This window comes from Bidens hawaiensis, unplaced genomic scaffold (assembly GCF_021521415.1).
Source record: "Bidens hawaiensis isolate Kalapana, Puna unplaced genomic scaffold, B.hawaiensis_p1.1 tig00036239_1, whole genome shotgun sequence".
Taxonomy (NCBI): domain Eukaryota; kingdom Viridiplantae; phylum Streptophyta; class Magnoliopsida; order Asterales; family Asteraceae; genus Bidens; species Bidens hawaiensis.
This window is the reverse complement of record NW_027505399.1, coordinates 19,938-92,026: the sequence shown is the minus strand read 5'-3', so window position 1 is coordinate 92,026 and position 72,089 is coordinate 19,938. Positions and strand designations below refer to the sequence as shown.

The following is a 72,089-nucleotide window of genomic DNA, read 5'->3' as shown; positions in this document are numbered from 1 at the left end:
CGCATCACTACCAAAAAAACTGGAATCGTAAATACACCTGGATCCGAAAACTTCTCGGGCACGCGGTTCAACACTACCGCTGAACAATCTCCCATAAAGGGAATCGATGACACCTCCCCCAACCTATTCTTCCGCTTCAACAGGTCTTTTAGAAACTTTGCGTACTTCGGCATGTGTTGGAGGGCTTCAATGAACGGGAGGTTAATCTTTAACTATCGGAACATATCAAGAAAGTGCCCATACTCCCGCGTGTATTTCTGGCGCTTCGCGGGAGCGGGATACGGGATACGAGAGTGATCAATCAAAGGTGATGGCCGGACTTCAACCGGCTTTTTCACTAATGGAGGTGCAACTGGTGCGGTGTTCTGCACTTTTCCCGGTACTTCCATCTCGATCTCTTCATCCATCACCTCCTCATCTTCCACTTCAACCTCATTTCTTCGCACCCCAGGACCCAAAACCCTACCGCTACGAGTAGTAATCACCTTTATTTGAGCGGCCGGATTCTGCTGAGTAGAACCTGAAAACTCTCCCGGAAGTCTTTCATTCAACTGTCGAGCAATATCACCAATGGTTCGCTGCATGTTGAGCATAGCTGATTGTTGATTCTTCAAAAGTAGATCATGGTCGGCAAGGGTCTTTTGAGTGACTTGATCTCTATTAAGGATTTGCTGCATCATTTCTTCCAATCTTCCCATACCACCACTTGAATCTTTCCCATTACCCGAACTTTGCTCATTAGAACTTCCACTGTTATACTGATCTTGATTTCGGTTATAGGGAGCTTGGAAACCTGGTGCCCCTCCAGCCGGATGCCAATTCGAGTTACCTTGCCCTTGATTCTGATTCTGATTCTTGTAGCTGTTCTAGTTCTGATTGTTGTTGTTGTAAGCATTAGGGAACCTGTTCTGACCAGCCACAAAATCAAAATCTTGATTATTCATCAGCGGGCAGTCCAGCGTACCATGACCGCCCCTACACATCTCACACTTATCCACCTTAGTCTTTAACTCTTTTATCTCTCGGGTGAGATTCTCCAAAGCAGCAGCCATACCAGTATCCAGATTAACCTGATGCACACCTCGAGCAGATGAGGGTGTACTGGTGACGGGATTGGAATTCCTGCCTCGTGGCTTCTTTGCGTACTCAGATTGCGTGAAACTTTCAAACATCTCGTTACACTCGGTCACGTTATTTCTGTCCATCAGATTACCCCCAGCAGTTGTGTCAAACCTCGCCTGAACCTCATAAGTAAGCCCATTGTAAAACTTCTCAACAAGGGCCCAAGGGGTGAGACTATGTTGCGAACAACGGGACAACAGATTCTGAAAACGCTCCCAAGCTTGGTAGTATGGTTCATCCGGCTCCATGTGGAAGGAGTGGATCTGATCACGGAGGCGAGAGGCCTTAGCAGGTGGGAAGTACTTCTTGAGGAATGCATTGCGAAGCGCATCCCATGTGGTGAATGTTCCAGCAGGTTGTGAATCGAGCCAAGTGGCGGCACGATCTGAGAGTGTAAACAGGAACAAGTGAAGGAAGATCGCATCCCGGTTAGCACCTTGAAAATTGAACGTTTTGAACACACGAGTAAGACGGTTTATGTGTGCCGGTACATCTTCATCCTCACGGCCATGGAACTGATGGTGATTGGTGATGTTGTTCATGACATAGGATGGGATCTGCCATGAGTTAGGGTTATTAATATCGGGAGCGACAATGGGTGAGTGGTCTCCATGGAACCCTTCAAAAGCTTGCTCGTACACGGTGCGGTTATTCTCGGCCATTGGAGCGGGTCTAGGACTTGGTGGTGGTGAATTTGCGGGTGAATTTGTGGGTGATGATTTCAGTGAAGTATCTATGGTGATTGGTTGCTTTTCTGACGAACTTGAACTTGACTCGGACTTCAACTGAGTAGGTCCAAAACAATTCAAACGGCGGTCCTTGCGAACGCAGATGTGGTATGTACCTGAAAAACAAACAAAACAAAATTGGTAGACTCTAATAAAAGACTCAAAAATAAAAAACTGAAAATATATTAAAATAACTAACACTTAAAATTAGACTCCTATGACTCAAAGCAATAAATAAAGCAAATAGCACGTAATCAAAGCTAATAACGCAATCGCCAAGAATCCCGGAAACGGCGTCAAAAACTTGATGTGCTAAAAATAGTTTAATATTTATTAACTAAATTAACTAAAAATAAACACTAAGTAATACTCTAGACTCTCTAAAACTCGACTAAACTACTAACCGGCAAGTGAACCGATCGACTCTAGTAAAGCCAAGTATTAAAATATCAAGTTCACTTACGGTCACCCAATTGTTTATAATTTAGTTCCTTTATACGAAATCCTACCTTACAGTGCGGAAATCAAAGGAAATTTACTATACTTAATTGATTTGATAAACAATAATAAATAATCAACCCTAGACGGACTCCTTACGAAGAACTAAATCTAGCAAGATTAAATAGTAAAGACTTATCAATAATCTAGCACTTTACAGATTTTAGATTAGCAGCACACTTAGGTTTATTTAACAATATTATTCCTATGATCTTATCGCAAAATCAAATCATAAAATAATCAAAAACACAAAGTAATTGACCTAATAGCAATCCTATCATATGACAAACAATAATCAAGGAAAACTATAGAACAAAACTCATCAAACAATCCTAAGCATCCATACGCATCAATTAATTATACACAATCTTTTACTAAATCATAAAAACCATATCGTAAATAATCCCAAATCAAATCAAAACATCAAGATAAGTTCATCCTTTTTCGCCCTCTGTTCACCAAAATTAAATCCCGAAACCTAGGACATAACAATATGTTAGTAGTATACAAATCTTACGAGAAACCGACCAAAACTAATAAAATAACAGATAAAATATACACGGGATTTAATGAATAATAAACGTTATATCAATAATCTATAAGATGGACAGGTTGTTTGTCTTATAGAGTCAGTCAAACGTTTACATGAGATTACGTGATCTCTAAAACGTTATAATACAAATTAGAGAATAAAACAACTCAGACCGAATACACATGTGTCTGGATCCAAACATAACCGTTAAGCCTATACAGTCAAAGGCTACGTGGTCGCGGGCTAATGGTCATATATAGTTTCTCCGGAATGGGCTACGTGGCTCGGAGACTTGTGTGTGTGTAGGGCAGTGTCACAATACCGGAAATAGAAATATTCCTGCTAAGCAATGTCAAGAAAACTATATTTGTATTATAATTGTTATTTAAAATCCTTTTAGAGTCAATGATTCACCAGCATATCACTGATGTATTTTTCCCTACATTACAGGTAAGCAAGCATAGTACAGATAGCAAGGCATAAGAGTCATTTATGGAATTAGATGCTCGCAGATGGTGATGGCTAAGTTTTAAATAAATAAAGTATTATAACAAGAATAAACAAGGTTTGTAAACCAAATACTTGGATATTTATTATCCAAAAGAATTTTAAAAATAAATTAATATTTTATTATAACCAAAGACTTCCGCTAATAACCTGCAACTCTAATATATTTTCAAAACAGGTACCAACTATGGGTGTCACACCTAGGCCCTAAAATGTATTAGGATATATTTTGTAAAAGAAGATGCAAGGAAGGAAGCACAAATAAAGTGGATGGAGACCACAACACGGGGGTGAACACTTGGAGCATTTGGATGCGGGATCAAGTGGGAGTTCACCAACACAAGCACATCTCCTTTTGGGTCCCTTAGGAGAGACTTTTTGGCACACTTGTTTCGGTCAACAAGTGTAGTCAACATTAGGAGGCTATGGTTATGAACTTGTGGTTGTATGTTTTATGCTTGCATGGTTGATTTACTTTTGTTTGTGTTATTGCAATGTGGTTTGTTAACAACTTAAAATCAACAACTAGCATAAAATTGGTTCCTTAGAAATCGTTAGGTAATAAAATTGGTTTTATTAAAGGCTAATGATTTCATAATAAAATGGGTTTTATTAATAGGAACTTTGAAAATGGTTTTTTCAACTAAGTACCATACATTTGAATGCATGCAAGTGAAAGGTACATAAATTGTTTCCAATCTAGAATTTAGAAAACAAAAATCCATTTTATAAAATAAGTCGAACACCATCCTTTTATACAACACTCGAATCACTTGGGAACTCGATATGGGATAAAGGTCACCTAACCATGTTGGAGGAAACTTGTGAGTTTGAGGTGGGTTTGCCATATTTGTGGGATAAAGGTCACCTAACCACTTGTATGTGTAAACTCACATGTGTGTATAAGTAGGACGACTTAAATTGGAAACCATGTGAATATGGTCACCGAAGCATGGCGTACAATGGTGTTGATGAGATTAAACATGCTAACTAAACATAAGATGTTTAACCGATCCCATCAAACTAGAAGTTGCAAAGGGTTGCAATAGTCAAACGTTGACTACCTTGTTAATTTAAATAATATGATAAAGGTCACCTAACTACTATCTGAATGTAGCGTTGGGTTCTAGATTTTAATCATTAATTGTCTTGGAGACATAAAGGGTATTAACGATTAAAATTAATTGATATCGAAAATACTAAAATTGAGCTTTGTTATATTTGTAGATGGCCGCAATCAACAATCCACCTAACGTTATTATTCCACCCATTAATAACCTATAACTAATATCTATTCTTGATAAGGATCGTCTAAACTATACCAACTTTATGAATTGGTATCGAAACTTGAGAATCTTTCTTAAGCAATAAAATAAATACTACGTAATAGACGAGCCTATTCCCGATGAACCTAGCGTTGATGATGTCCAAGACCATTACGATTGGGTTAAGCACAATGAGGATTCTATGCAAGTTTCTTGCCTCATGTTGGGAACTATGATTCCCGAGATTCAAGAGGATTTTGAACTTCATGGGGCATATGACATGATCACCCAACTTAAGGAAATGTTCCTTACACAAGCTAGGGTGGAACGCTTCGAAACAGTTCGAGCGCTTCATGCATGTCATATGGAAGAATTTCTTGCCTCATGTTGGGAACTATGATTCCCAAGATTCAAGAGGATTTTGAACTTCATGGGGCATACAACATGATCACCCGACTTAAGGAAATGTTCCTTAGACAAGATAGGGTGGAACGCTTCGAAATGGTTCGAGCGCTTCATGCATGTCGTATGGAAGAAACCCAATCGGTTTCATCTTATGTACTTAAGATGAAAAGCCACATTGATCGTCTCGAGGGCCTTAATTGTCCTGTCTCAAAGGAGTTAGCCACGGATTTAATCCTAAATGGGCTAACCAAGAAATTTAAGACCTTTGTAATGAATTACAATATGAATGGATGGGACAAAAGCATTGGTGAGCTTCAAGCAATTCTCAAGACGACCGAGACGGGAATGGGTAAAAAGGTTTTACCCATTCTCACGGTCAATGAGGGAGGCAATAGGAAGAGGCATCACCCAGAACCCAAGGCAAAGGTTGCCAAAGGCAAGGGACAACACATGGGTAAGTTCAAGGGTGTGTCCGAAGTGATAAAACCATCAAAGTACTTCATTAGGATAGAGGAGGTGAATACCTAAGTGATGCTTTCCAAGATCATCTTAGGAGTTGTGGGATCATCTCACAACTTACTCCACCCGGAACACCACAACATAATGGTGTGTCCGAAAGGAGGAATCGAACTCTATTGGATATAGTTCGATCAATGATGACTAGAAGCACGTTGCCTCTATCATTTTGGGGTTTCGCTTTGCTCTCCGCGGCCCGTATTCTAAATATGGCCCTAACCAAGAAAGTGGACAAAACACCTTTTGAAATATGGAATGGAAGGGCTCCATCTTTATCATATTTAAAGGTATGGGGTTGTGAGGCTTATGTCAAGAACACCCAAAACAAACTTGAAAGTCGATCCACTAAGTGTATCTTTGTAGGATATCCCAAAAACTCTATGGGATATTATTTCTACAAACCAACCAAGCAAAAGGTGTTCGTTGCTCGAAAGGCCGAGTTCTTGGAAACTAAGTTCCTTATGGAAGGTACTAGTAGAATGTTGAAACTCGAGGAGGATCAACAACCACAAGTTGATACACGTTTGGTTGATACTAGCAATCAAGAAGAGGTTGTTGAAAATGATCAAATGGTTGATCAAGACACACAAAACGTTCACAAGTCCAGTAGAATTAGTCATCCACCCGAAAGATATGGATTTTTCATGGATGGGTGCTATGTGGTAGATTCGGATGAACCCACCACATATCATGATGCAATCTCACAATCCGATTGTGACAAATGGCTTGAAGCCATGAACGTTGAGATGCAATCCATGCATGATAACCAAGTATGGGATTTGGTTATACCACCTCTTAACTCCAAACCGGTTGGATGTAAGTGGGTCTTCAAGAAGAAACTGATATGCATGGAACCATGGATACTTATAAAGCAAGACTTGTAGCAAAAGGTTTCACTCAAACTCAAGGGGTTGACTATGATGAAACTTTTTCTCCCGTAGCAATGCTAAAGTCTATTAGGATATTGTTTGCCATAGCCGCATATTATGACTATGAGATATGGCAAATGGACATCAAAACCGCTTTTCTAAATGGCCATCTTGAGGAAGATGTCTATATGGTTCAACCCGAAGGTTTTTTTGATCCACAACATCCTAACAAAGTATGCAAGTTAAAGAAATCAATCTATGGATTGAAACAAGCATCTAGAAGTTGGAATCACCGTTTTGATGAAGAAGTTAAGAAATTTGGATTCGTCAAGAATGGTGATGAAGCTTGTGTGTATAAGAAAGCTAGTGGGAGCATTATCACTTTTTAAGTATTGTATGTTGATGACATACTACTATTTGGAAATGACATTCCAACCATGGAAGGTGTAAAAGCATGGCTTGGAAGTTGTTTTTCCCTCAAAGATCTTGGTGAAGCCGCCTATATTTTAGGAATAAAGATCTATAGGGATAGATCAAGGCGGTTGATAGGTTTAAACCAAAGTGCATACATTAACAAAATCTTGAAAAGGTTCAAGATGGAGAACTCTAAGAGAGGTTTGGTACCTATTCAAAGAGGAACGATATTGAGTGCATCTCAATGTCCAAGCTCAAAGGATGAGAAAGAGAAAATGAATGGAATCCCATACGCGTCGGCTATTGGATCCATCATGTATGCAATGGCATGCAATAGACCGGATGTGTCATGCGCTTTAAGCATGATAAGTAGATTCCAACATAATCCGGGAGGTAGCCATTGTATGGAGGTTAAGAGTATATTGAAATACCTTAGAATGACTAAGGACATGTTTCTAATATACGATTCGGGTGAGGAGGAACTCGTTGTAAAGTGTTACATGGATGTGAGTTTCCAAACCGATCGAGATGATTCTCGATCACAATCGAGATATGTTTTCGTTATGAATGGTGGGGCAGTCTCTTGGAAGAGCTCAAAACAAGATGTGGTAGCTTTGTCCACCACAGAATCGGAATACATCGCCGCCTCATTGGCAGCTCAAGAAGCTGCGTGGATTAGAAAATTCATTGCCGACCTAGGGGTGGTCCGTACCATTCAGGACCCTCTAGAGATCTTTTGTGACAACGAGGGTGCGATTGCTCAAATCAAGGAAGCTCGTGCTCATCAAAAGACGAGGCACATTGAGCGGAGGTTCAACTACATAAGGGATGAAGTTGAGAAAGGAAAGATATGTATTCGCAAAGTTCACACCAATCAAAACATTGCAGATCCACTCATGAAGCTCCTTGAAAGGCCAAAGCATGAAGGTCACACTTTTGCCTATATTCTAGTGATTGGATATGATCGAATTTTGTATTTGGATATCGGAACAATTTTTATTTTGACTCATTCATATGATTATGACATTTTGAGTTATGTTCCATTTTAGCATGTTTAAATCCATGAATAAGTTACTTATTCTAAATGTCCATAGTCGCTCATAATTGTGGGAACAAGTATGAAGGTAAGACTATTATGAACTTGGATTGGTGGATATTCATAAGGTATGAATATAGAGCAAAAGGTTGCTGCCAAGGTTCATAGATATTTATGGGATATAAATATTGGACTGACCCGCTCTCAAATGTTACTACATGGAATCTTTGTGATTGATCATAAGTAAATTTGAGTAAAGGCGAATATCATAGTATCCTCCGACCTGAGATACATATTGGGTCTTGATATTCACCGAATATTGTACTTTGACTTAGTTCTTCGTTGCTCTGAAACATGACAGTACATAAGTCTAAGATCAGGTATGGTACAAGGTGATTGTGAGAGGCGTATGTAGTCAAAAGGGGATTTGCCCCTCTTATTCGTTGAGAGTAAGATGTCTAAGGCCTGCAAAGTCAAATCAACAGAGAATGATCACTCTGTGTCTCTGGATTTGACATGACATCTGTGGCAAAAGGATAAATGATAATTTCACCTAAATAATTTCAAGTAAGGGACTTGAATGGGATGATGTTATTGAATGGCACTTCGTCATGCGTATTAGGGGTAGTAAACCGTAGTTAGGTGGTATTTGCTACTTACGTCAATCTTCTATGTATCTTGTGCAAGTGGGAGATTGTTGGACTCGGTATGCCTAAGATACATATTATTATTGATGTGGCTAGTATTTCATGATCCAAGTCGGGTCATACCCAATAACAAGCTAGACAAACACCAATAATATTTGTTTATATATGATATGATCATAACAAATAAATATTAACACTTGAGTTATTTGGAAAGGGGTTTCTAAATACAATGTACTTGTGAAATAAATAAATCATATGGATGATTTATACTTTGAGAGATAGCCTTCCATAATGTTATTTAAGATGGTTAAATAACAATATGTGAAAAACATTACCTAGCATGTTACATGAAATGTGTTATATTTATAATGGTATAAGTTATAACACATATGTATAAATAGAAAGTGTTGTATAATAAAAATAAGAAAGGAAGGAGGGTGCCCCCCCCCCCTTCTCTCCCTTTTCTTATTTTATTATTATCTTTCAAGCTAGTGGAGACATGCAAGAATGCTCATTGGACCTTTGGGAGGTGCTTTGAATGACCACAAAAATATCTCTTTCATTTTTTCACAACTTCACAAGTAACATAAGACACAAGAGGAAAAATCCTCTCCTCTCTTCTTCCTCTCTTGGTATTTTCGGCCGAAGAACAAGGAACAAGAAGGTGTTGATTTCAAGTGTAAATCCTAGCTAATCAAGGTGTATTGTCGGAGGCTTAGGGTATGCAAACTTGAGGACCTTCCCTTTGAAGTTCTTGCCTTCCAACCATCCTCTCCTTCACCCGGATTTGATTCTCTTGAAAGGTATCCTTATATGCATGGACTTATAGTGACATGCATGTGTTTGATAGTATGTATTTCGTATTTGGATCCGGGCTTGGGTTTTGCATGTGTAAAATCGGTTTTATGCATTATAACAAGATTTAAAACTAATTTCCGCTGCGTTTTTCATAAAATTGGTGTTTCATGACTTTGATAATCTTGTTAAAACCCAACAGAAGGGTTTCCTGAGTATGATGAAATAGGTGAGTTCGATTCGGAGGGTGACTTAGCATTTTTTGAATCCCTATTAGAAGATATAGATGTGGTGGTAGTGGAAGAACACCACAGCTGGCCCGTGACACTTATAATAAAGGTTGCTCATAAATCTAAACCACGGGAGAAAGCAAAGAGAAAAGCATCTGCAAACTAGAATAATTTGCAAGTCAGAAGATGGTAATCCCAAGCTTAGTATGCCTTCTTTAATTTTATCTCATATTATTTGTAGTTTGAAAAACCGATTCCCGATAAGTATCCTCATCTCCCATTTAAATGCAAAAAGAGACAAAATCAAGGGACATTTTTCAAAACTTTTTTTTTTTCATTTTTTTTTAAATCTAATTAAAATTTAACTATGACTCAAATGTCATATCCCCACACTTAAATTTAGCATTGTCCTCAATGCAAGGATAAGGACGAAAAATAAAAATAAACTTGAAATACAAAAACCTAAAAAGAAAAACAAAAATAAAAATAATCAAGCAAGAAAAATAATGGAAAAGACTTAGCTATTAATATGCACATGACGATATGATGCCAAAGTCTTCTTCCAAAGCTGCCCTCTAACTCCAAACATACTCAGCAAACGATATCTCCTTCTCTCAAACACGAACAGAAGCGGCAAAAACAACAAACAATATCTAAAAATATCTTATCAATTCGATAGATATTAAGCACTTAAGTATTTTACCAGACCAACCAACCCACCCAATATATAAAACATGAATAAATAGAAGCAAATAATAAAAAGTATACAGGTCGGCTGCTCCATCCCCACACTTGAATTTTGCATTAAACTTTATGGGAATACTCTTCTAGCTCAAAACCTACAAAACTTTAAAACAAAAACAAAGAAGAACTACAAAAATCTACGTTAGTGACTCGACATGACTCAAAAATAAAGATAGGACAAATATACAAACTCTACAACTTGAGTTTTCACTCAAGACACTCTCCTATGTGATCTAATCAGCTGCCCAAGTGGAGCATCCTCCACCTCGGTCAAACTCCATGGTCCTCCAAAAAACTGCATCACGATACAACCATTCATCTTCAATCTTATTCCTCTTATCTCCAACTTTTCCAAACTTCACAAACTTTTGCAGACCACCACCTCTCTCTCTCTATCAAACGTCATCGACTCTCGAGAACTCGTGGCCTCTCTCTCCTCCTCCAAACATACTTTGACAAAATGGGGGTGCTCAAGACGTGGATTCATGCCCGGAATAAAAGACTCAATCACATAAACGGGATGACATGGATCAATGAGACCGTCTTGACCACTCGGGTGTCTCATGGATTTAGCAACATAAGTGACACTATCGTCGCCGGCCCTAAGAGTGATCTTACCATAAAAAACATCAACGAGTGCCCTAGCAATACGCAAGATTGGACGACCTAAAATAATAGGAACTCTCTCATCGGCTCCATATCTAAAACCACGAAATCTATGGGGAAATCTAAATTATCGACTTTCACGAGCAAGTATTCTATGATCCCCCTAGGGTACTTCACCGAACGGTTAACTAAAGATAAGGTCATACGAGTGGGTGTAAGTTTTCCTAGGCCTAGCTTTTCAAGCAACGAATATGGCATTAAGTTTATGCTAGCTCCTAGGTCTGCTAACGCTTGGCACGAGGTATCCCTACCAAACAAACATGGAACAGTAAAAACACTGGGATCGGGTAACTTTTTGGGTACCTTATTGAGAACTACTGCCGAACACTCTCCGTTCAATGGAACGGTCGAAAGCTCCTCCAGAATTTCCTTTTGTTTAAGAAGATCTTTCAAAAACTTGGCATATTTCGGCATATGCTGGAGGGCCTCGATAAATGGAAGGTTAATCCTAAGTTGCCTAAACATATCTAAGAAGTTCCCGTACTCTGCTAAATTTCTGATTCTTATGACGGGCTGGATACGGGACACGAGCATGATCTATAAGCGGTGAAGGCCTAATATCTCTCGGTTTCTTCTCTTCACTCCCTCTAACTATGGGTTCATTGGTTGGTGCGATACTTGCTGGGTCTAGCCTAGGTTGCACCCTCCCAAGAGTTTCCATCACTATCTCCTCATCAACTAACTCATCTCTCTCCTCTACCTCAACATCTCTCTCCGGACCTAAAACCCTACTACTACGAGTAGAACTGCCGGATTTTGCTGAGTGGAACCCGAAAACTGACCTGGGAGTCTCTCATCTAAACGTCGGACTATATCATCTACGGTTCTCTAAAGATCTAAGAGTGCGGACTGGTGATTCCTTTATAGCAAATCATGATCGGCAAATTTTTTCTGAGTTTCCTAATATCTAACCATTATTTGCTTCATCATCTCTTCTAACCTACCAATACCACTACTCAAATCATGCCCATTACTCCCACCTTGACTACTTTGATCCCCACTAAACAATTGATCCCACCCCCTGTTAAGATTTGAATTTGATTGGAAACCAGGGGGTGCACCGGAGGAACACCAATTAGAGTTATAATTATTACTTTTATAATTGTTCCAATTTGAATTATTATTTCCATTAGACGCATTATGAACCCTATTTTGCCCTCCTATGAACTCTACCTGCTCCTGACTCATCAACGGACAATATAAAGTCCCATGCCCCCCTCTACACAACTCGCACTTATCTACCTTAGCCTTAAGTTTTTTAATCTCACTGGCTAGACTCTCTAAGGCAGTCACCACACTAGTATCCAGATTAACCTGGTGCACACCTCGGACGGATGAGGGTGAACTAGTGACGGGATTTGAATTCCCGTGACGTGGCTTTTTAGCAAACTCGGACTTGGCAAAACTTTCAAACAATTCATTACACTCAACTACACTTTTCTTATCCATTAAATTACCTCCAGCAGCAGTGTCGAAACGAGCCTGAATCTCAAATGTCAGTCCATTGTAAAACTTCTCAACAAGGGCCCATGGAGTAAGACCATACTGCGAACAACGGGCCAGTAACCCTGAAAACGCTCCCAAGCTTGATAGTACGGCTCGTCCGACTCCATATGGAAAGAATGAATCTGATCTCGGAGACGAGATGCTTTGGCAGGCGGGAAGTATTTCTTCAAGAAAGCGGTACGCAACGCCTCCCAAGTAGTGATTGCTCCAGCAGGTTGTGAATCGAGCCAAGTGGCGACACGACCCGTAAGTGAAAACGGGAAATAGAATAAGTGAAGGAAAAGGATATCTTCATTAGCACCTTGTAAATTGAACGTTCTGAGCAAACGGGTGAGACGGTTAATGTGCGCTGGTGCATCTTCATCGTCATGGCCATGGAATAGATTACTCTGGGTGAGATTGGTTATGATATAAGAGAGAATCTGCCATGAATTTGGGTTATTTATTGAGGGAGTGATGATGGGCGAGTGATCTCCGGTGAAACCCTCGAAAACTTGTTGGTAAACAGTTCGGTTGTCGGCCATTTAAATATCGGAAATGGTTCTGGGACTCGACGGTGGTGAACTGTGTGGTGATGACTTTGGTGGAGAATCTATGATGATCGATGGTGACGAATTGGCTTCTGACTTTAACGGAGGTGGTCCTTGCGAACGAAGATGTGGCATAAACCTGAAAAACACATAAGACCAACTAAGAATAAATAAAATAAACTAGACTTAAAATATAACTAAAATTAATTAAATTCCTACGACTCAAAGACAAAACAAAACAAAACAAGTAGCACGTATGTAGCAAGCAAGTCTAATCAAAGCTAATAACGCACTCGCCAAGAGTCCCCGGCAACAGCGCCAAAAACTTGATATGCTAAAAGTAGTCTTAATAATTATTAACTAAAATTAAGCTAATCTAGACACTAAGTAATAAATTCTAGACTCTTAAACTTAACTAAACTACTAACCGGCAAGTGAACTAGTCGACTCTAGTACAGCTAAGTAAGTCCGGATATCGAACCCACGAGACTCTTTTAATTACGTAAAGTAACTAAATTAGACTCAACTACAGACACGACTATTTATTTATTATTTGTTTAAGGGGGTTTTACTAATAAACTAATTTAAACTACTTAAGAAAACTAAAGACGACTAAACTTAGAACTTGGACTTAATTCAAATGATGACAAACAACCACCTAGGCTAGAATCCCCTAAGTTTCAGTTATCAATTAACCGGGAGAATATTTAGTTATGGAACTTGGATCGTGAAATAGACGCTTAAGAGAAAACCCGAACAGGACCCCTGACCCTTCTCAAGAGACACCTATGGATTTCTAATAAGTTTTAACACACACCAGTATTAAAAATTAAGTTTCCTTACAGTCACCTAATCAATTACAAACTAGTTCCTTTAAACGAAATCCTAACTTACAACGTGGAAATCAAAGGTAGTCTAATATATTCAATTGACTCGATAGACAGAGTTAATCAATCAAACCTATAAGGACTCCTTACGAAGAACTAAATCTAGCAATCCTGATCAACAAAGACCTATTAATAACCTAGCACCTTACAGCTATTTAAGTTAGCAGCACACTTAAGTTTATTTAATTAAATAATATTATTTCTATGATCTTATTCGAAATCAATCATAAAATAGTCAAAAACACAAAGTAGATGACCTAATAGCAACCTATCATAATGACAAACAATAATCAAGACAACTATGGAATAATAAAACTCAACAAACAATCCTAAGCACACATATGCATCAATTTAATATACTTAAACCTTTTACTAGTTCATAAAACCATAACGATAAATAAATCCCAAGTCAAAATCAAACATCAACAAAGGTTCATCATAAGCATAGGCAGTCTACAAAGTTTAGCCTAGCATGTTAAAGTAAAACAAAACAATAAAAAAACGAAATCATGGTGGAAAACAAAAGAAACGAAAGATTAAAGGTGATAAAACCCGGGTCTTCGTTCTTGATCGATAAGCACGCCACCGAATGATTCCAAGCCTCCAAAACCTCTAAAAGATGCATTCCTAGGCCTTTGAACTCCCCAAAATCAGATGTGGCTTTCAGGTTATTCAGGTTGTGATTAAGGTTAAGTTTATGGGTATTTATATAGAATTTCAAAGACCATAAACTTAAAATTAGTAGAAAATTCTGGAAATCTGAGCCCATAAATTTAATATTTGTAGAAGATTCTAGAAATCTGAGCCTATAGACTTAGTATTTTTAGAGGATTCTAGAAAACTGAGCCCAAAGTGCCGCGCGACGGGCCTTCTCCCATTTTGCTTATTTTCGCCCTCTTTTCGACATGATTGTAACCTGGAACCTAAAATATTCAAATGAATTAGTAATATACAAATTCTAATAAAAAATGAACCAAAACTAATAAAATATTATATTAAATATACAAGGGATTTACATATATTTAGCCATATATCAAGGTCCCAGGACTTGTTCGTGGTTAAAGAGGGCGAAAAACTATCAAAAACGAGCTAAACCAGCGATTGTTTGATTGGTTGTTATTATTCCATAGTTGCCTTGATTATTTTTTGTCATTATGATAGGTTACTATTAGGTCAATTACTTTGTGTTCTTGATTATTTTATGATTGATTTGCAATAAGATCATAGGAATAATATTAGTTAATCAAATAAACCTAAGTGTGTTACTAACCTAAATAGCTGTAAGGTGCTAGGTTATTGATAGGTCTTTGTTGATTAGGATTGCTAGATTTAGTTCTTCGTAAGGAGTCCGTCTAGGTTTGATTGATTAACTTTGTCTATCGAGTCAATTGAATATATTAGACTGTCTTTGATTTCCGCGCTGTAAGTTAGGATTTCGTTTAAAGGAACTAGTTTGTAATTGATTAGGTGACCGTAAGAAAACTTAATTTTTAATACTGGGTGCGTTAAAACTTATTAGAAATCCATAGGTGTCTCTTGAGAAGGGTCAGGGGTCCTGTTCGGGTTTTCTCTTAAACGTCTATTTCACGATCCAAGTTCCATAACTAAATATTCTCCCGGTTAATTGATAACTGAAACTTAGGGGATTCTAGCCTAGGTAGTTGTTCATCATCATCTAAAGTAAGTCTAAGTTCTAAGTTAGTCGTCTTTAGTTTTCTTAATTAGTTTAAATTAGTTTAATATTAGTTTATTAGTAAACCCCCCCCCCCCTTAAACAAATAATAAATAAATAAGTCGTGTCTATAGTTGAGTTTAATTAGCTAGTAAACGTAATTTAAAGAGTGCTGTGGGTTCGATATCCGAACTTACTTAGATGTACTAGAGTCGATCGGTTCACTTGCCGGTTAGTAGTTTAGTTAAGTTTAAGAGTCTAGAATTTATTACTTAGTTTCTAGATTAGTGTGTTTTCATTAGATTACTTTTAGCACATCATGTCCCAACAAGAATCAAAGTAACCTTTTTTTTAATCGACCCATTCTGACCCTAACCCGAATTCGCTTAAACAGCCATGTTTGCTAGTCCTATGGGAGGGGATAGAAGGAGGAGAATTTGAATTCCATCAACAAGATTACCAACCAAAATCCGATTTGCATTTTGAGAATTTTGAGAAAATGCATTTCATTTTCAATTCAAAACACAAATCGAGTTTTAATTTAAATTAGTTTATACAATTCAGCTAACCGTAGGCCCCATAGTATGGAATTATTCGATTTTTGCACAAATCTTGATTGTAGCGGTTCATTGAACCCATAGTATGTATCGTTAGCCCCCAAATTTCATACATTACTTTGTCACACTAATTCAACTTTACTAGTTAAATAACATCAAATCATCTTAACATATTTCACATATAAAAGATAGTTTACACGGTTTGTAGTAAAAAAGCCCCAAATTTATCTACTTAGGTCAATTTTCTCAATTTGGCATCTTTCACAAATTTAACCTAACCTTTCTTAGATCATGGAAAGTCAATTGAATTTAGATTATAGACATAACAAGTATAAGAACCCAACCCCAACATGCATACTCTTGATTTATCTTCAGCAATAGAGATCTTTTGTGTTCTATACATAATCAAATCACGAGGGAGACATAACTAACTCATTTTAACAAAGATTCCCATGTTATTTACTCGTTTCATCATAAACCATTTATAACTCACAAACTAAAAGATCGAGCTAGGTCAATGTTATTTAACTTAAGCTTGCTTCATTAAAAAGTTAACCTAAACCATTTTTAATAAATTCACATGATTAAAGCAATTTGTCTAAGCAAAACCCTTTAGAAAATACAGACATTTATTACCAAAATGGGATGTTATGGTCGCGAAGTGAGTGAAATAAAGTATATGTCGCAAAGTTATATTTCACGGCCCTATGAGGCACCTCGATTTCCCAAGATGTAACCAATCTGTATGACTTATGATAATGGCCATTTGTTCAGTCCTGTCATGGACTCATTGCGGGATGAAAATCTTAAACTTTATAAACAAGGTTGAAGCGCGCCTTAATTATCATCCATACAAAAAACCGTGACAAAAGAAAACAAAGGGTAAAAATACAAGGGGTGTGGATGAAACTTGTAATATCAATGAACCAATATAGTATAAAATAGGCAAATATAGATTCAACGAGCAAAATCTGAATCAAAATAAAAACAAGGTGGGATGGAAGAAACCCTAGAAGCTGATGATGGAAAATCAATAAAATGTATATTTGTATTCTTCATTGCAACGGCCTTCCAATTTGCTGAGAAGTTCTTAGCACTCAAAAAGAGGGTAATATTAACATATTCATTCCATGCATTTCATTTGATTAATAATAGCGACATCTTAATTAGTTCAATGGATTTGTATTAGATAATCATTACGTACCTTCATAAATTTCTTATGACAATAGTTTAATTAGATAATCACACAGTTGTCATTGAAAACATGCGTACATGTTTCTGATTGATCAAATCATTTGTAAGAAATAATTGATTTGAAATGGATTCATAATTGTTTTTATTGATCTTTTTGTTCAGTGGAACAAATAATATGAACAAGATGGTAAATACAATAATAAAAAGAGGCATGATTCTTGGACTACAACGCTCACTTGATTGTTAGCATATATTAACTTGTGATATAGTCTAACAAAAGAAAAGGAGACTCCAATGTACCTATTTTCCTTTTTTCTTTTATTTCTAACAATAATAACAACTTGTTTGTTCTATAATTATTACAGCAAGCATCCATGAGTGACAAGGATCTGCAGCTGCGTGCTGACATCACGAGATTGTTGAAAGAGGCTGCTGCTTTATCACAGTCAGTAAACTTTTTTTTTCTTTCAAACTACTCTCTTTATAGCCCTAGGGATGTAAACGAACTGACACGTTTGTGAACTATTTTGCCAGGAAGTTCGTTTAAGCCAAATCAACAAACCATGAACGGAGGCTATGGTCATTTAGTTGTGTTCATGAACATTTGATAATGTGTTTCTTTACGCCCGTTAATGTTTGTTTGTTTATGTTTGTGCATTAAAGGTATTTTTTAATACTTTTTATGACTTTTCTAATCTTATCATATAGATTTGAACAAAACTATTATCTAATATATATATATATATATTTATATGAGTATTATGAGAAAATTTATATTAAAAATTACCATATGAATATGAATATTAAGAAAGAACACCAATACAAACTTGGTAGCCTGGATGAACTGTTAACACAGAATATTCCCGGTTAGATATATCAAATAAAACTTATTTTGCCTTAATTGGTTCTCGTGAACATTTATGAACTAGTTCATTTCCTTAATGAACGAGCACGTACAAGTAATTTTGTTTTGTTATCTATTCTTGAACTGTTTGCTCATGTGATAAAATCTTAATGATTCGGTTCGTTTACAATCCAACTGCTATGTATTCCTTGGTTTTCTGTCAGTAGTTCTAAAAGGTATATGACTTATTTTAACATGTTTGGCAAGCAAATTCAACCGAAATTGTTGTCAATATACCAAAATGACTTACAATACAGAATGTGAATGGTGGGAACCCTTGGTTTCACACCGTTCATATTTGCTATTAAAGTTTGTATGCTTTCCATATTCACACTAGCCATTAGTAGAAACTTTGAGTGCTGCACATGTGCCCAATAGTTTAATATGTAAAACATCTTTTTCATCATTCAATTTAGGCCTTCAACATTTGCTCAAGCTGGAAAACTAAGGAGATCTGCAGCAGCTAAGGAGAAGGAACTTGCAAAAAGTATGGTATTTACTTGCTACTTCTTTTTAACACTGTATATTGCCTATTTTACGTTTGGAGGTTATGTTAGTTACACAACTATCGACTATTGAGTTAGTTTAGTCTATCTAGATTATTTGTGTATATATAGAGAGAGAGAGATGTATGGTGTTCATTTGCAATTAAGCTAATGAGAATGAATACTTACTCTCTCTCTCTCTCTCTCTCAACTCAACTGATTTTTTTGTTGTTTCTAAATTTATTCTTTTGAGTTTAGAGGTCGTGGAATGAGCGAGGTGGGTGGCGGCCCAACATTAGTAATTTGTTTATGGCAGTTAAAATGGGTTCGGTTGGATTTACCCCTTTATAGTTAATTAGTGTTTTTATACGATTCTAATAACCTTTAGCAGTAAAGAAATTAGCTAACTTTTTTGCATCTAACTGAATCTTCAATGAACTTTATGTAGGCCAAGAGTCACTAACCATGGAGATGAAAACATCATTTGGATCATACGAGAGAATTCTAATGATTTCAAAGGTGTTCTTGATATTCTTTCAGATGCCGAGTTTGCAGTGTTAAGTTTATTTCAACAAGTATTTAGATTTTCTTGTTACAGATTGTTGTTTATACTTTACTTTCCATGTGGTATTGGCGCTCTCCTGTGGCTGCTATATCCAAAGAACTTGTGCAGCCGTTTGGTAATCCATTTTCCTGTCCTTGTTAGAATACGACATTTTTAGAAACTTTACTAGAATAATTTTTTTTATACGTCACTTTGTATTAAAAGAATATAACAAGAATGGACAAACTGATTTTTATATACTTCAGTTGTAGATAAAAAGTCTAATCATCGATAAAGTATACAAACAATTAAAAACATTACCTTACATCATTTTTCGATGCAGGTTGGTTTTTATCTTGGACAGCTACATCTTCTTTAAATGACAACGTGATGGTAACTAACTTTGGCTTCTTCTTCATCGTGTTAGGATAAATTATGCAATAAAGTTTCACACTATTCATTTAACTCGTATATTGATTATATATATAAAAAATATATTTGGGGATTAAATAGATTGACTTACACACTGTAAAGTGATAAGTCGAGTTGATCACGACTCGTGTAAGCTCACTCTAACTTACTCAACTAACTTAAAAGATACTTGATTGGTTTGAGGTCTGATACATGGTTACTTCAACTTTAATTGCAGATTGGCATTGTACCTTGGTTGATATTATCCAACAAGGTTGGCAGATATTTTGTTAAGAAAGTCTTCAAGTTTACTTAATTAAACAAATTATTCATCAAATTCATTGTTTTTTCCATTTCATTTATTCGATGTTTTTAGTTTTACTTTAAATAATAAAAGAGTAACATTTCATCAAATACTCATCGGTCAAATATAAGAAACTTAATGAATTATGCCTAACGCTCTCGAGTTATATAGAGCACAGGTACGTGGGAATAATTATTTTTGGGGTTTCTCGTTACAAGAAATATGTATGAAATTGTGCTTTAATCATTAACAAGCCAAGAAATTAATGGGTATAGTCAAGAGAAAGAACCCAAAACATATATGAAATGGTGCTTTAATCGTTATGGTTGTGCAACTTTGATGCAATGTTGTAATTGTTTAGATGCGTATGTTTATAAAAGTGCATCCTAACATATTTATTCTTACAACTATGACCGGTTTAAAGACATTTATAAAGGGCCAACATGTAAAACACATTGTGCACCTAAGCTTCTAACTCATTCAACGTTGTATCTTTAACTTTCAAATTTTGAGTCATGTTGTAATGAGTTTATATTGACATATATACAGATAGCATCTAACAAATTACAGCAGGTCTAAGTCATATGTCCCATTTCATATATTTGATTTGTTGTAATAAGTTTTGATGCGCAAGTATATTACAATGAATACAAATTTACAAAATTGTGTCCAACTTTATAGGCTTGAGTCGTAATGAGTTTTGATGCACACGATCATCAAAAACATGACAATGATATTTAAATTCCAATCCTGATGACTTGATCTTTAGCTTAAGTATTAATAAGCATAAAACCGTTAATATTCCTACAGGTCTCCACCGTGGTCTTGTAAGGTAATTAAAAAGCATAGAAAACCAAATCTTCTATTGCAACTTATGTTATATTCATGAAAGAAAATTTATCTGGTCTATTCTTATCCGTGTCACATAGCTTATAAAGGAAAAAAACATAATATTATATATGAACACAATGACACTTTTATCATATAAGAAAACTTTAAAATATATTTTTCCATGATAGCTATAATAGTACTAATCATCCTACAAATGTAATTGTATTTCTAAAATATTCATATTCCATATATTTCTGTAGATTAATCATGTAGCCAACTCAAGAATGTATCCACAAACTTTTCATGAATCTCCTTACTTTTTTAAGGATCTTCCCCGAAGTTCAACGTGAGTTTTTATCCTTCGTGAAAGTCTCAATATCCAAAAAAAAGCCTCCAATTTTCTAGAATTTTCGAGTTTTACAATCAAATTTTCTAGGTGAGAGGTGACACACGACCTCATAGAAAACATTATTCAATATTTATTTATTAATCTAAAGTTCTAAACGATAAAAGTATTAGTTTTTTTACGTAACATATGATTATGCAATATTAACTATCCAAGTAATTTACACTAAACATTAGGGTAGGAGTGTAAATGAGCCAAGCTACTCAAGCTCGGATCGATAAAAGCTTGAAATGAGCCGAGCTTTTTCAAGTTCGAGCCCGAACCTCAAATAGAGTCCCTTTAATTATCGAGCCTGAGCTCGGGCCTTTTATACAAAGCTCGTTTAGGTTCATCGAGCCTGAGCGAGCCTCATGTATATTTAAATTTTACCCTTTTAGGACAATTATGTATTTAGTTAATACTTCTTGTCCAAGCTCAAGACAAGCTTAGGCTTGTTTAAGTTTTTTTTTTTCAAAATATATAAAAGTAAAAAAAAAAAATTATATAACAAATAGAAACTAGTCGTCCCCCGAACCAGGCCTCAGCTTGAAAAAACAACTCACGAGTCGAGCCTGAGTTTTAAAAAAAGTACTCGAAATTAACCGAGCTCGAACTCAAGCCCTCAATATGAGCCATCATGAACATGTTGCTACCATATAGGGGTGTTCTTCAGGTTAACTTTTCGGGTTTCTGATCGGGTTGTTCAAGTTTTTGGCCGGGAAAAAGTGACCCGATAACCAACCCAAATAAATTCGGGTTGGACAGGTTCGGGTTTCTTACCTTGTCATTCTAATATATTAATATCATTAACATTCAAGTATCATCTACCTATTCTAATAAAATAAAACAATTATGGACACGTCGCTTTGTGGTTAATTCTCGCAATTTTTTCCCTCCAAAACTAATAACCTGTCTTTTACACATATGTATCTTAATTGACCGTAATATATGTCATAGATCAATAACTATTCTTTTTTTTTTACACTTCATTTATATTATATCTATAACATGATTAACTTATTCACTTTCCTATACACCCTATTTATATTATATCTATAAATTTTTGTAAAAATAAAATATTACATATTATACTACTATACGTTGTTAGAATATATTCCACAACATACTTGATGAAATCCAAAAATTAACAACAAATCGTGTTTGTTAAAAATTGAAAAGAATATAATTTCAAATATTATTATTAAAATATCATACTATATATGTATATTGTTGAAGATTGTAAATAAGAAAAAACTCGAATAAACTTTCATTTTATGAACCAAATCTTTTAATCACTAAATTATAAAATATATGCTTAAAAATTGATTCTCGAGTATGTTTTTGCACGTGCGTTTTTTTTTTATTTAGTTCATTTTTTTGAAAAAAAATCATTTTGTGATATGAATAAACGGTGATCCAAATGACGAAACGGTGTTTCAATTTATGTGTTTGAATTTTCAATTAACAAAAATCAAGTCATTTGAATCATCGCTTCGAGATAACTTTTACATCAGTTGACCCGTATCCTTCTTCCGATCAAAAACCCTAAAACATCGGTTTGAAACTCGAAAAAAAAAACTTAATGGCGTTAATTGTTTTTTAATGGGGGTCCATTGAGACAAAAATAGTTGAAAGCTTGGACCGTTGGTAGTGAGTTTTAAAGGTGAGATTATTATCGGCAATATATAAAAGGTGGAATTATTTATTTCTAATTTGCCTAAAATCAATTTAGAATTAAGTGTCATTTTCGTACCCGTATTTTGTTCAACTAGGTAACTTTAGTACCATTTTTGAATTTATTGCAATTGACTACTTTAGTTTTCTAAAACTTGCCATTTTAATACTTTTTTCTAACTTCACCGTTGAATCAGGGGCAATTTGGTAACTTTGAATTTTCTTTTAATTTCTCGTTTCTTTTGATTCTTTCCCCTATATAATTTAACTTTCATCTCAATCAAAACCCTAAATTAAAATATTTTCATATGTACACCACATTGTCCTCCTCCTTTTCTGGCGCCACCCACCAGTCCACCACAACCACCTGCCAGCAAGCCAAATAATATAAAGAAGAACAAAATGTTCATCGGAATCGTATGAAACTGCGTGGTGGAGCTCAAACTCCTCATGTCCGCCCTGATCTTTTGCTCCCTCATTAATCTCTTCTAGGTTAGCCTGCGACAATAATTGTAAGCCAAAACCTACTCTACCTCCATCGCATTCTCTCCTCACCACATGTAATTCCACACCGTTGCTACCTTCCCCGGTCACCACAGCGGGACTACAGATCCAATCCCTTCTCTCTCGGCCACCACGATAGGACCGTATCTCCACTCTCGAGACATTTTTTGACTTTATTGTGATGTTGACATTCTTTTATAAAGTAAGCAGCATATTAATATGCTGAAACCTATCTGCAATGTCTAATTTTCTATGTTTTGAATTTGAATGTAATTCAAGATATACGATTATTGATACAAACTTTGAACTCTTTCAAAAATTTCAAGAACAAGATATCAACTTTTTGTATTTTTAGAAATTCGGATAATCTGTTTCAATATCGGAATTTGTATCCGAACTTTTGGATATCCGAATCCAAAATTAGGATTCTGATCGATGGATGGGAAGAGCTTTGATCGATGGATTGATGTTATGATTTTTGGATTTAGGTTTTACAGGATATAAAGGAAGAAGGTGTTTAAAAGAAAAGAAAAAAGATAAATAAAATAACGAAGTTACCAAATTGCCCCTGACTTAACGGACAAAAATAGACGGAGTTAGAAAAAAGTACTAAAATAGCAAGTTTTAAAAAAGTGAAGTTGCCATTTGCAATAAATTAAAAAATGGTACTAAAGTTGCGTAGTTGAATAAAACACAGGTACGAAAATGACACTTAACTCATCAATTTATGTACACATAGTATTGATACAAGCATAGATGTAATGCATTTTTTCATATACATCATGTGGTTATATTTGTCACACCCCAACCTATGGCGAAAATTTCGGGCGCAACTGATCGCGCATTAGCTTGTAAGACACTATCATTAATATAGTGACAATAACTAATTATTTAATTTAAATAATTCAAGAACATCTAAAAAAATCCAAACATTATCCAGACTTTCAAATTCAAACAAAACATAATAAATAAATTGTTTATTTGATAAATAGACCTAAAGGAATCATATACTCGCTTATCTTTAATTATCCAAGATGATAACCTGTAACATGTATGAAAATAATTTTATCAACACAAGGTTGGTGAGCAAAAACACAATTTAATACATATAATAATAAAAACCAACTCTTATGCGAAAACTTAACTACAACAATTAAATTGTAACTATACAAGTAATAATCCATTCATCATGACACTATATCAAGCTACTAGGATGGCGTAAGATCTTACTAATGAAGATAAGAATGAGGCCACCAACAATAAAATATAAACAAATAAGCATATTTCATGTTAACAACTAATTGAGTAATACACGAAACACATATATTAAAATGGTATTTGAGGATGTGAAATAATATCCTTGAGATTTATATAGTACATGTTGTCCCCAAAATAATAAAAACAAAAAGGTGATGCGATTTACTCACCTTACAAAATGGCGAGTGAGAGGAAATAAGAATATAGAAGAACATGACTTAAGCGAGTTGACCAAACCAAACTTGATGATTTCCTAAAAATTAGATACATATTCCAAAGTTAAAACAAAACCAAAACGACCCAAAATTAATAATAAAATCTGAAAGTTTAAACTTAAAATTAAAGAAAACGAACTTTAAACAAGTGTTCAATTCGTAGACGGTCCAAATGTCATTATAAGATCAAATTCGGATCCAACACGTCCAAAACTTAATTATAAACATAAAATATTAAAAACTTAGAAGCTAATTAGGGTAAATTTTTAGTGTAATTGAAAAACCCCAATTTAGTTTCAAACATAAACCCTAGATTAATTTTAATGAAATTGAACATGAAATCCCTCAATTCTTTTGAAATTGATTGAGGGCTTATAATAATTCATAAAAATACTAACTTACCTAGGAGTTGCTAATAGAACTAGTTGATTATGATTAAAAAGACCTATTTGACTTTGTTTGTCAACTCTTAAAGAATACTAGATTATGCTTAATTCGTGAGAGAGAATGAAAGTAGACGAGTTGTGTGGCAAAAAATGATAATAACAAACGCTAGTTTATATAAAAAAAACCTATTATACTTTGTGTTTATCACCAATTTAGTGATAACTTGTTTAAACTTGAAATGTGTAACACCCCGACTTAAGCGGAAACGCCCGAGTGTGACGTACAGATTGCTCAAACACACGTGGCACTATTAAGTGACCATAATAACATTAATTCATTTAATAAGCCAAGTAACACAAGTTCGAAAGTAACAATACAAGTTCAAACCAAAACATAACCATAACAATAGTTCTTTTATTGAAATACCCTAAGTAATCTAAGTGTCTTCAATACTTCAACCTCTAATCACGGTACCTGTAACATATGTATAAAATATGGTCAGCTATAAATATAGCTGGTGAGTTTCCACAGTTTAAATACGTACATAAAAACCATACAATTCATAGACATGTGGTAAACGAGCAAGTAAGTCCTTTCCAGTTGGTACAACCAACGTACTTGGATAATCGCGCAAGTAAGGTCCTTTCCAATTGGTAACAACCAACGTACTTGGATAATGAGGCCCTTTTCCACTCGATACAAATGGACCGGAGTGCAAAGGGGGGGGGGGCGTATGATCATACTTAATGAGGCTTCCCAATCGTGCAAGCAATATTCGTGCAAGTAATACAAGTAACACACAAGTCCATATACGAATTGTAGTTTTGTAATAGAAGAAATAATACTTGAATCTTTATAAGGATACATATGCTACCCCAAAACATTAAAACATTAAAACGGGGTGGTGAAAAACTCACCTTAGTAATTGAAGTGAAAAAGGAATAAGAATAACTTGAAGGCGTCAAAGGAACCGAAGCAATCAATCCGTACGAACTATAAATAAGAATAAACATGACTTTTAACGACTATTCTATCGGGATTTTAAGGTTGTTTAATTGTATGATAGTTTTAGAAGATAGTTATTATTTTATTACGAATCTTATGGCTCTTAGATTATTATATTATTATTTATGTTTTAACGACAACTTGGTTATTAGTACAATTTAAGCACTTTAATGGCGAGAAAACAAAGTTTATATGTTCGAAAAGCTTGAACTATTGTTTACAAGTCGAAAATATAATTGTTGCTTTAACAAAACGATTTTTAGAGAATTAAAGTTTACTTTGCGATTATTACACGATTTTTAATAACGACTTATGAAAACGAAAAACTTGATTTTTATATGTAAAATGGTGAGATATATTTTATAGTTAATTTACATAATTTTTATTTAATTTAAAAAGGGTTTTATAAATTTATTATGATTATTAATTGATTAAAATGATTTATTAATTAATAATAAACTGGAAAAATGTTTAAAAAAAAATATGAGATTGACCCGGGTTTCGAACCTGGGTCTTGGTGGTATAAGTTCTGGGTATTATCCAACTGCTCTGGTGACAATATTCGTTTATAGTATGGTTTTTAATACTTAAATATACTATTAGCTTTGGAATTGATTTTAATAATAATAATAATAATAACAATACAGGGCCCAACACAAAAAGAAAAAAAAGGCTTGACCCGGGTTTCGAACCCGGGTCTCATGTTTACAATGTTAACGATTTAACCAGTTGGACTAGGAAGCAATTCAATGAAGTTATGGAAACAGTTTACTTTAAACAGATGTTCAACTTCGTCTTCTTCATCTTCAATAACATAAACCCTAATTTATCAATTGGGGTTTCTGTTCCATGTTCGATATAATTAAACTAGGGGTTTTGTTTATTGGTGTGACGACATTAACAAGCATATATTAATTACCTTATAAGGTTTTGTTTTGACCGAAACCCAGTTGCCGGAAAAGTAATAAGAAAACTCCCAATTACAGACAAATCGGTGTATTAGAGGGGGATTGAGAGGAATGAGCGAGTTGTTTATGAGTTTAGGCGTCTATTTATACTAGGTGGAGGAGCGTCTTCACATTAATTCGTTGATTTGATTATCCGGATTTTTCGGCGACCATTACGGGTCTATTTACGGCGAATAAACGCAATTAACTTGTTGGTTAATGTTTTTTATTGACGGAGAAACTCGTTTACATATTTATTTGGTTAAAACGACGAAGTTTGGTGGTGTTTGGGTTACCTCGGCGCCGATTCCGACGGCCGGAGGGTGGCCGGAAAAACGGGGCAGGAAGGAGGGGGGCGGGTAGGGTTTGGGTTAATTTAATAATATAATTTAAATATTATTTACACTTGGACCCTGCAGTTTCATAAACATTTTAAATGATGTTTAATATCTTTTAAGCTATAATATGTTTTTAGAGTTTACACTTTTTGCCCAAACTTTATATTATAAGGTCTTCGGTTTTGGATTATTTACGCGTTTTACTCGCGCGGCTCGATTAACGTTAAGGTTCGGGAATTTATAAACATAACAACGAACAACGAATAAAGAACATTAAATGTCGAGAAACACTTCATTAAATTATATTTAATACATCGAAACGACCCAACGGGTCGGGTTTACAATATGAACACGAATCGAAAATTGACGAATGTCACAAAATGAATGAGATAAACATAAAAACTTGATAATTATCTTGTATGTAGTGATAGAATTCGTAGGTTTAAGATAGGAATTGATGGGGAATGTTACAGAACCTGTCTAGTTTGAATTACACTCGATTTGGATAGAGTTTGAGTGATTAAACAAGTCATAACGCACCTAAACGAGCTGAACTGAAGCAAAAACGAACTGGTCTGCAATATAGCCCAGGTCGCATCGCGTGGCCATGTTATGCGCCCACGTCGCGTGATGCGGTGAGGTGAAACCTCCATAATTTTTGTTTTTGTCACAATTAGTCCCTAAAGTTTGAATAGGTTGCTACTAATTGCTAAACTTGTTATTTAAAACATATAAGCGAGTTGTAATGAAACTAACACATGACAAATGAATAAAATGAACTTCCATTAACAATTCAATACCCGAATTATAGTACGGGTCGGGTACAACGAAAACCGAAAAATAACGAATGTTACAATATTTGCTTTATTTGTAACTTTATTATATAGGTCATCCTATATGTTACATGGGCTCTAAAGCTAGTATGACAATATGATATGATAATGTTCTGAAGTCCCAACCTAACAATAAAACATAATATTTTAAATATTAAAGACTCCACAAAAAAACACATCTATTAATACAAGGCAGAAAATTTCAGGTTGTATTCGAGTTATGTGTTTCGGGTTGTTCAGGTCGGGTTATTTGGGTTTTTTGTTGAGAAAAAATGGTCCGATAACCGATCCATTTAAGGTTCGGGTTGGTCGGGTTTGGGTTTTTCAAGCATTCTTAATTCGAATTCCGGTGAGTTTGGGTCAAGTTCGGTATTTAGGCCTGTAAACTAATCAAACCTTTGGTGAACTGTTCGTGAACCATACGGCGAGAACGAACATGAACAAAATATTGTGTTAATTTAATTAAACGAACAAACATGAACACATGTTTCGTTCGTTCATTTATGTTTGCTTCTTATGTTCATTTGTGTTCGTTTACGTATTAATTGAAAATAATTAAATATTATCTAGAAGAGGTATCTACTTAATCGTTTTATATTTGTTCATTTATGTTCGTTTACGCTTGTTTGTTCTCAATTACATTTGTTCATATATGTTCATTTATGTTTGTTAATCTTTGTTCAATTATGTTCGTGAACTGTTCGTTTAGATTTTAAACAAACGGGCATAGGTGTAAGCGAACACGAACATGTTCGTTTTTTGAATAAACAAACATGAACGCAAAATATGTGTTCGATTAAATATCCGTGTTCCTTTAAAGTTAAATGAACAGACATGTATATGTCATTGTTTGTATTCATTTAATTCGTTTACAGGGCTATCGTTATTCGGAGACGGTTAAAACCCTACTAGTACGCTACAAGTTAAAACCCTTCTTCACCGGAAGAATAGAAAAAGAAAAAAGAAAAAAAAACTTGTTTTACCCTTGGAATTTGAATCATCTGGATGCTTCTGGATTCTTGTCCATCCTCGTACGTCAAACACTCGGGTCTCAAATAAAGCAGTCACTCAAATTCATCATATCTATCTCCGCCCATCCCGTACGCTTTGAATTGAACAAGTCTAAAGAAAGAATGTTCGGCGTGGTGTTCCCAAACCGTAGCTTCCCGATCGACATCTCCACTTTCACCCAAATCGACACCTTCCACTGGCTCCTAGACATGAACACCTTCGTAGGTAATTTAATGCAATTCAATATTATTAGTATATCAAATGAAGTCATTGATTTGATTGTTGGAAAGACCTTGATCTTATTATTATTATTAATTGCAGGTGAAGCGTACGACTCCATCGGCGAAGTGTGCATATTCCTCCTCAACAACTTCACCCTCCCGGCCGACAAAGCCCTCGCCGTCTACATCCAATCCCCCGGCTCCCCCTTCCTCTTCGTGGGTGCCGTAACCCTCGCCCGCCCCTCCGCCCTCCTCTCCCTCCCCTGGCCCGAACCCGGAGGCCTCAACAACCACCTCACCGCCCCCGACGCCGCCCCGCTGTCCGCCAAGATCGGCGTCTCAGTCGAAGAGCTCTCTTCTCTGCCCTCGCTCGATGTGGCCGCCGAGAAGAAGATCGAGCGGCTGGCAATGAGGGTGGGTGAGAATCTGTTCAACTTTATGCAGTCGTTTTGTGGGGTGGACGGGAGTAAGCTGGTGGTGCCCATGGACATATTGGATCGCTGGTTTAAGAAGTTTCAGGAGCGGGCCAAGCGAGATCCAGAGTATCTGAAGGGGTTCGCCTTGTAAGTTGCTATGCATTAGTTTGTTAGTTTCATGTGATATGTAAGTTGCTGAGGTTTCTATTGTTGAATTAGAGTTTTTTGTTTTTAGTTAGAGAGTATTGGTGTGTGTTTCTGGATTAACTTCAAGTCGAATGATTATGGTGTTAATGATTATGGTGTTAATTGTAACCTCTGAGATTCGAGTAGAGTATAGAAAGCGAACATACTTGAAACCTATAAGTTCGTATAGATTATTAGATAGTTGAGATCTCAGAGGATGAATTTTAGTTCGATGCATAAGTTGATGACGTTTCTATATGCTGACACAACTAATGGCAGTCCTCAAAAAGAGGAAATTGATGTGAATGTCACACACGGGTATCTGCATGTATAACTTGAAAGACGCAGAAGATGGCATTTGATATGTGAAATAACTAGGAGTCTTTCTTGTGATACTGCGGGAACCTTGTGCTTTTCAAATCTGGAAAACAATTAAGGAGTTAAAAAATTGTTTGTGTTTGTAACTATTTTTTGAATGGCCTGTTCAATTTTTGTCATTTGTGACCCTTGAACTCAAAATCTTCTAACCTTGATGCTTTAAAAGACATTGCCTTTGTTAATGAATCATCAACTCTGCTATGATTCCTGCGTATCATTTAAAGCAGGTTTGTGACAAATCACATTTAACAAAGATTTCCACACATCATTTATAGTGAGAATCTTGGTAAAAAACAAAACAAAATGGGGTTACGAGCTAGGGTTTGGCATAATTCATCGACTATATAAACTTGCCATCACAATTTTAAGAAGTTTTCAGCCAAAAAATTTAATGTTTTGAAGATAAAAAGACTACTTTTCAAAAACTTTAAAAATCTGAAACTTGTTTAAAAATTTCAATTTTGTTTTTAAATTAAAATAGCTTTTTAAAAATGAGGGTAAATCTGGGTCTCCTAGAAAATGATATTTTTTTACTAATGAACACCAAACATATTATTTATTTACAAAAATAGCATATTGAGTGTTAGACAAGGTGATCAATACGTAGGAATGTTATAAATGATTTGCCATAAAGTCACTTTAAATGATATATCACCCCCCCCCCCCCCCTTCTTTTTCCCAAGTTTACGATTGCTACTTAAAACTCACCACACCATGCTGCAAGCTACATACCACTACAAACTTTAACCAAACAAAGCGCAAATGGTTTCCCTATACCACCCAAAAATACAAAAGAAAAAAAAATTACAAATGTGGTGACGTTACACCAAAGCCAACGGCCCCCTCCACCCGGGGGGAAATTGTGGTGATGCTACTTAGCCTAAACTTATCTTCTTTCTTTTCTTTTTTTTTTTTTTCAATAAAGATTCAGTTAATTAAATAAACTTTATTAAGCAAAAGTTGAATCGGATTTAACACACATCAACACCTAAAACCCAAATTTATAAGCTAAATCGAATTTAGCACACATCAGACGCACCTCGTGCACCTTGCAGTCTACTCACTTTCGCTATCACTAACGAACCAGCATACAAGCGTCTGGGAGAACCTTATTTGTGTTATGTGATATTAGATACTCTTTTTTTTTGTGTGTGTGTACCACATGCATCCAACCTTCAAGTGACACAGATTCACCTTACATTTTCTAACAGTCACAGGAGTAAAAGAAATCCTGGATACACCTCTGCTTGCTAGTGTGCTAAAATGGCGTAGCTATATTAGAAGCATAAGAATGCAACACACTGCACCAAACCCAAAAATGGCTCAATAATAAACCAATACTTGAATGAGCTAAGGCTTTTTGTTGGGCACTGATGATGATACACCTTCAAGTCGCTTGATTTCGTTCAACACCTCTTGCAAAGAAGGCCGTCTTGAACTTGATTGCTTTAACCCATTGCTATCTGACTGACTTAGTAAAGCAGAAAGATGTTTCAAACATGTGACATACTCGCCCTTTATATCACCAAAATTATATAACGACCTCTCAATTGCATACTGCACTCGAAAAAAGGGATCACGCAAATTAACCATCCGTACAAGGGTAAAACTGGAAAAGAGCATAAATTTATGATATATTGGAACATGGCCGGTTACCTGTTTAAAGGCAGAAATGCAATCAAGAAGAGCTTTCTCGGCCTCTGAATGTGGTGCCACCTCTTTCTCCTGTTTTTCCCGTCAGCAACCAAGATTTTAAGGTTATAGATTCTAATACGAATATCTGAAAGAGTATTAATCTTTCTAAACTTTCGTATATTGAGAAAAATCTTTCTAGACCCTTTGTATAAAAGTTGAAAGTGGATCTGAGCCTATTTAAATGCTTACAACTTCTTACTGTTTCTAAGAAAAAAAATAACACACATTAAGTTTAATAATTTTTTCATCTTAACAAGACAATTACCCATTGTTGAGCCCAATCTAGAAAAACAAGCTATTTATACATATAAAGTTTAAGAAAATATCTCCATGTCTCTATCCATAAATATATTTTTTGAAGAAGAAACAATATACAGAATCTTAAAATGCAGAAGCACTTCTTACCGCAGGTTCGTGTAACTCAGCCTTAGTAACTTCTAGTTGGCTCAAAGCATTCAACGCTTGCAACTGCATCAGATCCAACGCCAAGGTAAGTATATTTAACCATTTAATTTAAACTGTTTATTAAGGACGCACGTGTGTGTATAAAATGGTAGTTGTAAACATAAATATGGATGTCACACAAGTGTTTGATGGCAACGGGCCGGGTTCGGGCTGGGTATTGCTAATCCCATACCCGTACCCGATTATAAAATCCGGTCCCATACCCGACCCTTTACCTGTCGGGTAATTACCCGTCGGGTATCGGGTATACCCATTAAATTGTTAAAAAAAAATTCATTAGGATTTTTAAGTAGATTTTTTTTTACCATTATAGTTATCATATATATTTTTATTTATATATGAACTGTTAAAAACTAAAATATGACACATTACATCTATATAAACTATAGAAGCATTATCATAAATAAATAATAATACTATACTTTATGTATAAACTTGATAACATATAAAATATATATAATACTTCGTTTTTAGCAGGATTGGCTTTGCTGTTCAAAAGGGGGTTGCGGCGCAACTTGTTGCCCGTTTGCCTGCCACTTTATTGTAATCGTTTTATAGTAAATTATATAAAAATTAAAGTTTAAAAAAAAAAAAAAAAAAATGCATATCTTAAATACAAAAGGTTAAGAAAAAATGAAATTAATAATAAAAATTTTCAGGTTTTTATTTCGGGTATATAGTTCGGGTAAATGGGTATGCCTTTTCAGGTAATCGGGCTGGGTATCACCACATCCCGTGCCCGGCCCGTACCCACGAAAAATTTTCAAAACTAATCCCATACCCGGCTCAATACCCGTCGGGCTTCGGGTATACACGTCCCGAATGCTTCGGGTTTTGGGTATACCCGTCGGGTTCGGGCTATTTTGCCATCCCTAAGTGTTTGCTGTACAATATTAAGATCACAAAGCTGGGATTCCTGTTGGCCAGCCCTACCATGTAGTGAATCTAATGCAACCAAATTATTGGTCATGTAATGTGGAACTAACCAGTATAAGCAATGATGTGCGCTCGGTGTATGCATCTGTCTTTGATAATTGGTGAGACTTACTATTTGCTCCTTGCTTTATCAACTTATCCAAAGCCTGTCGAGCTATCCTGTCAAAGAGAATTAGTACACAGTAATGTAAAACAAAGCACCTTGTTAAGAGCATAATAGTTAATACAATACAGTAACAAAATAACAAGGAGTCAAAATAGGTTTAGTAACTACATTTTTACCAAACATATTTCAGCAGGTAATGGTTATAGGCATTCATTTTATAAAAAGCCTAAAAGTTCAATACTACTTCAATTTCAGTTCAAAAAAACCAGCAACCATCTATCAAACAGGACTGTACTGAACAGATGAACATATGTAAGAAGACAAACCTTATTGCATTGTCCAGAAGATGTTTTGCATTCTCAATGACTACAGTTGATTCAGAAATATTCCCCTGTGTTTGGTTGCATAGAAGAAGCTCCACCCTAGCCAAGTGAAGCATGTTGGCAGCTATCTGACATTTGACATAGATGAAGGTTAATTGTCATTATACTCAAAACATAGAATCCATCTAAACAGATATTTTCAAGCTAAACAAGACAGACATCCATGTTCAGTAACTAAAGAAGATCATAAATATGCATACAGAGAAGATACTATTTCAGTGCAGAAACCTGAATATTGTCATCAGGAAGTAGCTTTGTCCGAGAATCAAGACAGCTACAACATAAATTAGTAATTTTCAGCTGTAGGAGTTGTTAGTTAGTAATCAAATTAAACAAAGAAACCTTTGTAGGAGTTGTTTTGCTTCCATTAAATTTCCTTGTCCTCCTGCTGACACAAGAATCAGTGCAAGCTTTTCAGCTGCAATCACAGTCTCTAAAGAATCCCATCCCTGAACAATCAACAATATTTCTATTAACTTATGAATTAAATCATACGTCAACATAGAGAGGATTCCGAATATATAAATAAGATATATTTTAGGTATCCAAACCTTGGACACTTCCATTGTATGCAGGATCTTTCTCTGTGTGTTCACAGCATCGGTGAGATTACTGGAGTTCATATAAATCTGCAAGAGTACATCACTTTCAACCACTGGCCAAGTAATCCAGTAAAGGTAGCAAAAAGAGTAGACAAAGGAATTGGGAAACTGATAAGTAGGATGATTTAATTTAAGAAAAATCAAATTATATCCATCTGTCAAGTTTGGGATTTATGTATAGATCACTTGGATGGTGATTGTTGCAAGTTGCAACAATGCATTGTTGTCAGTACTTGCAAATACAATGTTAATTCAGTCTTTGCCAATTATTTAGAATACTAAGTCCTGTTTTTGTTAAGGTTTACTATTAACAACCAATGTACCAAAGTTTCTTAGCCTTTTAGGAGGAGGCTACTCAGACCCTAAACACGTATGGCAAAGGTCGAATACCCGTTATTATAGAGAAATGATAAGTTTACTAACGCAAACATAGAAAAAACCTGGACAAGATACTGCAGTCTCCTCATACATAAGAAAGACTCTCCTTGCCCACCGTCCTATACAGACAGTCAAACCTAGATCAGGCACATTGATACACAAAGGATTCAGTTTCTATGATAGAAGAAGAGAATGTACCTCAAGTATTTGAATAGAATCCTTTATGAGGGCTTCAGCATCCTTCACCTTCCCTTGAAGGTATAGCACCTGTAAGAACCACCATATCATCAACTCTGTGCACCAAATATTCCAAGTATACAATATGGCTAATCTTTTAGATGCTACACCAAATATAAAAAATGATGATGATGAACTATAGAAAGTAAAAATATCTCATGGTGGTAGACGTAGTACCCTGCCTAGATGATGCACGGTCTCAGCATAATCAGCATGACCTTCTCCCAAAACTCGCCTCTTTATCTTTGTTATTAGAAAAGGAGAAATAATATACATCAGTGACAACTATCACAGTAAAAAATGTATGGAGAAACCATGATGTTAACTATATCCACCGTACCTTTAGAGCACGCTGCCCAAGAAATCACGAAGCACATGAAAAGGCAACAAGAATAACAGTCAGTAATAATGTATTCAGTTTAAACAATAAAATAATGCAAACAAGTATTAGTAAAATGTTAAGACAGAGGAGCAATCCTATGATATGTTCAGTATGCATACCTATAAAAATAATGTATTTGTCATGCAGTTGAATGTTATAAACAAAATTGCGAGTGAAGATGATATGTATGGCACAACTAAAAAATATCTGACTGTTCGATACTAGACTACTAGTCATCTGTGTATATACCTCATAGCAAGCACGAGCTCTGTCCAATTCCTTTTGGATAAGATAAAATTGTCCAAGATTATGAAGTGCAGCCCCAACCCTAAATGTATACAGATTACAAAATCATGAAACTAGTAAATGAAAAATGGTTAATATAGACAGTTCAAACAGACATGACTAGAGAGGCTTTTAAGACCAACTCAGCATTAATTTGATACATCAGGACTGAATCAGACTAAAACATGAACCAAGCAGAACCAAACCACTGTAAATAATTATAAGTAGCCAGATATTTGCAAACACATTGTTTCACCTAATATAGCCAGATAGTATCTGAAACACATAGTTGGGTGAACACTGAACAGAAGTGTGAAGCAAGATGGATGGAGTACCTTATGTCTTCAAGTCCATATGATTCCTCAAGAATATTAATTGCCTCCAAGTACAATGGCTCTGCTTTATGAAACGCCTTCTTAACTCTATACAACTCGGCCTGTAATCATAGGTGACAGCATAATATTAAGATAAAATTGATGCAGGAGCATCCGGTCCATTAAGTCGGCCCGGCCCAAATGTTTTGTTTTTATTTATAAATAGGGTTGCTAAGTCTTTTGTTTAGTTAGTTGATTGTTTTTTAATAAAGAAAAGTGTAAGCTTTAAGCTTGTCAACCGAATCAATCGGTTCGAATCGTTTGAATGAACTCATTGTGTTCTTGAGCCATTTGAGTGCTAGTCGAAACTGCATCAATGCAAAGGTTTGAGACTAAACAGTTAAGTGTGATAGCTAAAATAAAAGATAAGGAGAAAGTAGTGTGTGCAGTAGTGACTTAGAACTCATTATGCAGCTACAATAGAACAAGTAGTTAATAATATATGAAAACGACCAGGTTATTGCATGCAGAGGCGACATGAGGATCCCTTTCCCCAAAACCTTGTCTAGCTTCTTCAAGCGCACCGATAAACAGCCTCTCTGCATCCTCCAATTTACCCTTTAAAACAAAAGCAAACACTAGTATATGTAAACAATATACAATAATCTCTGCTAGTAATAATAATCTTGCCTGCAAGAAGAAATCACGTGCGCTGTCTGTGAAGACTCTCCACTTGGATGTGTGTATGTTTGATACCAGTGATCCATCATCAATCTTCTGTAAACCAACTGAATCAGTTGCAGCAGCATCTTCAGCGAATGCAGGAGTCAAACTTAATCCAATAAATACAGCTGCTGCTGCTGCTGCTGCAGGAACAATTAGCATTTAAGACTCTAGTTTCAAGTTCAACAAGTGTGTGTTATATAGATTAAGGATTAACCTGGAAGTAATGCCGCTAGGGTAGAAGAAACGGAACTCTGCGAATTAGGGGGGATGAGTAAGCGATGATGCTGAGCCCTAGGTGTCGTCGAATGGATTCTAGATAAAACCCTAGATCCAACACGAACAAGCTCGGAAGCTACTGACCGCAGTTTCATTTTCATCATCACCGTCGCATGTATCGTATAATAAGTGGTTTTTGTTATCACTTCACTAACCAATTAGGCCAGCCCACGGGCTGCTATCTGGATCCCGAGTGGATTGTCATTACCCGGGTGCGAATTGTCTAAGCAATTTGGTCAAGTGTAAAGGGAAGGTTTGTTAAAACTATTCTTTTAAACGATATACAAAATCCAACATGAAAATCGATTTCCTTTGTTAAGCGCATATAGAACTTGCTTCTTGTTATAAACGTCTTGGGTAAACATGTCTGGATGAAAACATATTCATTTGAATGGATGAAAAATTTTCAACATCAATTTCTCCTAAATAGTAATTTTAAAGTGTATATATCTATCTATCACATGCAGCAAAGAAAATACACACATCAAAAAGTTACTGATTTATATATATCTCCTATTCTCTTGTTTCTTTGTCATCTTCAAGTTCAAATATTGCATTAATAATCTTGTTATAATTTAGTAGTCATATTATAACATGTTATAAGCACAAATCGTTTATGTCTTAATCAAGAAAATCAACCAAGGTAAGAAGATATCAATCATAAACAAGGTAAGCACATAGTTAATAATGATTAAAAAAAGGATAACTATAATGATAAACAAAACAAATATAAAAGACATCTTATTATAAATTTTTACTAATTATGGGACTAATAACTCTCTAACCTTTACTTACTATCTCTCTAACTTTTATTTATGCACACTAAATTTTATTCATGTACTAACAATTATTTATGTATATAAACAAGTTCATTATTATTATTAACCAATTATTAATCACAATTTTTTTCACAAATACAAAACTTTTTCTTATCAGGAATACCCAAGATAATATTTTGAAAGATGTTTCACTCAGTTTTGATATTAACCACCATAATGATGATAATCTTATTGTTCTTAATTTGTAATCTCCCACTTAAAGAGTTTGATCTTTTCTTTTTTCTTTATCTATTTATAGCTCTACCTTTGTATATTCTTTCAATTTTAATAAGTATGTAATCCTAATATTTATCTAATTTGTGTTTAGTAATAAAATGACGAATATTGCAAAGCTTGAATTTTTGACTCTCAAAAGTTCTGGAGAGAACTATATGCCATGGACAGCACATATCAAAAGACACCTCAAATCAATGGATGTGTTATATGCAATTAATGAAAACAATAAATTGGATTAACACCATAGAGCAACAGATGTATTTATCCATAAACACATCGATAAATGCTTCAATTAGAGTATTTTAATTATGATGATCTAAATGTTTTATGGAAAGAATTAAAAAACAGATTTGATCATCAAAAGGATTCATTACTCCCTACTGCTAGAGCTAAATGGAGCAATCTAAGGTTCCAAAATTTTAAAAAAGTGAATGATTACACATCTCCTCTATTAAATATATACTTAAGGCTTGAATTTGGTAGACAAATTATGTCTGAGGGAGATAAGTTAGAGAAAACTTACTTTACTTTTTATGCATTAAATATGATTTTGCAACAATAATTACGGTTTCAAAAATTTCAACCATACTCTTATATGAATAAAAATCTCATCATAGCAGAGAAAAATAATAAGCTATTAATGAAAAACCATCAAGCTCGTCCCACAAGATTATTAGCCATACCAAAAGCAAATATTGCTTATAATAATGATCATAAGAATTCTGGACGTAAATGGGAACAAGGCCATGGACGAGGTCGTGCGCGTGGCCGAAACTATTTCAATAAAACCCATTTTAGTGGTCGTAACCACTCATTTAAATGGAATAATAATCGTAGACGTGGGCACGGTCGTGGTCGTAGCCAAAGAGCTAATAATTATCATGCTAACCATCAAAACAAGTTTAAAAATGATACTAGTACGTCCCGGAATGATGGAGCCTCATGTTTTAGATGTGGAAATACTAATCATTGGACAAAGACTTGTCGAACACCTTCACGTCTATGTGAATTATATCAAGCATCCCTGAAAGGAAAGAAAAAGGAAGTGAATCATATCAACAAAATGGATGATATCGATATTGAGTTGAATACCTCAAACTTTATCAATGAATCAGAATCCTAAAAGTGATATTGTTAAATCATAATGATAATGTATTTCCTTTCACGTTTATGTCTTAGCTATGTTTAATTGCTTTTCCTTTCATGCAAAAATAAAAGTTTCTTGTAATAAATTTTGGAATGTATAATATATGCACTTACTGTTTTTCTTTGTATTTGAAGATTAAAATGAATTTCATTGGAGCAAAAGATCAATCAAATGATATTGATTTATGCTTAGCAGATAGTGGTGCTACACATACTATCCTAAAATATCAAAAATATTTTTACGAATTAAAACCAACAAAGGAAAATATTAATACAATATCAGGTCCTTCAGACATAATAGAAGGAGTGAAAAGCTAATTTAGAATTACCACATGGTACAAAACTTTTAGTAGAAAATGCTCTATTTTCCCCAAGATTAACCGGTAGTTTTTTTATTTTCAAGAATATATATCATAATAGATATGATACCCAGTCGAGGACCGTTGATAATGAAAAATATTTACATATTGTAAAGAGAAGTCATATATTGGAAAAGCTACCAATGCTTCATTCTGGTTTTCATTATACATATATAAATGTGCCTTAAGCACATATGGCAGTCAAAGAAAACTGTTGTGATTCTGGTATCTTAAACTTATGGCATGACATATTAGGCCATCCAGGATCCGCAATGACGAAAAGGATCATGGAAAATACACATGGGCATCCATTGAAAGATCAAAAGATCCACAAAATAGATAAAATGCCTCAATGTACATCTTGTTCTCTTGAGAAATTAATTACAAGGCCTACGCCATTAAAAATTGATAAAGAGTCACCGATGTTTCTTGAAATAATTCAAGGTGACATATATGGACCAATTCATCCACCATGTGGACTATTTAGATACTTCATGGTCTTAATAGATGCATCCAGGAGATGGTCTTATGTCTCTTTATTATCGACTCATAATGTCGCTTTTGCACAAATTATCAAATTACGTGCACATTTTCCCGATTATACCATTAAAAGAGTAAGACTCGATAATGCGGGAGAATTTACAACGCATGATTTCGAGGATTATTGTATGTCTGTGGGGATTGTTGTTGAACCCCTTGTTGCTCACGTACACACGCAACATGGTTTAGCTGAGTCCTTGATCAAACGCCTGGAGCTGATAGCTAGACCATTAATAATGAGGACAAAACTCCCTTTTTCTATTTGGGGTCACGCAATTCTGCATGCTGGATCGTTAATTTGTGTCAGACCAAGTGCAAATCATAAATACTCTCCCATACAACTTGTTTCCGGCAATGAACCAAAAATTTCCCACCTTAGAATTTTTGGGTGTGTTGTGTATGTTCCTATTGCATCACCACAACACACAAAAAAGGGTCCTCAAAGAAGGTTGGGAATATATGTTGGATATGAAACGTCTTCTATCATAAGATATCTTGAACCTTTAACAGGTGATGTATTTACAGCATGTTTTGCTTATTGCCATTTTAACGAGACAATATTCACGGCATCAGGGGAGAATGAAAAGGCAAGAGAGTGATATATCATGGTGTATGCCATCATTGTTACACCTAGACCCAAGGTCAAAACGAAGTGAGACGGATGTTCAAAAGATAATACATCTACAAGAAATTGTAAATCGATTACCTAATGCATTTACTGATACAAACAAGGTAACTAAATCTCATATAACAGCTGCTAATGCTCCCGCTCGAGTTGAGATTCCAAGTAAGAAAGACCATGATAATGCACCTCATAAATCCCAAAAACGTTTAAAATGTGGGAGGCCAATCGGTTCAAAGGATAAAAATCCTCGAAAAAGAAAAGATTCTGAAAAGGATAAGGATACTTACCATAAAGAAAGAGAAAATGGCAAAACCTTCCCTCATGAAGAAGTAAATGATACAACCTTCCCTCATGAAGAAATAAATGATTCCAACAAAGAGTTATTAATCAACTATGGTCAAACACATATAATGTGGGATCAAGATGAAATGGAAAATATTGATGATAAAATTTCTTATTCTGTAGCAAGTGATATCATGGAAGAAAATGATGATCCTGAACCAGAATCTGTAAACGATTGTCAAAATCAACAAGATTGGAACAAATGGAAAGATGACATGCAAGCTGAATTAAATTCACTAAACAATCGAAAGGTTTTTGAACCTATTCTCATAACACCAAAGTCAATAAAGCATGTAGGATATGAATGAGTTTTTGTGAGAAAACGTAATGAGAAAAATGAAGTTACAAATAAAGCTAGACTTGTAACTCAAGGTTTTTCTCAAAGGCCATGAATTGACTATGAAGAAACGTATTATCCTGTTATGGATGCTATTACGTTTAGATATTTAGTCAGCTTGGCAGTTTCTAAAAATTTAGAAATGTATCTTATGGATGTTGTTACAGCTTACTTATATGGATCACTTGATAGTGACATCTATATGAAAATTCAAAAAGGATTTAAAATGCATAAAACATTAAGCTCAAAGCCCAAAGAAATATGTTCAATCAAATTACAAAGATCTTTATATGGGTTGAAACAATCTGGAAGGATGTGGTACAATCGTCTGAGTGATTATCTGATAAGCAAAGGCTATACAAATAATCTTATTTGTCCATGTGTTTTTATTAAAAAGACAACATCAGGATTTGTGATCATAGCCGTAGATGTTAATGATCTAAATATAATTGGGACACATAACAAAATCCATGAAACGATCATTCATTTAAAGAAAGAATTTGAAATGAAAGACCTTGGAAAAACCAAATATTGTCTTGGTTTATAGATTGAGCATGTTAGATCACTCAATGTCAACAATGATCCATTCTGCCCTTGTGAAGAGAATGAGGAGGTTCTTGGTCCAGAAGTATCATACCTTAGTGCAATTGGAGCGCTAATGTATCTTACTAACTGTACGAAACCCGACATTTCTTTTGCAGTTAATTTGTTGGCAAGATTTAGTTCATCCCCTACTAAAAGACACTGGAATGGCATTAAACATATTTTCGGTATATAAAAGGAACTGTTGATTTAGGTTTATTTATTCTAATGACTCAAAAGAAGGGTTAGTTGGTTATGCAAATGCAGGTTATTTATCAGATTCCCATAAGACAAAATCTCAAACTGGATACGTGTTTAAGGATGGAGGAACTGCAATTTCATGGCGCCCTTAGAAACAAACACTTGTTGCAACGTCCTCAAATCATGCTGAAGTCATTGCACTACATGAAGCTTCTAGAGAGTGTTTGGTTAAGATCTATGACACAACTCATAGTAACCTCTTGTGGACTAGAGAAAGAAGCAAGTCCAACACCAATCTACGAAGACAATTCAGGCTGTGTCTCACAAATGAAAAAAGGGTATATCAAAACTGACAGAACAAAACATATACCTCCAAGATTCTTCTCATATACTCAAGACCTTATCAAAGATAAACAAGCTGAAATAAGATATGTACAATCTAGCACCAATTCAGCTGATCTTTTCATAAAGGCACTCCCTGCAGCGACTTTCGGGCAACATGTTCATGATATTGGCATGCAACATGTACGAACAATGTAACGACCTACAACTTGAGGGGGAGCTAGATACTGTACTATTTTTTCCCTTAGCTAAAGTTTTTTCCCTTTGGGTTTTCTTTGGCAAAGTTTTTAATGAGACAGTAATTCAATATAAGTTTGAAAATGTTTCATCCAAGAGGGGAGTGTTATAGAAGTGTTGGGTAAACATATCCATGTGAATGGATGAAAAATTTTCAACACCAATTAATTACGTTTGTCTCCTAAATATAGTAATTATAAAGTGTATATATATCTATCACATGTAACAAAGAAAATACACACATCGAAAAGTTACTGATTTATATATATCTCCTATTCTATTGTTTCTTTGTCATCTTCAAGTTCAAAGATTACATTAATGAAACACCCTAATTTTTTTTAATAATAATACTTATCAGAGTAGGTCATAGATTACATCCAAAATATGTTACTTGTGGTGATGTATTATTTTATGAAAATATATATTATACAAGAAAATATATATATTTAACAACAAACTTTATTATACAAACTATTAAACACGAGAATGTGGTTTTCTTGTCAGTCCAGTCACGTTCATGAAACTTCAACCATCTAGGGGTGCTTTTCCTGAAAATATTTTAAAAACATATTTTTATTAGCTTTCGCTAAGTAAGTACACCATTATATAAAAATATGTTTTATTTTCATATGGAATTTAACACCCAAATTCCTTGGGATTTCAACACCCGAAATCCTTATTTTTACTCCTCATTATTCTTTGGGAATTCAACACCCAAATTCCTTATGAGCTCATTTTTAACCCATGAGGGTTATTAACTCCCCCTTTTATTTGGAGTTCAACACCCGAACTCCTTGAGATTTCAACTCCCGAAATCTTTTTTTTATATATAATATCAAAATTTTGGAGTTTTAATTACTAAAACTCTCGAAACTCGTAACCCATATATATTTATTTGGGGCTTACCACCATATTTATTTCCAAACTATAGCTCCCTTTTTAAGCCACCAATTCATATACTTGGAACCATAATCTCATAAAACATTTTCCAAATAATCATATATTTGAGTATTAAATAAGCACGTATAACACGCTATAAAATAACATGATTATGGTTCCGTGTACTTACCTTTAGTTTGAGATAAAACTATATGAAAACTGAGTCTCTAGTAATCACCCCGCTTGAGGGACGAATATATACTTCACCACTAAAACCTCCGTAAATGATAATTACTAAAGCGATTCTCCAGATTTTCCTATTTGTGTTACTTAATTTTACACAATGATCATGACTTTTTATTTTCTCTTTTATGGAGTTCAAATGTATATATATATATATCTAGATGCTAAGTCTTCATGGCGAAGGATTCTTTTCCTTATCTGACACAGCATTTTCTTTCATCGTGTCACCATGGGATCATTTCTTATTTATTAAGACAAACACCTCATGCCATGGCATCTTTCTCAATATTATCATATTTATTTATTTAATCTTTGATTATATTACAACATTGCATATGTATACATTTATTTTAAAATAAATATATTTTTTTTATTAATAGTTTTTTTATACTATGTTTAAATAATATCACAGCATACACAACTCGTTTAAACACCTCATATCTTAGTGAGTCGTCTTAATCGCTACTTACTTGTTTACTAATTCAAATATTTTAATTTTTTTTATCCACAAAAAGGGATGTTACAATTAATAATCTTGTTATAACTTAGTGGTCAAATTATAACACTTCTAGCATATTTTTTTTTTGGTAGAAATAACTTCATTGGCAGGCACTGACCTGTGTACAATACTTGCGCGTTCAATAATACCCTACCAAATCACTAGCACCGTGTGATAGAAAAATAATTGTGTTATTAATGGTAAATGGTGCTAGTGCTTACGACAAAATATGAGTAGTAACTAACTGAGTACTAACATAAGCCAATAATAAATAGTAACTAAGGAGTAGCTTGGAACCCACCACTTGAGTCACTAAATAGGTTGATCAATTCAGAAGCTTCATTCAGCATGCTTATAAATATATTGGTTAAGATGCTCTACTATGATTAAGATGTTTTTTTAACGAATCAAACACACTCTATCTATGACCAATTCATATTCCAAACAACCACTTGGTTGATTAATTGATTACTATCAACATAAGCAAATCATCGTTGGTAAATTACATTTGACAGAAGAACTATTGGTAATTGATTACGAGAATTAACCATAAAATAACATAAGAAACGTCGCCTCGTTTTAACAAATTGTCGTGATGATTGATCACCTACAAAGTGCAAACACACAATTCTTTGGTTTATTTTCGTGCACAGTTACATAACATAAACATATGTATTGGTTCTTAATTTTTCTAAATCTTCCAATTGAAATTTTAATTACAAAAGAAATACTATAATCTAAGAGCATCACCAATGCAACACATCTGTCATTATTTCAAATTGTTAAATTTGCATACTACATCATATTTTAAACCAACAAAGTCTTTATTTTCCATCAAGTAGTTATTATTCATCCTTTCTTTAAACCATCACCTCATCACTTACTTTTCTATTAATTTATATAACAATTTATATTATTTTTTATAATTAGTTATTTTATATTTCATATATACTAATAAAATAATTAAAAAACCACATAAAACTAATAAAAAAGTAATTAACAAATAAAAACACACTTTAAAGTTAAATTTAAAACATACAACATTTTTAAAAAACACACATTCAATAAAAATATAAAAAAGGTACAACTTTTGATAAATAAAAAAAACACACACAACGCGTGATAATTAGTAGATTAAGTTAAAGAAGAAAAATAATATTTTATAAGAAAAAAAGGCACCGTTAAAGTGGAAATAAATTTATCATCCATAGACTATTTTATTTAAGTTGATTAAAATGCGAGTTAGTTAATCTTAACCATTTATCTTGATCATTGTCCACCAAACAATTGTTGTGAAACAACATTAAACCTATTTGTTGCTTCAATTTAAAACTTCAAACAATGCATGTAAACAACGTTGGAGGCTAAATCGTTTAAAAAAACACGCTACATGATTGTAGGTTTAAATAGTAATATAAAACCTAAAGAATTAGAAAATAATATGATATGATATTTAGGGAGTGTTTGGGATTCCTTATAGAACTTATGAATCTCACAATATAAACAATCCCAAATACCTTATTACTTTTCAAAAAGTTAATAAGCATAAGTCGGTGAAAATAAGTAATCCGAAACACCCCCTGAAACCGAAAATTAGAAAATAATATGATATGATTTTTAGTTTGTTGATTTGAATTTGATAATAATAATAATAATAATAATAATAGTAAGTGGTGGGGGAGTGTGGTGTTTTCAGATCTGGTGGATTGAATTGGGACGTGCAAGTGCAAATGTAAATGTAAATGGTTAGGCAGTCGGCAACAAGTAGTCGCTGCTAGTTCACATTGCACGCCATCACCTTCTTTAACTCCTCCAACCAACCACCACATTGAGAGATCTGGATCTTGATACGATGTATGATCATCATCATCATCATCAATGGGTCATTGCATTGTGTGTGATTTGCTGCTGCTGCTGCTGCAGTACTCTGGTGACATCCGATGTTTCCAATCACAAGTACAAAAACGGAGACTCTATGCCAACAAGGTTGGTCCCTTTCACAACCCAAGGTATTATTTATTCACCATCATATCATATGAAAGAAACCCTTTGTTGATGATTGGAATTTATATGCAATTTTAGACTTTAAATGATCGACTTGTTGCTATTCAATGTTTTTTCCATTTCAGTGAAACATACCGCTATTTCGATCTACCATTCTGCTTGCCAGGTTTCATAACTTCATAATCCCTTTACACCCATTTACTTAAGAAGAATGTGTTGGTTTTGGTTAAAACGCATTTGACACCCTGATTGTAAACAGGTGATTTGAAAGAGAAAAAGGAAGCACTCGGAGAAGTGTTAAACGGAGACCGTTTGGTCAGTGCTCCATACAAGCTTCATTTCTTGGTTGATAAAGATTCAGAGCCGCTTTGCTCCAAAAAACTCACAAAGGAAGAAGCTGGAAAGTTCCGGAAGGCCATTTCAAAGGACTACTACTTTCAAATGTACTTCGATGACTTGCCTCTGTGGGGTTTCATAGGGAAATATGATTCAAATGAACAAAAATATTATCTTTTTATGCATTTGCAGTTTGAGGTACTTTACAACAAGAATCATGTTATTGAGGTTAATGTCCAAATGGATCCTACTGCTCTTGTGGATATCACTGAAGATAAGGAAGTCAACTTTGACTTTGTGTACACGGTTAGATGGAAGGAAACCAAGATTCCTTTTAAAAAGAGGATGGATAAGTACTCACAAAATTCTTCACTACCGCATCACTTGGAAATACATTGGTTCTCAATTATTAATTCTTGTGTCACTGTGCTCCTTTTGACTGGTTTCCTTGCCACAATTCTCATGCGCATTCTCAAAAATGATTTTGTCAAGTAAACTCTCTCTCTATATATATGTGTGTGTCTGTGTGTGTGTGTGTGTGTGATGTGCGTGGGAGAGTTCAACGCAGAACACAGTTTTATGCGAGAACATGAAAAACAAAATAAGTTAATTCATTTATAATTTCAATATTAATTCTTTTTAAAAATAAAAGAAAACGTCTAAATGCAATCTTTATTGGGATTTTGATCTCTCCTGAAGTTCAAAAAAAGTGAAAATTTTCGTTTATTTATAAAACCTCCACATGTGCAGGTTATGCATAGGCTATATTACCTATACATAAGTTATATATGTGTAGTTAAGCGTTTAAAAATAAATAAATAAATAAAAAACGTATGAAAATATAGTTTATTGGCCTTTTTGATGTACATAACTTACAGATTTGTATGTCAGAAGTAAAATTTTTAAAAAACATGGACCATTGATAAAAGACTAAAACAATTTAGGTTTATTCATTTCGTTCTTTGCAATAATTTAGTGTTCACACACAAAGACATAAACACACATATATATAGGTTTTGGTTCGGCTAAATTGTCAAGACTTTTTGCCTACCCTACATATGCACATATAAATACATATATGTATACACACACACAGAAAAGTGTTAAAATAAAAATAAAAAGTTTCCAAAGAATGGTAAGAAGGGCATCAAATTTGAAGTTAGGAAACTATGTGATCTATCTAGGAAACTATTTGGTATTTTAAAAACTATTAATTTCAACCACTAGATCCTAGATCTAAGTGCCTAGATCTATTCTTGCTTATCTCTTTTTACTTTAACCCACCCCTACACACACATACATATAATATATGTATACATATTATTGTATATGTATATGTGAATTCTTGTTTGACAATTTGGTTTTTTTTACATCAACTCATAGATATGCTCATGATGAGGAAACCGCAGAGGATCAAGAAGAAACCGGATGGAAATACATACATGGTGACGTCTTCAGATACCCACAACACAAATCTTTATTTGCTGCCGCCCTTGGTTCCGGGACCCAATTATTTGCACTGTAAGCAAATAATTTCTTGGGTTATAATTTTAAAGTCGTAACTCATAACTTCAATACCATTTTCTTTTAACCTGCATATTTTGCCATGCAGTACAATCTTCATCTTCATACTTGCATTAGTTGGTGTCTTTTATCCATACAACCGAGGCGCTCTGTTCACTGCGTTGGTTGTTATATACGCGCTAACATCCGGAATCGCTGGTTACACTGCATCTTCTTTCTATTGCCAACTTGAAGGAACCAATTGGGTGTGCATATTATTATCTCAATCTCATTTTAGGTCCAATTTTAATTTTTCTTGTTCACATTTCAACTTGTTGCGGTTTGCAGGTGAGGAATTTGATATTAACCGGAGGCTTGTTTTGTGGGCCCCTTTTCATAACCTTTTGCTTCCTAAACACAGTTGCAATCGGTTACAGTGCAACGGCAGCATTGCCATTTGGAACAATAGTAATAATAGGCTTAATATGGGGACTGGTGACATCACCATTGCTCGTGTTAGGTGGGATTGCAGGAAAGAATAGTAAAGCCGAGTTTCAAGCCCTGTGTCGGACCACGAAGTACCCACGAGAGGTCCCACCGTTGCCATGGTACCGTGGGACCCTCCCTCAGATGGCAATGGCGGGTTTTCTTCCGTTTAGTGCCATCTATATTGAACTTTATTACATTTTTGCCAGTGTGTGGGGTCACAGAATCTATACCATATACAGCATCTTGTTCATTGTGTTTATTATTCTGGTTATTGTCACTGCTTTTATTACCATAGCTTTGACTTACTTTCAACTGGCTGCTGAAGATCATCAATGGTGGTGGAGGTAAAGTATTAATTTATTTATATGGTTAATAAGTAATAAATTAGTAACATAAAAAACACCACAAAAAAATCTTGTGTAATTTTGATATATTAAAGTCCCTCAACTTGTAAAAGAATACACGAAAAAGTCAATAATCATATTGCTATGTTTTCAGCTGTTCATTTTTATTTATTTTTGTATATTAAAGTCGCTTAACTTGTTTAAATGCAGGTATTTTTGATCTTTTTATAAATAATGACTTGTTAACTCTTAAGTTGGTTATAAGATGGTATAATTTTCTTTCTACAAAAATATTGGATGCCACTTTATCAAATTTGAACAATTTAAGAGTTAACAAGCTAATCTTTTTAAAAAGATCCAAAAGTACATATGTTTTAGATAAGTTTAGGGAGTTTAATAAGCAAAAATTAACTTAGTAATTTTTTTAATTTTTTTTTGTACTTTTTACAAGTAGGGGACATTAAAAATATCTTAATTCATGAAAATTAGATATTTTTTGTAATATTATTCATTATTTATTTGTTTGCTTGTTTATTTTGTGGTCATTGGTAAAACTATGAGGCTGGGTTATGATTTGCAAATATTTACAGGTCTTTTGTGTGTGGTGGTTCAACGGGGCTGTTTATCTATGCGTATTGCTTGTATTATTATTATGGGTGTTCGGATATGACAGGTTTGATGCAGACCTCGTTTTTCTTTGGTTACATGGCCTGCATTTGCTATGCTTTCTTTCTCATGCTAGGGACTATTGGTTTTCGTGCTGCACTCTTTTTTGTTCGACATATATACCGTTCTATTAAGTGTGAGTAAACACAAGAAGCTCTTACAATATGTGCTAGGAGAGGGGAACTTCATATATATTTTTTTCTTTATTTACGAAAATTTATATCTATCATCTATTATTAGACATTATTTGCAACAATTTGCCATTTATTGTGGCTGAGCCATCCATTGTAGTATCACTTGTTTGTGGCCATTGCTTGTTGTATCACTATGACATTCTGTTTTGCTCATTTATATACTTTGTCCCATGTAGGCGGAAATGGCTAGCTCAGTCACATAAGCACAACAAAGACTCACTTGAGACCAGAAAAAAAAAGGAAGAAAAGAAATACATTAATAAAAAAATAAAAGTTTATGATATGCAAAGAAAATAATCTACTAGACATATATAGTAAGAAAAACCTAGTATAACTAGAAATTAAAATCACCCAACTGATGTCAGAATTTCAAATAACCTTAAAAGTTATCTGATTAAAAATATATGTAGTATGGCTAGTTAGTTGTAAACACTTGGATCATGTTACTAGAAAGCCTGAATAATAAATAATTAACAAAGAAAGCCCGACTAGAAAAAAAAGTTCAAACAAGGAGCAAAGCCACAAATAAAAGCACAAAACTTACTCTACAATCTACATTGCATAGCATATGTGTAGAGGTGCACAACCAAACCGAATCCAGATCAGAAATCGATCTAGAAACTGGTTTGGATGAAACCAATTCGAATCCGATCTTAACCTTGGAGGTTCGGTGTCACACCCCAATCTAGGGCCTAGGTGTGTGACCATAAGTTGGTACCTATTTTGTAAATATATAAGAGTTTAAGGTGATAAAACGGAAGACTTGATTAAAATATTATTTTATTCAAAAGTCGGGAATTAAACACCCGTTGATCGGTACAAAAGTGTTTGGATTACAAAACCACAATTTACAATATTTTATTATCAAAAACTCTATATGAGCCATCAGATCGTCTAATGGCTAGTCACCATCTCCAATCACATATTTCTCATTACCTGTAAAACAGTTTATAAAATACGTTAGCAACACATGCTGGTGAACACGTTGACACAAAACATTTTGATACTTAGTTATCCCCTCGGGTATCTTATGACCCGGCCATCGTGGCTTAGGAAATAACCAAGTTCTGAAAGTCTGAATTACTATTATAAACATCCAGCTCAACTCGAAACCACTCAGCGAACACCGCCAGCGCTCGAGATCGTAGCCACTACCTATATACACAAGACTATCCCCACTCGGAACATCGTAGGTCCGGCCCAACGTGGCGGAGGCATAATCAGGCGTGGTGCGGTGTGCCCACCGTCTACCCACATATGTAAGGATCCATACAAACGTATACGATAGCTTGAGGGCCAGCGATTACCTTTGTTTATAAAGTTTTAGGGATACATAATCCCATGTAAACGTTTAAAGACTCAATTTATAAAGTTGTAAAGAGTTTGGACGTATTCACCTTTCTTCTCGATCAGTGTGTCTCACTGATTTGTATTTTCTTGTTACCTCGGACCTATAGTATGAGAATAACGTTTTATAAATACAAGATCAACGATCTAGCTTCAGACCTTTAGTCTGTTTGTATAACCTTTACCTTGACATTCATTTCTTTATAAAACATAAGGGCCTCTAGTCCTTTCTTTATTCATTATTTATAAACTGCGTTTCTTCTTCATGAAGAAACGGATATATCAAGTCTCTTCTTTCTTAAGAAACATTTTATAAAATCTTTATATAAAATAAAGAAATAATATTTCATCTATAGTCTCATCTTATAAAAATCTATATTTTCCACTTATTATATAATCAAGGTATGGGCTATACCCCCCGACTAGGGTCTAAGCCATTTATAATAAATCGGGCAGAACCCCTACCTTGTATGGCTTGTTTATAGAGAATGCCTAGGCTTTACTCGGGTAACACTTCTACTAGTCGGTGGAAAATCGAGAGAATAACTCGGTAGAGTTCCAGCACGTACTTCGAGACAACAAATCGTCGAAATATCGGTATGACGAGTTCGTGGCGCTTTTATCGAGGGTATATGTGTGATTTGAGTGTGAGGGATGGATGAAACTCTTCCAATGGCTGCCTATTTATAGGCAGAAAAAGAGCATCTTCGCGTCGCGCGAAGATGATCTTCGCGTCGCGCGAAGTTCTACTAAACCGCCTTTGATAATTTTTGTCCTTCGCGTCGCGTGAAGTAGACTACTAGCTCTGTTGATTTGACAGGTAGGCTTGCCACGTGTCACCACGAGGTGACACGTGTCCTATGGCGCGTTGCCACGTGTCGTTCAACGGTGAGGTTACTTCACCGTTACTTCGCGTCGCGCGAAGCTTTGAAACCCAATGTCACACCCCAACCTAAGGCGAAAATGCCAGGGCGTGATTCGATTGCTCACAGCTCGAAGATACTATCATAAATATAAATGACAATATCTAATTAATTATTTTGTTCAAATAACACACACTATAATCAAATACAATGATACAATTCAAATAAATAGATACAACCATTTAAATTCAAGTTTGTTTTCATTATAATCCTAAGGTCTTTCTAAATGTCCAAACTTCAATCTTCAATCAACCTGCATATGCGTAGAAAATGGAGTTTGATCAACAACACATGTTGAGTGAGATGATCACCAATTTTGAAACAACAAATAATAATATATATAGATAATTGAGAAATGATAAATGATAAATGCGCAAACCAATCTATATGGTAACAATCAATCAAACCTTAACAAACCAAAACCAAGTTGTACTCGTGTGCCAATGAATCGTTGCCAAGCGAATCAGGCATTGATTACAATGACTAGATTGTCGGTTTACCTTCGCCAAGCGAATCGGGCTCCGGTTACTAAGACGATCGTATGATCATACTAATGAGAACCCTATACAAGGGGATATGTTGGACCTCTCCGAACGTTATCAAGTAAACAATTAAACATGTAGCAATTAGCAATTAGCATTCAACTGATATTCACACAATAATTATGTTTGCGATTTTGAGTATATATATAGAATAGAAAATATGAGTAAGTACGCATATGTCCCCAAAACGTTAGAAAACAGTGTATAAAAAGGGGCATGATCAAACTCACCTGGTCGATTAAGCTAAACGAAAATGATTACGACAAGAAACGACAATCACGATCTTCGAGAATTACCGACAAGAATCCTAATTAAATGATATGATGAGTGAATTATAGATGATACAATACATAAAATGAATTTAGGATTCGATATGATTTGAGTTATAATTATGTTTGGTATGTTATGGATTGAACGATTGATCTCTACGGATTATTGTTATTATTTAATTATAAAAATTCATTATTTGTCATAAAAATCGGGTTTACAAATAATTAGTTTAAATAAATATGAGTCGAGATTTACTACAAAAATATACGTTTAAATATATAATTATCTTAAAAATATATACCTAGGAAATCTTAACGAAATTCGATAGTAAAAATATAATTAACACCTTTGATACGTTTAATATGTTTATTATAATTTTTATTTAAAACGAATTATATATATATATATATTAATATATATATATACTAATATATATATATATATACAATACATATATCAATATGAGCCAATTTATAAAGACGTTTTAACGACAATAATATTAATATTGGTCTCGAGTTTTAATAAAAATAATATTGGTTTATTATTAATATTATATATATTTGTATATATATGTGTATATATATATATGTGTGTGTGTATATATATATACAAGAAAACTTGTAACGAAATTATTTGACATGAAAATTTTAGCTTAATGATGTCGGTTTAACAAAAATATTTGTTTATTTAATATGTAATATTAATTATAGTATATTATAAATCATAAAAATCAAGTTTAAAATAACAAAAGAAATAAAATCCTAAAAAAATTGCCACAACAGGGACTCGAACCCGCGCCTGATGCCAGCTAAAGGAACTGAACACACACACACCAGCCATGTGTGCTGGTGTGTCAGTTGTTTAAGAGTTGTAAATAGTTTGATTTATACAGAAACAAACAAAGTCCAATTAATCATGAACCCTAGAATTTTCAATTGATCAATCTGTTGAATGTTTGACAAATTAATGTTAGGGTTATTGTTTAATGGTGTGAGACGAATTGAATACATATTTTGATTACCTCGTATGATGATGAAATCACAGTGAACGGCCAACCCGTCGCCGACGGCCAGAACTGGAATCGAATTGGGGTTTACGGCCAACTTAAATGTAATTAAGTTTAGCGCTTTCGTTAATCGGGTTATAAAGGAGGTGCAGACGAAAGTAACTGAAGTATAATCAATCCTAGATTATATAATCCTTTCTAGGTTAAGACAGTTTAGGTTTATAATTAAATTCGTATCACATTTGATCTTGATTTCCTAATTAACTATGACGGTTAGGATTAGAATGGCAAGAGTAATCACCATCAAGATTCAATTCCGAGTTTAGATCGTTATTTGTGGCTCAAGAAATCTAAACGGGTCGCGGTTTGGGTAAATGGGTCATGGGTTACGGGTTTGGTTAATGGGTTAGGAAGATGATATGTATAATTTGCAAATTAGCCCTTAGAGATTTGATATGGAAACAATAAGGGTTTAAAAAGTTTATGTTTGGGTTAAAATTGTATACTTTTCAAAGTTAAATGTATTTTAAATAAGTATATAAATAAATATAAATCGTATAAATATTTCTCGATAAACGTGATATTTTCATCGTTAAAATTTCCCGATCCTAGGACGGGTCGGGTTATAGATATAAGTGGTATGCGGAAAAACCCGAGTTGTTACACCCAAATCCTTTGCGTCGCGCGAAGGTGCAAAATTTCATTCCCTGATCTTTTGGTAGCTTGTCATGTCTTGGCCTCACTTCCATTGTTCAAAAATACTAATGCGGCTCTCAAGCGACGATGCGAAGTGTAAAGTGCGCCATCAAAGCGCCACATTGCGCCCATCGCCCTTTTCGGGTGCTTCGCACCCTCCGCTAGGACTAGTGAGAGTTTTTAGCCACATAAGAACATTATCATGGAAAGTTCCTTCCTTATAAAATACTTCCATTTCTTTACCACTTTCCATGTAGGATGGAGTTTCCTAACTTATTTTCTTAACATAAGATGCTTCCATATCTTTATCTTATTTTTTTCCCATTACTTCTATCATGAATATTTTTGATCCTTTATCTTTATTAATTTGTTAAAATTGGACCAAATTTTTCGTGATGTTACATTCGGTAATCGATTAAAATGATTAAGAAAATGGACGAATAATAACTTAAATCCGTGTGAGCATTATATCAATGATGAAAATGAAACAACCAAATGGTTCGGTTAAACAAATGCGAATACGAATTTAAATACAAACAAAAATATCGAAAGACACATAAAATACGTGCAACGAATCTTGAGATTAATTAACATTATAATATATATAACAAAGCCGAAAATTCAAAATGGGTTGGGTTTTCGGGTTTGAAAAGTAACGAATGTTACAGGATTCACAACTTTTAGAAATTTCGTCCCGAAATTAAAATAAAAATAAAATTTTAAAAGAAAGTAACTAAAACAAGGAGTTGTTAAAAGGTTTTAATAATTTTACAAATACATAATTTAATAACAACAATAATGTCGATCTTTGAATGGCCCGAAAGACGCCACAAATGGAAATATGGCAAGAACACTTATATACTTTGAATCCAGTTTTGAAAACACTGGTTATAAAATGTGTTAAACCCAGTTTGAAATTGGTTCTAATCCAATCTAGTATGGTTTTCCATTAGAAACCGGTTTTTAAATCAATCTAATTTAGATGAAGAACCATAAGACTAATTACTTAGGATGCGAACTACTGGTTTTGACTTTATTTGACTCAATCTAAATGATCCGGTTTGGGTCCAAAATTGGATGGTAACTCTTTGGTATAGTACAAAATAACAACCAACTCGGTATTTTGAAAGGGTTCGCTTTTTCAAAATATGATACATATCATCATCACATGTATAGATGTATAAATACTAAATTTTAATTTGAGTAAAGTGCCATTTTCGTCCTTGAGAGGTTTGATCATTTATGCGAGTTTCGTTCAAAATGTTTGTTTTTTGCATCTGGAATCTTGAGGTTTCACGACTATTGCCAATTTCATCCAAATCATTAACTCCATCAATTTTTAACGTTAAGTTAGGGGCATTTTGGTCATTTTACTTTATTTATTATTCTTTTATTCATTTCCCCACATTATAGCTGTTACTATTAATTATTATCTTATTATTACAATCATTAAAACCAAAACAAATTAAAGGTTGGATTGGATCTTCATTCCTAATTACGGTCCCAAATCTTCATTCCAAACTCCAAAGTCCACCGACGTGAACTACCTCTCCACATTTGCCACCTTTATACCTCGTCTCTCGGATATCACGGTAACTCACCATAGAAGCCATAATTCACTCCCGTCAGTCTGGTACAGGGCGGGTTGCCTACTCCGGCAAAGTTGTCTAACATCACCACTACTGTCCACCGATTGTCTTACCCTACAATCGCTGCCACATTCATCGTTGTGTAACACCATCACCACTGCATCTCCTCCACCACGACCCATCATTTCTAACCCACCACCACTTCACTTGTTCAAGGCTACGTTTTCATCTCCGTGGTTGTCACCGGAAGACAAATCTTAATATGATAAAATGGCGCATCGGGTTAGGTGAAACAATTCTAGATCTCACCGGTGGTGTCTCGATTAGAACATTCCGACTTCACATTCTCCGAGGCAATTTCAAGTGACCTAGATCTCTCCAAACTTTAGATTCCGGCGTCGGACCCTGGTTTTGTCTCGACGGTTTGTTGAGTTTTTCTATCAGATAATAATGGTGGTGCACGGAGTTTCAGTGACGGTGGCCGGAGCCCGGAGGTTGAAGAAGATAGGTTGAAGGTGGAGTGAGACCCACCTTTATTATTATTTTATATTTAAAGTGGTTAAATAATTAAATTTATAAAGAAATTAAAAGGACTATTTTGCCCCTCGTTTTGCATTAAAAAAATAACGGAGTTAACGAAATGGACGAAAATGGCAATAATCATGTAACCTCAAGGTTTTAGGAGCAAAAAACAAATATTTTGGACGAAACTCGCATAAATGGCCAAAACTCAAGGACTAAAATGGCACTTTACTCTTTTAATTTTTATCCCACAAATGGTAAAAAGGTAAATTTAGGAATAACGTAAGAATTACCCTTTTAGTCCTCGACAGCCTCTACATGTTGCCGTTTCTAATATGAACCACTATCACACAACGGTCCTATCTCCATCCATGTCTCTTCCCCTCCCCTGTTCCACTCTTCTCTCTCCCCCTCATGTTTATAATTTGTTTTGAGTCTTGTAGATTTTGGATTCTATTTCTATATCAATTTGTAATAGGTTGAGAAGCATATAAACTGTAGAAACGTGAAATGAATCTGACCAGACCCATGACGATGTTTCCACGGACTTCGAGATGAACGAAACACGACTTGCTTGCTTCTGCTCCGACCGCTGCTGTGACTTTTGGGGGTGTGGAGGTGACCGCTAAGAAATCCAGAGGATCTCTTGTTCACAGACACAAAAATATGGTGGTGGCTCTTATTGAGCTATCTGCCAACCTTGATAAGGAGGTGGAGACCTCCTTATATAGGGAGCCTCATGGCCACCATCATGGTACCCTAATGGGCCTAGCCCAGTTAGGGTTACCTCCACAAAACCCTCTCAGCCCAAAAACAAATGTATTAGCCCATATAATAAAATAAGCCCAAAACACAATAAATTAGGGTTCTTAGTACCATACCCCGACAAGCCCCCCAAGTCCAGTGTTGCTCCTAGGCGTGCAAGCGTTTAGGTGGAGCACTGGACTTTATAAGGTGTGCTAGATCGTGAGGCGGTTTCTTCCCTTTTCTTCGGCCTTGTCTTTGAGTTTTGGGAGGTTTTCTCCATGATGGTGACATGTTGTGATCCTTATGATGATGATGGTGCACTAGTATGAATAAGATATAGCACGCATCATAATAACAGTGGCGCGGGGCCTGATAATAAAGCTTGCGCGCGAGGCGACTTATGAGCTATAATAATAACAAAAGCCTGCGCGCGAAGCGACTTACGAGCTGAGAATAATAAAAGCCTGCGCGCGAGGCGACTTACGAGCTGAGAGTAATAAAGCTGGCGCGTGCGGCGACTTACGAGCTAAGAATAATAAAGCTTGGCGCGTGCGGCGACTTACGAGCTGTAGAATAATAAAGCTGGCGCGTGAGGCGACTTACGAGTTTGTAGAATAATGAGAGCCTGCGCGCATGGCGACTTACGAGCCGTAAAATAATAAAGCTGGCGCGTGAGGCGACTTACGAGCTTGTAGAATAATGAGAGCCTGCGCGCATTGCGACTTACGAGCTGTAATAATAAAGAAGCTGGCGCGCGAGGCGACTTACGAGCTTGTAGAATAATGAAGCTGGCGCGCAAGGCGACTTACGAGCTTGTAGAATAATGAAGCTGGCGCGCAAGGCGGCTTACGAGCTGTAAAATAATAAAGCTGGCGCGTGAGGCGACTTACGAGCTTGTAGAATAATGAGAGCCTGCGCGCATTGCGACTTACGAGCTGTAATAATAAAGAAGCTGGCGCGCGAGGCGACTTACGAGCTTGTAGAATAATGAGAGCATGCGCGCATTGCGACTTACGAGCTGTAATAATAAAGAAGCTGGCGCGCGAGGCGACTTACGAGCTTGTAGAATAATGAAGCTGGCGCGCAAGGCGACTTACGAGCTTGTAGAATAATGAAGCTGGCGCGCAAGGCGGCTTACGAGCTGTAAAATAATAAAGCTGGCGCGTGAGGCGACTTACGAGCTTGTAGAATAATGAAGCTGGCGCGCAAGGCGGCTTACGAGCTGTAAAATAATAAAGCTGGCGCGCGAGGCGGCTTACGAGCTGTAAAATAATAAAGATGGCGCGTGAGGCGACTTACGAGCTGTAATATGATGATAATGACTGGCCGACAAGGGCCTCTTCTGCGCAGGATGACTATCCCGGCTTGTCTTCAAAATAATAATGGAGGCACAAACGGCCAGATAATAATAATGATGTCACAGGTGTTTGCGCGGCTCGTGGCCGAACCTTTTAGTATGGCGCGTAGCCATATGGGTTTATGAGTATTCCACCCTTGGCGCGAGGCCTGTGGGTTTATGAGTATTCCACCCTTGGCGCGAGGCCTGTGGGTCTATGAGTATTCCACCCTTGGCGCGAGGCCTGTGGGTTTGAGTATTCCACCCTTGGCGCGAGGCCTGTGGGTCTGAGTATTCCACCCTTGGCGCGAGGCCTGTGGGTCTATGTATTCCACCCTTGGCGCGAGGCCTGTGGGTCTATGTATTCCACCCTTGGCGCGAGGCCTGTGGGTTTATGAGTATTCCGCCCTTGGCGCGAGGCCTGTGGGTCTGAGTATTCCACCCTTGGCGCGAGGCCTGTGGGTCTATGTATTCCACCCTTGGCGCGAGGCCTGTGGGTCTATGTATTCCACCCTTGGCGCGAGGCCTGTGGGTTTATGAGTATTCCGCCCTTGGCGCGAGGCCTGTGGGTTTAAGAGGATTCCCAACTTTTAAGTTTGAGCTAAGGCTCATATTTTTGGGCTAAGGCCCTGACGTTTTAGAGTTAAGACTCGTCAACGCGTTTGAGCTTGAAGCTCGCGCATGTATGTTTTACTTCGTTTTATTTTTAGTTTGATGTCAATATAATGTTGTCATATTGCTCAAATTAATAAAAGGAAGTGTGAAACATGTATGCAAAAACATGTATGCGGTGGCGCGAATGCAAACCGTTGTGGCGAAGAGTGATCGCCGGGAGCGCGCATGCGGAATCCGAAGTTGATCCGCGGTGGCGCGCATGATCTAGAGATTTTGAATGCGTGAGCATCTGTGATGTGTGAGCATGCGTGATGCGTGAGCATGCTTGATGTTTGAGCATGCTTGATGCTCGAGCATGCTTGATGTTTGAGCATGCTTGATGCGTGAGCATGCTTGATGCTTGAGCATCGATGCGTGAGCATACTTAGATGTTTGAGCATGCTTGATGTTTGAGCATGCTTGATGCTTGAGCATCGATGCGTGAAGATGCTTGATGCTTGAGCATGCTTGATGCGTGAGCATCGATGCGTGAGCATGCAAATGTTTGAGCATGCTTGAGCATGTGCTATGCGCCATGAGCATTGGTTTTGGCTGTCTTCATGACATCTTGATTTTAAGCCTCGGTCTGTATCTTGTGGGTTGACCTTTCGCGTGCTCGGTGCCTGCGCGCATGTTTGAGCATGCTTGATGCTTGAGCATGCTTGATGCGTGAGCATACTTGATGCTTGAGCACGCTTGATGCTTGAGCGAACCCAGATCTGATTCAGTACAGATATGAGGGTTTTCCCTAAAATATCGGGTATTTCTTCCTGTGTATTTCCAGATCATTGTTCAGATCCGATAGTATTTCTTCCTGTGTATTTCTTCCAACAGATCTGATAGTATTTCCAGATCTGGAAATATTTTTTTAGATCTATGGAAGAACATATCTGAGAGAAGAAATCGTAGATCTGAGATATCGATGAACAGATCTGGAATATTGATGAACAGATCTGAGATATTGATGAACAGATCTGGAATATTGATGAACAGATCTGGAATATTGATCCGTATATCTGAGATCTTGATGAACAGATCTGTAGATCTTGATGAACAGATCCGTAGATCTGATGAACAGATCCGTAGATCTGAGATGCTGATGGACAGATCGGAGGGCCGAAACGAGAAGCGAAGTGTGGTTCATTACCGTCCCACGGATGGCGCCAAATGTAGAAACGTGAAATGAATCTGACCAGACCCATGACGATGTTTCCACGGACTTCGAGATGAACGAACCACGACTTGCTTGCTTCTGCTCCGACCGCTGCTGTGACTTTTGGGGGTGTGGAGGTGACCGCTAAGAAATCCAGAGGATCTGTTGTTCACAGACACAAAAATATGGTGGTGGCTCTTATTGAGCTATCTGCCAACCTTGATAAGGAGGTGGAGACCTCCTTATATAGGGAGCCTCATGGCCACCATCATGGTACCCTAATGGGCCTAGCCCAGTTAGGGTTACCTCCACAAAACCCCCTCAGCCCAAAAACAAATGTATTAGCCCATATAATAAAATAAGCCCAAAACACAATAAATTAGGGTTCTTAGTACCATACCCCGACATAAACCATTGGAAACTATAATGTCAAAACTAACTTGCTTGTTTAATATAAATCCATGGAACACAAACTTCATGAGTTCATGACAACATGAAGATATTCCCATGAAGGTGACACGTTTCTGAGTTCATAACATCGTACTAGGGGTTGTTCTAACATTACTGAAGAAACGTGGATCGACTCACTGGTAGACGATCTACTTTCCTCGGGTGTGATTATGCTATTTCACCGATGGTTCTCTTGGATCTGGGTTCTTCCACCTACAAAATGAACAGCACCGTAAACTTACCCCTCAGAAAGGGACAGAGGGGTCCTCTTTGGGGTAACCCTCCGGTGTGAGAATAAGTGTTTGTGGGAGAAGATAATAATATCAGAGTAAGGAAAATGGAGTGTATTGCTTAATATAGCTGAATACTCTGTAATTGGATGTAATTGGATCTGTCTTTCCTTGTGGAGTTGATGTGGTATTTATAGTGCTAGGGTTTCCAATGATTGGGCTCAAACCCAATTAGGGCCTTGTTGGCCTCCTCCAATTGCTTTGCGCCACGTGTCCTCTGGGACACCTGGTGCTTTTTCATTGGTTATAATCACGTGGTAGCACATGGGTTTTGCTGAGTTGTCCACCTTTCATTGGCAGCTATCAACATCAGCATATTCTTATTCCTTAAAAAGATACCTTCTGGAAGGTTGTCTGACGTGTACAATCAAGGTTGCCCTAATCCTGATTTGGATAAGGACGAGGTTGATTATGTGCATGTGTGATACGCGCCTATCCTGAGGATGCGCGAGGTCTTCTCTTTATTCTCACGCGCAGATGTTTCATGCGCAGATGTGATATGCACGAGCATGTGATATGCGCCACGCGCGGATGCGCCAAACGCATATGTGATATGCGTGAGCATATGTGATGCGTGAGCATATGTGATGCCTGAGCATATGTGATGCCTGAGCATCTGTGGTGCCTGAGCATATGATGCCTGAGCATGTGATGCATGAGCATATGTGATATGCGTGAGCATATGTGATATGCGCCATGCGCGTAGGTTTTGGCTTTGTGCCTTCATAATGTCTTGATTTCAAGCCTCTTGTCCATATCTTGTGGGTTGACCCGCCTCGCTCGGTGATGAGGCGGGTACATACCTCTTCAAGCCCCCCCAGTCTAATGTGTGTCTTGTCTCGCGCGAGCGAGGTAAGATAGATATTAGACTTAGTAGTTTGCTCTTTTAGTAGGGGTTTGTCTTTTTCTTCTTATTATTCATCGTTGCGCGAAATTCTATCCTTTTGGTTGAAAACGAATCGTCCCTGTACGTGGTTGGTTGTTGCTGACATGCGTCAGTGATGGAGACGTGTCAGACCTTTCGTGTGCTCGAGGTGCTACAGTTGCCTTTCGTGTCCCCTCACATAGTGTCAGGGACACGTGTCGCGCTCGCGTTGGTCCGTTCGTGCGAGTGGTGGCGCGTGAACTCTGGCAGCAGTTGTATAGTTTTTTTTCGTGTCCCCTCACACAGTGTCAGGGACACGTGTCCCGCTCGCGTTGGCTTACACCTGCGAGTGGGGGCGCGTGAAGTCCGATCAGCACCAATTTTTCTCTCTCCTGGGCCTATAAAAGTCAGCCCTTAGAGTTTTTATTCTTCATCTTCTTTGCTGTTTTATTCAAAGCTTTCCTTTCTTTCATTCTATTCCGATTACCTTTCTGCTTCCAGATCTCTGTTCTTCAGAAGCATCCTTTGTCCGTTTTTACAGTTGTATGTCTGATAGCTCAGACAACACAATCTCCCCCATCCATTGCCGTGTGAAATCGTTAGTGATGTCTACATTGAAGAAGACCGGCAAGGGGAAGAGGGCTGCTGAGGCCTCATCGGAGGAGGTAGGGAGGACCAAGGCAGTGAAGAAGTGGGATGAGATCCCCTGTAAACTTAGGCAGTCCGATTTTGACAGCCTTATCGCCTCTCAGGGTTTTCTCCCTGAGTTTGGCTGCATGTTGCCTGGGGCCGAGCAAACGGCGGCGGACCCGCCTACCGGCTATATATCCCTTTACTGCCATTTTTTCACCCAATGCAACCTTCGTCTCCCGATGACAATGTTTGTGGGTGCGGTGCTTAGGTTTTATGGGATTCATATATCCCAAGTCCATCCGTTTGGACTCGTGCGCATGACTCACTTTGAGTTCATGTGCAAATCTCAGCGCGAGGAGCCCACCCCTCGGCGCTTTCAGTTTTTTTATAAGCCTAAGATCCAAGATTCTTGGTTCTCATTTATTCCTCGCAGTCAGAAGGTCAAGTGCTGCACTGTTTCATTCAAAAGCCTTCATGACTGGTCCGAGAGATTTTTCTATATCAGGGCTGGTGTGATCCCCATCCGCATGACCATGCGCGCTATCTCTTCTGCGCCTGCGGATGTGGGTGTCTTCAAGAACCCAACTGGCGCCTGGGTGAAAAAGTTGACTGCCGAACCATCCCCCGCCAAGAAAATTTGCGAGGAGGCGCTGGTGGGGGTTGGTATGAGCAGGAGGTGGGCTGACAGCGCGACTGAGCCCGTTATCCAAGTTGACGGCTTGTGTAAGTTAATCTCATTGCATTATTTCTGCGCGAATATAATTCTTTTTGCTGATATCATTTGACTTGTTTTGTGCAGTCAGCAAGGAGTATGTCCACGCCGCCTATGATGAGCATATGGAGGGTGGCTCCGTCGCACTGGGCGCTGGGGAGGTTGGCTTCCCCGATCGCTTCGATGACATGTTCATCCCTGTTGATCTGGGATTTCTCTTTGACAGCGATGCGCCTGGTAAGCCTTTGTACTTATGCTTATGCCTTTATAATACCAAATTTGGCTAACATTTCTGTTGCACGTATTGTAGATGCGCTCGAAAACTACGAGCTGGAGCTCGCGGAAGAGGAGGAGGAGGAGGAGGCGCCTCAACTAAAGCGTAAAGCTAAGGGGAAAACTGGCGCAGGGGCCAGTAAGAAACAGAAGAAAGATGATGCCCCTGTTGTTCAGGATCCTCCTACTCAGGCGAAGGGACTTGAGAAAACCCAAGTGTTTACCACCAAGTTTTCCTTGTCTTCCCTGCCTCAAAAAGTGGGCAGACCTCCTGTCCACATGAGGTATGGTGCCACTACCCCCTCCCTTCGCGGGGTGGAAAAGGGAAGCGGCGTTGCGCCTTCGACAGGTATACTTTGCTTATCCTTTGGTTATCTTTTATGGTTCTATGAGCGCGATTCTGATAGAATTACTAATGAATCTTTGCTCACTCAAATGTTTGTAGAGCCGGCGACCTTGGTGGATCAACCTCAAGCGCAACAAGATGCCGAGGCTGCGCCGGAGGTCGCTTCGAAGTCCCCTGTCTTACCCTCGAAAAAGGGGAGAATGGACTTCATGGCGATGTTTGCCTCGCGAATGGAGTTGCGCCAAGGTATGTATTGCGCTTTTATTTTCTGACTTTTTTCTTTTAGATCAAGTCATGAACCATTTCTTTTTGTTGATTTGTTCATAGGAGTCATAGCTGGCGTACAAGCTGCTGGCGGCACTCCTGGCGCCGGTGCCAGCGCCGTTGGTTCTGCTCCTGCTCCTGCAAGCACTGAATCTCCCCTCATCGGGATTACTAAGGAGCAGGAGGCCGTTTTACGCGCCGACCTGGCGGCGTCGAGACCTCCCTCACCTCCTCCTGCGCACAGCCCTCCTCGCGAGACTGATTTTGGTTCTAGGTCGCAGGAGAAAAGGCCTGTTTCAGAGGAGGATGAGGAGGTTCAAGCTGAAGGCTCCGACAGCGGCCGCACCAGCCCTGCAGCGCCACGAGGTTTCGCGGCGCTGTCTTCTCGTGGGCCTGGCGCTGACTTTTCTGCTTCGTCCCCGCAGGTATAAGTTCGTTTTTGCTCCGCTGCGCGGACTTTCATATTAGTGTTTTGATGACTTAGATCATTACTTTGTGTTTGCAGGAAGCCGATCACATTTACCGCCCGAGATGGAACATTACTGAGGACAGCTCATTTCAGTCAATGGGTGTGTGTGAGGACTTCTGGGCTCATTCTGTGCCTCCAGCTGAAAGGAGGTTTCAGGAGGGCCGCGCTCGCGATGACTTGCTCAAGGATCATCTGTTTGCTGGGTCGGCTTTCTTTGCTGCCTCCCAAGAGCTTCGCTATGATTACGTAAAGGTACGTGATGCTCTTGCGGAAGCCAAGCAAGAGGCTAAAGTATCTGCTTGGCATCTTTCTGATGCTCGAGAGAGAGCTGAGAAGCTCCAAGCAGAGCTCAGTGAGAACAGGGCAAGTGCCAACACTGCCTTCGTGAAGCGCGGGCATGAGCTACAGGCTGCGCGGGAGAAGCTGCAGTCGGCCGAGGCGGACGCGGCCAAGTACGCGCGTAGAGTGCGCGACTTGGAGCTTGATGCGGAGGCGCGTGACCAAGCTCTCGTCCAGTCTATAACTGACAAATCATCACTGGAGAGTGAGGTTGCGCGCCTGAAGAAGGAGCTGGCGGCCGCGCAAGCCGAGAAAGATGAGGCCTTGGCGACGGCAGCGTCTAGCCAGGAAGCACTCGAGCTTGCGCGAGCGGAAAAAGAAGAAGTCCTGGCGGCAGCAGCGTCCGACAAAGAGGAGCTGAAACAGACTAAGGAAACTGTTGAGTTGTTAAACTCTCAGATTCCTGCTTTTGAGATGTCTGTTGCTTCCCTCGCGCAGGATCGCCAATGGCTAATCTCACAGGGTATGACTCGTTGCGCTTACGCGATGAAATACTCAGACGAGTTTCAGGCCCTTGTGATGGATTGCAACGCTGCCGCGCGCTTGGTGGGTCGAGCTGAAGGGTTTACGGATGGCTATGAATATGGCATGTTGAAGAAGAACCCCTCCGAGTACCCTTATCAGAGCGACGTTGCCTGCACGGACATGGCTGCGATGGGGGAGAAGTATTTGAATACTCCCATTCCCATCCTTGCGCAGGTATTTTAACCTTAATGAGATAACCTTGACTTATTTTCCAAGTCTTTTTGTACTCATATTTTTCCTTATGATTTGCAGATATCCGCGCTTGCTGACCAGCCCGATCTCGGCGCGCTAAAGAAATTACTTGACGAGTGCGAAGGGGCTGGTGGCGGCGATGATGGCGCGGGGAATGCTGCTCCTGCTAGCGGCTCAGGCGTGGCCAAAGGATCCGCTCCTGACACTATTGTGATAGAAGACTCCATTCAGGATGAAGAACTTGACTATGGTCAGTTTGGAGATGACGAGGAGCGGGCTGCGCCAGATGCTGAGGGCGGTGATGAGGACTATGAAGAGGCTGACGTCGACGTGGAGACTTGAGAAGCCCTTCATGTTTTTTATTTTTATTTGTAGTTTGTATCTTATCATCTTGTAAACTTGTAAATTTCAATGCTTTGGAATGAAATTCTGTTTTTCCCTTCTTCGCATCTTGCGCATTCCCCATTCATCTCTTTATATTGCATGTTTGCTTGTTGAATATAAGATATGCTTGCACGTTGAAATAAGAACAAGGTTGTAAGGAAATTATTATACTTAATCCTTGTCATATTGTAAGTGATTTTGCCATATCTTGATTATGTTGACACGTGCCTAGGCGTTTTCATTATTCCTCTTTTGCGCGACGTTATCGCGCATTTATTATATGGAATTATGAGTTTTTTAGCCTTTACGTATCAATATGTGTTGCTCAGATATCCATTACAATTGCATGCGCGACCTCGACCTGAGACCTTAACAACTATGTTTTGGCATTTGTTTTGCCTTAGTTGTGTTTAGGTATTTTTATGGTCAGGCTGCGCAGTATGTAGGATGGATGTTGTGAGTGATTTGAGCTAAGGCTCACATTGTTGGGCGAAGGCCCTGAGCTAAGGCTCACATTATTGGGCTAAGGCCCTGACGTTTTAGAGTTAAGACTCGTTAACGCGTTTGAGCTTGAAGCTCGCGCATGTATGTTTTACTTCGTTTTATTTCGTTTTGATGTCAATACAATGTTGTCATATTGCTCAAAATTAATAAAGGGAAGTGTGAAACATGTATGCAAAAGGTAATAGAATTGGGCTAAGGCCCTGACGTTTTAGAGTTAAGACTCGTTAACGCGTTTGAGCTTGAAGCTCGCGCATGTATGTTTTACTTCGTTTTTATTTCGTTTTGATGTCAATACAATGTTGTCATATTGCTCAAAATTAATAAAGGGAAGTGTGAAACATGTATGCAAAAGGTAATAGAATCCACATTAAGAGAAGATAGCGCGTATCATTATTCATAATGGCTTAAAAAGCCTTGATTACAAACTTGACATTTTTTACATGAAACATTTTCTAAGCTGTGCCGCGTTCCATGCGCGCGGGATATTCTTTCCATTCAAATCTTTTAAAGCGTATGCGCCTTTTCCCAATTCTTCCGAGACTTGATAAGGTCCCTCCCAATTGGGGGACATTTTTCCCGGGGGTATCGCGCGGCTAGCTTCATTGTTTCGAAGGACAAAATCATTTTTCTTGAAGTGGCATTCTTTCACACGCTGGTTGTAATATTTTTCCAGTTTTTTCTTGTATTTGGCTTCACTGATGATAGCCGCCTCTCTGCGCCCTTCAAGTAAGTTGAGATCCAACCTTCTTTCGCGCTCGTTATCAATCTTGCTCATCATGAGCACTCTATGGGATGGGCATCCAATTTCTGCTGGAATCATTGCCTCCGTTCCATAGGTTAGGCTGAACGGGGATTCGCCATTGCTGGTTTTGCTTAATGTCCTGTGTGCCCACAGGACATTAGGTAGCTCTTCGACCCAAGAATGGGATTCTCCCTCCAACCTTTTCTTCAGCCCATTTAACAAGCTTTGATTCGCGCGCTCCACTTGGCCATTCCCCTGAGGGTGGTATACCGAAGTGAAGATTTGGTTGATGCGCAATTCCTTGAGCCAGTTTGATATCTTCCTGTCAGTGAATTGTTTCCATTATCGCTCACAATTTCCATGGGCAAGCCAAAACGGCATATGATGTGGCTCCAGATAAACTGCTTCATCGCTTCGGCTGTGATTTTTGCTAGTGGCTTGGCTTCAACCCATTTTGTAAAATAGTCTACTGCCACTACCAAAAATTTTACTCGCCCTTGCGCTTGCGGTAGGGGACCCACAATATCGATTGCCCATTTGTGGAAAGGCCATGCGGAGGTCACCGGAATCAAGTTGTTCTTTGGCCGCATGGTGTTTGGCGCATAGCTCTGACATGCTTTGCATTTTTGGATCTCTTTTAAAGCGTCCAAGTACATGCCTGGCCAATAGTAACCTGCGCTCATTGCCTTGGCAACCACCATGCGCGGGCCAGCATGTATTCCACAGATTCCTTCGTGTATCTCTCTGATCACATAGCTTGCTTCCTCAGCATCTAGGCATTTCATGAGCGGTCCAAGATAAGAGCGTCGATATAATGTACCATCAAGCAGTTCATAGTTCTGCGACTTGTGTCTTATCTTCCTCGCCTGTGCGCGATCGTCCGGTACTTTTCCCTCCTTCAAGAATTCCATTACAGGAGTTATCCATGATGAAGGGGTTGTATGAGTTACAAGGACAGACTTCGCTCCCACCGACGGGTTGCTCATTACTTCTACCCTGACATCTTTGCCAAAGTGATCGAAGCTGGTTGATGCCATCTTGCTCAGCGCGTCAGCAGATTTGTTTTCACTGCGCGGAATATGAATGATTCTGAAGCAGTCAAATTGCTCGATGAGCTTTTTCGCCTGCTCTAGATACAGAGGCATGGTGTTCTCCTTGGCATCATAAAGGCCATTGACCTGTGCTGCTACCAAGTATGAATCAACATGGGCCTCTAGCTTTTTAACTCCGAATTTGTGCGCGATGCGCAGGCCAGCCAGCAGGGCTTCATACTCAGCTTCATTGTTGGTGCTCTTGAAGTCCAACCTGATGGTGTAAGTATATTCATGATTCTCTGGATCCACCAGTTTTAGGCCTGCGCCGGACCCTTCGTTGTTTGAAGCTCCGTCAGTGAACAATCTCCAAACATTTTCTTCATCATTGGCTCGCGGAGGATCTGCCTCGCGCTGAGCCTCTTCAATTTTTCCTTCGGGGACTTCTGCAATGAAATCAGCCAAGACTTGTCCCTTTATTGCTGGACGGGGCTTATAGGCGATCGTGTGCTCTCCTAATTCCAGCGCCCATTTTGTCAGCCTTCCCGAGAGCGCGGGGCGCCGCAAGACTTGTTGGATGTTGTAACCAGTCAGTACTTCAATGGGATGACCATTGAAATATCTATGAAGCTTGCGCGACGCGTGTGTTAGTGACAAAACTAGCTTTTCCATGATGGAGTAGCGCGTCTCAGGATCTGTCAGCACCCGACTCACATAGTATATTGGCGTTTGGATTCCCTTGCGATCCACCAACAATACTGCGCCGATGGCGCGCTCTCCTGCTGATAGGTACAATGTCAAAGTTTCACCAGGAAGTGGAGCTGTGAGCGCGGGCAGATTTATCAAACATTCTTTTATCTCACTGAAAGCTTGCTCGGCCTCAGGAGTCCATTTGAATTGGCTTTTCTTTAAGCAATTCCTCAATGTGTTGACAAATGGGGTAGATTTGCTTGCATGGTTCGCTAGGAACCTGTTGATTGAAACCAATCTACCATTCAGCTTCTGGACTTCTTTCATGGTGGATGGCGAGGGCATGTCAAGGATGGCCTCCACCTTTTCTGGGTTCACCTTGAAACCATCCTTGGTGACCATTACACCTAGAAATTTTCCCTCCTGTACGCCGAAAGTGCATTTGCTCGGATTGAGCTTCATGTTAACTTCCTTTAGGCGCCCAAGGGTTTCTTCGATGTCTTTGAGCATTTGTTTTTCCTCCCTGCTTTTGATCACCAAATCATCCACATAAACTTCTAGGTTTCTTCCAATTTGCTCGTTGAAAACAGCATCCATAAGTCTTTGGTAGGTGGCTCCCGCATTCTTCAAACCAAAGGGCATTTTTGTGTAACAAAAAACACCCTTGTCGGTTCTGAAGGCGGTCTTGTCCTCGTCTTGTGGTGCCATTTGAATCTGGTGATAGCCCTTGTAGGCATCCAGGAAACATTTGAGCTTGAATGGCGCCACGGAGTCCACCTTTGCGTCGATGTTTGGGAGGGGGTAACAATCCTTTGGGCACGCTTTGTTGAGGTCCTTGAAGTCAATGCACATCCTCCATGACCCGTTACTTTTCTTTACCATCACAGGATTGGCTACCCATGTCTGGTATGGTATCGCAATAGATCCTCAACCTGTTCATTCATGGCCCTCGCCTTCTCATCCCCCATGACTCTCTTCTTTTGAGCAATTGGCTCTACAGACTTGAAGGTGTTGAGAGAATGTTGCGCCAGGTCTCGCGGAACCCCAGTCATATCAGAGTGTTGCCACGCGAAGACCGACATATATGCTGTGAGCAATCTTTTCATTCTCAACCTCGTGTCGTCTGATATCGTAGCGCCAATTGTGATTTTTTGCTCCGGGAATTTTGGGTTGAGAATCCATTCCTCTGGCGCGTTGCTTGCCATTGGAAGTTTCATTCTCCCTTCCCGCGGAGTACTTGTCACTGCACACAAATGATCTCGGTATACAAAAGTTACACCTGTTGGTGTTGGGAACCCTAACGCGCCATGCGCTGGCGATGGTATGGCGTTGAATTGGGCAATCGTTCCCCTACCCAAGATCATATTGTGGCAAGAAGTGGTGGGCAAGACCAAGAAGTTGACAACTTCGGCTCGCTTGTGTTTTTCATCCCCCATGGTTAGTTCAAATTGTATTTGACCTAGGGGATGAATGATTTCATTCGAAACACCAGAGATTGGTGCATTCACAATTTCAAGCCTTGCTTGGTCTGCCGGATCCAGTTTTCTGAAACATTGCTCATACATGATGTCTGATTCGCTGCCAGTGTCCACCAGGACTTTTGACACTTCATAATGAGCAATGTGTGTAGTGATGACAAGAGGACTGCTGATGGAAGGGCCTCCCCTGATTCTTGGGAAGATTACTTGTTGCTCGCGCCAATCTCCTTGGATTTGCGCGCTTCTCTTTCTTGATATTTGCCTTTGCCTTCCTCCCTCGGCTACACAGATTCTTTTGTACTTTTTGCTGGCTGAGGCTCCTGATTGTTCATTTTCTGGTCTTGAGTTTTTCACCAGGTGAGCCAGCTTGCCTGATTTCACATCTTTTTCAATTGCATCCTTCAAGTGGTGGCATGCATCAGTGTTGTGTCCTGTGGACTTGTGAAACTCACAGTACTTGCCACTGTCTGATGGTCCCTTGTAGTGTAGTGGCTTGGGGCTTTTGAACTGGACATTCTCAGTGCTTAACACTTGTGAAGGCGTTTTAGTGAGAGGAGTCCATATTCTTGGCAGAGGTCTGTTAGGATCTCTGCCGCCTTCCCTCTTGTCACCCTCCCCGCGATTACGAACGTCTTTTTGGGGCTGGGGTGAGCTTGGTTGCGCCTGCTTTTCTGCGGAAGAAAAACTGGTTGGTTGCAACCTGGACCATACAGAGTTCTGTTTGCCCCTTCTTTCGTTGCTGCGCGGTGTCTCAGCTTGATGCGCTCTTTCTCTTGCCCTATCTTGGGCAATTTGTTTTTCATTTCTCGCGAAGACTCGCGATGCTTCCATTAGTTTGGCCCAAGTGGTTGGC

The 72,089-nt window shown here is 37.3% G+C and overlaps 3 protein-coding genes and 1 pseudogene across 4 annotated transcripts; 3 read left to right on the top strand and 1 right to left on the bottom strand.

The window, feature by feature from the left end:
* Positions 1-17,123: 17,123 nt before the first annotated feature.
* On the top strand, positions 17,124-19,980 carry LOC143612941 (protein GET1-like). Its single transcript, XM_077086792.1, has 7 exons — positions 17,124-17,234; positions 17,686-17,765; positions 18,641-18,711; positions 19,158-19,228; positions 19,308-19,389; positions 19,597-19,646; positions 19,903-19,980. The coding sequence occupies exons 1-7, from the start codon at positions 17,124-17,126 to the stop codon at positions 19,978-19,980; spliced, it is 543 nt and encodes a 180-aa protein (XP_076942907.1).
* A 9,497-nt stretch (positions 19,981-29,477) lies between these two features.
* Positions 29,478-30,143, top strand: LOC143612942 (protein OPI10 homolog). Its single transcript, XM_077086793.1, has 2 exons — positions 29,478-29,580; positions 29,677-30,143. Exons 1-2 carry the CDS (start codon positions 29,478-29,480, stop codon positions 30,141-30,143), a joined length of 570 nt encoding a protein of 189 aa, XP_076942908.1.
* A 1,750-nt stretch (positions 30,144-31,893) lies between these two features.
* Positions 31,894-37,224, bottom strand: LOC143612940 (uncharacterized). The gene is made up of 16 exons (XM_077086791.1): positions 37,096-37,224; positions 36,853-36,957; positions 36,361-36,461; positions 35,990-36,068; positions 35,699-35,710; positions 35,536-35,601; positions 35,320-35,388; positions 35,184-35,240; positions 34,693-34,770; positions 34,484-34,590; positions 34,370-34,415; positions 34,085-34,209; positions 33,703-33,811; positions 32,657-32,719; positions 32,213-32,281; positions 31,894-32,113 (listed from the first exon to the last, which is right to left on the bottom strand). Exons 1-16 carry the CDS (start codon positions 37,222-37,224, stop codon positions 31,907-31,909), a joined length of 1,422 nt encoding a protein of 473 aa, XP_076942906.1. The 3' UTR covers positions 31,894-31,906.
* Positions 37,225-46,580: 9,356 nt separating this feature from the next.
* Positions 46,581-50,214, top strand: LOC143612939 (transmembrane 9 superfamily member 3-like; annotated as a pseudogene). The gene is made up of 7 exons (XR_013150029.1): positions 46,581-46,737; positions 46,858-46,898; positions 46,992-47,559; positions 48,452-48,589; positions 48,681-48,837; positions 48,920-49,404; positions 49,995-50,214. The product of XR_013150029.1 is annotated as a transmembrane 9 superfamily member 3-like (transcript).
* Positions 50,215-72,089: the final 21,875 nt, after the last annotated feature.

Excerpts from the sequence above, each read along its gene's own strand:
- LOC143612942 (XM_077086793.1), top strand. The coding sequence starts at position 29,478 with ATGTTCGGCGTGGTGTTCCCAAACCGTAGCTTCCCGATCGACATCTCC. Across the intron at positions 29,581-29,676 it reads AGACATGAACACCTTCGTAG|GTGAAGCGTACGACTCCATC; the intron begins GTAATTTAATGC and ends TATTAATTGCAG.
- LOC143612941 (XM_077086792.1), top strand. The coding sequence starts at position 17,124 with ATGGAAGAAACCCTAGAAGCTGATGATGGAAAATCAATAAAATGTATA. Across the intron at positions 17,235-17,685 it reads TCTTAGCACTCAAAAAGAGG|CAAGCATCCATGAGTGACAA; the intron begins GTAATATTAACA and ends TAATTATTACAG. Across the intron at positions 17,766-18,640 it reads GAGGCTGCTGCTTTATCACA|GCCTTCAACATTTGCTCAAG; the intron begins GTCAGTAAACTT and ends CATTCAATTTAG.
- LOC143612940 (XM_077086791.1), bottom strand. The coding sequence starts at position 37,224 with ATGCTAATTGTTCCTGCAGCAGCAGCAGCAGCAGCTGTATTTATTGGA. Across the intron at positions 36,462-36,852 it reads CCTCTGCATGCAATAACCTG|GCCGAGTTGTATAGAGTTAA; the intron begins GTCGTTTTCATA and ends CTATGATTACAG. Across the intron at positions 34,416-34,483 it reads GCAAAACAACTCCTACAAAG|CTGTCTTGATTCTCGGACAA; the intron begins GTTTCTTTGTTT and ends TTTATGTTGTAG.